A 72089-nucleotide genomic window follows, 5' to 3' on the forward strand; every position below is an offset into this window, starting at 1 on the left:
GCAATGCCGAATACCTGCGGGTATTTTCGCCCCGCCACAGGCGAGCTGAGGCGTACAGAGGTGCGTATACGCGCCCCTGTATGCCTCAGCTTTAATAAATCTAGCCCTTAGTGTGGGTGGCAATAAAAGGGGATTTTTAATCTTTTTTTTTTCTGGTCTAGTGCAGACAAAGGGTGATTTAGTTTTAACCCTTGCACCCACAAAACTACATCACAGACTCACTTGTAGTAGCTGGTTCATTGACAAAAATGTTTGAGGAGGTTAAATACATAAACTTGCAGAGTTGCTAGTAATAAAATTAGAGCAAGTCATTTTATCACTATAATAGCCTTTTAAAGATTTTCCAGTCCTGAAAACTAAGAGATCACAAAGCAGGCTCATTTTGATGCACAGATGCTTCATACATATGTGCTAAGCATAAACATGGCCAATGTTGGCATCTTTGTCATATTGCTCATTTCTAAATTTCTGTACAGTTTTTACAGATTTGAAATAAAATTAATCTAATATTCATATATTAAAAATAAAAAGATGAAGTTGAGAACTGACTAGCTTTCAGTTTTGTGCAGATTAGATATAGTAGATATAATTAGCAGCAATTTTTCGGCTAGATTACGAGTCTTGCGTTAGCCTTAAAAAGCAGCGTTGAGGGGTCCCAACGCTGCTTTTTAATGCCCGCTGATTACGAGTCAGGCAGGAGAGGGTCTACCGCTGACTTTTTTCCCGCAATTTTAGCTTACCGCAAATCCCCTTACGTCAATTGCGTATCCTATCTTTTTAATGGGATTTGCCTAATGCTGGTATTACGATCGCCTGAAAAAGTGAGCGGTAGACCCTCTCTTGGCAAGATCCTACCACATATAAAAGTCAGTAGTTAAGAGTTTTATGGGCTAATGCCGTAACATAAAGCTCTTAACTAAAGTGATAAAAAGTACACTAACTCCCATAAACTACCTATTAACCCCTAAACCGAGGCCCCCCCCCACATCACAAACACTTAACTAAAATGTTTAACCCCTAATCTGCCGACCGGACATCGCCGCCACTTTAATAAATGTATTAACCCCTAAACCGCCGCACTCCCGCCTCGCAAACACTAGTTAAATTTTATTAGCCCCTAATCTGCCGTCCCTAACATCGCCGACACCTACCTACATTTATTAACCCCTAATCTGCCGCCCCCAACGTCGCCGCTACTATATTAAATTTATTAACCCCTAAACCTAAGTCTAACCCTAAGTCTAGCCCCCCTAACTTAAATATAATTTAAATAAAATGAAATTAAATTACTACAATTAAATAAATTAATCCTATTTAAAACTAAATACTTACCTATAAAATAAACCCTAAGATAGCTACAATATAATTAATAATTACATTGTAGCCATCTTAGGGTTTATTTTTATTTTACAGGCAACTTTGTATTTATTTTAACTAGGTAGAATAGTTAATAAATAGTTATTAACTATTTAATAACTACCTAGCTAAAATAAGTACAAAAGTACCTGTAAAATAAACTCTAACCTAAGTTACAATTACACCTAACACTACACTATAATTAAACTAATTGCCTAAACTACCTACAATTAATTACAATTAAATTAAATAAACTAAATTACGAAAAAAAAACAACACTAAATTACAGAAAATAAAAAAAGAATTACAAGAATTTTAACCTAATTACGCCTAATCTAATCCCCTAATAAAATAAAAAAGCCCCCCAAAATAATAAAATTCCCTAACCTACACTAAATTACAAATAGCCCTTAAAAGGGCCTTTGCGGGGCATTGCCCCAAAGTAATCAGCTCCTTCACCTGTAAAAAAAATACAATACCCCCCCCACATTAAAACCCACCACCCACACACCCAACCCTACTCTAAAATCCACCCAATCCCCCCTTAAAAAAACCTAACACTATAAACCTTGAAGATCACCCTACCTTGAGATGTCTTCACCCAGCCGGCACAAGTGGTCCTCCAGAGGGTCCGAAATCTTCATCCTATCTGGCCAGAAAAGGACCTCCAGACCGACAGAAGTCTTCATCCAGGCGGCATCTTCTATCTTCATCCTTCCGGAGCGGAGCGGGTCCATCTTCAAGACATCCGACGCGGAGCATCCTCTTCATCCGACGGCCGACGACTGAATGACTGGTCCTTTAAGTGACGTCATCCAAGATGGCGTCCCTTCAATTCCGATTGGTTGATAGAATCCTATCAGCCAATCGGAATGAAGGTAGGAAAAATCCTATTGGCTGATGCAATCAGCCAATAGGATTGACCTCGCATTCTATTGGCTGATTGGAACAGCCAATAGAATGCAAGCTCAATCCTATTGGCTGATTGGATCAGCCAATCGGATTGAACTTCAATCCTATTGGCTAATTGCATCAGCCAATAGGATTTTTCCTACCTTAATTCCGATTGGCTGATAGGATTCTATCAGCCAATTGGAATTGAAGGGACGCCAACTTGGATGATGTCACTTAAAGGACCAGTCATTAAGTCGTCGGCCGTCGGATGAAGAGGATGCTCCGCGTCGGGTGTCTTGAAGATAGACCCGCTCCGCTCCGGAAGGATGAAGATAGAAGATGCCACCTGGATGAAGACTTCTGCCGGTCTGGAGGTCCTCTTCTGGATGGTTAGGATGAAGACTTCGGACCCTCTGGAGGACCACTTGTGCCCGGCTGGGTGAAGACGTCTCAAGGTAGGGTGATCTTCAAGGTTTATAGTGTTAGGTTTTTTTAAGGGGGGATTGGGTGGTTTTTAGAGTAGGGTTGGGTGTGTGGGTGGTGGGTTTTAATGTTGGGGGGAGTATTGTATTTTTTTTTTTACAGGTGAAAGAGCTGATTACTTTGGGGCAATGCCCCGCAAAAGGACTTTTTAAGGGCTATTTGTAATTTAGTGTAGGATAGGGAATTTTATTATTTTGGGGGACTTTTTTATTTTATTAAGGGGATTAGATTAGGTGTAATTAGTTTAAAATTCTTGTAATTCTTTTTTTATTTTCTGTAATTTAGTGTTTGTTTTTTTCCGTAATTTAGTTTATTTTATTGTAATTAATTGTAGGTAGTTTAGGTAATTAGTTTAATTATAGTGTAGTGTTAGGTGTAATTGTAGCTTAGTTTAGGGTTTATTTTACAGGTAAATTTGTATTTATTTTAACTAGGAAGTAATTAAATAGTAACTGTTTAATAACTATTGTACCTAGTTAAATTAAATACAACGTTGCCTGTAAAATAAATATAAATCCTAAAATAGCTACAATGTAACTATTAGTTATATTGTAGCTATTTTAGGGTTTATTTTAAAGGTAAGTATTTAGTTTTAAATAGGAATAATTTATTTAATTGTAGTAAATTTATTTAGATTATTTTAAATTATATTTAAGTTAGGGGGGTGTTAGGGTTAGACTTAGGTTTAGGGGTTAATAAATTTATTATAGTGGTGGCGACGTTGGCGGCGGCAGATTAGGGGTTAATAAATTTAATATAGTTGCGGCGACATTGGCGGCGGCAGATTAGGGGTTAATAAATTTAATATAGTTGCGGCGACGTTGAGGGGGCAGATTAGGGGTTAATAACTATAATGTAGGTGTTGGAGATGTTGGGGGCAGTAGATTAGGAGTTCATAAGTATAATGTAGGTGGCGGCGGTGTCCGGAGCGGCAGATTAGGGGTTAATAATATAATGTAGGTGTCAGCAATAGCGGAGGCGGCAGATTAGGGGTTAATAAGTGTAAGATTAGGGGTGTTTAGACTCGGGGTTCATGTTAGGGTGTTAGGAGTAGACATAAAATTCCTTTCCCGATAGGAAACAATGGGGCTGCGTTAGGAGCTGAACGCTGCTTTTTTGCAGGTGTTAGGTTTTTTTTCAGCCATCTCAGCCCCATTGTTTCCTATGGGGAAATCGTGCATGAGCACGTTTTGCCATCTTACCGCTACCATAAGCAACGCTGGTATTACAGTGAGATGTGGAGCTAAATTTTGCTCAACGCTCACTTTTCTGAGGCTAACGCCGGCTTGAAGAAAACTTGTAATACCAGCGTTGGCTTAAGTGAGCGGTAAGAAAAAAAGGCTCGTTAGCCCCGCACAGCCTTACCGACAAAAACTCGTAATCTAGGCGTTTGTGTCTTGAATCCATTTTGAATTTTAAGCTGTTGGTGAGTTTGTGGTTGAATTAAGAATTATAAAGTGATCAATATTAATCTAGTAATAGATTGTTAGATAGAGGCAGAGCTACAAACATGGAGAATTAGGAGGGTCTGATAGTTATATAAAGTTTGTTATCTGTCTATAACTATTTACTGACAGGGACCATCTTCTTTTGAAATATTAATCTAAATTTAAAAAGCCACATTAATGTGATGTAAAGAATGTCCTACAAACACATTTGATTTTACTCCTTATATTTTATAGACAATGTACACTTAAAAAAAGTTAAATAAGGGGGCGGAGCTTGGCCATGCTGGAGAATGGCCGCATCAGCTTAGAGCTCCAGAGTTAAAAGAAGGCCCAAACACTGCTAAAGCCACAAAAAGGCTACCTATGCAGCTACACTGATCCCGGATACCAGGTGACATCAGCTCACTACATATCCAGTATTGCTACGGTTCCGACACCGCGATCCACCACCTACAGAGGAGACAGTTTCTACAGGCCGCAACCACCCGTTCCACAGCCTTTATCCTGCCGGGTTGCCACGCTGTACTAGTGGATCCTAACCCATTAGAAAGGAAGGGTTAATACCGGCAATGGCAACCACAAGGAATTAAACAGGCAGAGTCTGTACAACAGGTGCATGAAGGCAACGGCTGTTGTGATGCAGCTTGCACTCGGTAATCAGAGTATATCCCACAGTATCACCCTGCTAATTGGTAAGTGCAAGGTCCTGGGTCTAATGTAAAAAAAAAAGAGTGTAAGTCATAATACGGATGAAATAAATATAATAAAGACATTATCACCCTACACTAACAATACCAAAGGGTCAAACGCTAACTAGTGTCCCTATAGCAACAGACATCCAAAAGGAGGCCCTGCTAACCGGACATTTGGATTAACATAGACCTGCTAAATAGGGCTCAACACACAGATCAGCCCATTTCATAAAGGAAGGCTATATTATCAGCCACAGTTACTACTTTCCACAAAAGAGTAGTTGAGAAGGGGACATACTGAGAAAAACATTTCTTCTACTCTTATTGACAACTCAAAAGACACGTTGAAGCCTGTATACTGACTCCTATCAGAATAGTACTGAGCACACCAGCCACGCAGCAAGAAAAAACATTTAAGTGTCAAGACAGAGATTACATCTTTGACCACATGAGCACTCAAAATATGGCCAACAAAAGACCAATGTTCCTGATAAAGGAACAAAAACAAGAAACATGAGTCACTATCTTAAGGGTATAGAGCCATCTGCAACTGAAGAGAGCAGCTCACAACAACAACGCAAACTTACAGAAATCCCACAGGCACCTTCACCCTCCATATTGCCATCACAATATGTCACAAAAGATGACCTCAAAACTCTCTCTTCACATGAAGACATTAAGGGAATCATGACAGAAGTTAAAAGTCTATTTAGTAAACTACGTAGAGATGTCACAGACCTGACGCAGAGAGTCACTAACATTGAAAAAACACAAGATTCCCTACAGAAAAAAAGTGAAAGCTTCAACTTGACAAGCACAGTATGGAGCAGACATGATCTACAACCTGCTAGACCATATAGAGGACCTAGACAATCACAGCAGGAGGAACTTACACATCAGGGGTATCCCCGAATCAATAAACCCCTCTGCTTTACAGGACTATTAACAGGACTTATTCAAGATGATTAAAGGTACACCAATGGCACCCAATCTTACTATTGAGAGGGCACATAGGGCCCTTTCCCCGAAACAGTCAGCCAAAGCACTGCCAAGCAATGTTATCCTCAGGCTTCTCAACTATAAAGAAAAAGAAGAGATCCTATGGCATAGTAGGAATAAACACCCTGTACAGCATGCTAGCATCATTCTGCAAATATTCTCGGAGTTCAGTCCGACCACACTACAAAAGCGAAGAGAATTAAGATTCATCACAGCTATCCTACAGGAAAACAAAATCTCATACAGATGGGGATTCCCCACATGTATTGTTGCCTCCAAGGGTGACAAAACAGCTTTCTACAGGACACTGGATGATCTAGAATGCTTTGTTCTATTCTGGACATTGCTCCACCTAACCCAGATAATTTGCCCTCCTCAGAGGGAACTGGGATTGATTCACTTCAACAGTCCAGCGACAACCAGCCTGATCAATAAATCTACTATACTCTGCCAGATCTCTTCATGCAAGGTGAATGTTATGGACATTTCTATACAGGTGTGTAGATTATTTATTTTACTGAAAATATCTTCCACCACAGCCTGATGAAACGGCATATGTTGCTGAGAAACACGTTGCTGTGTTTTTATGTAAATTTTTAATAAACTAGTCACTGTTTAAAGCTTGCTCCATTGCCTTCCACACTCTGTCTCCTGTGTGAGCTGATTAATCTTAATCGAGTGAGTTAAGACACCTCTGCACACACCTCCCTGGTCTATTGGTGTTCGGCTCTCCCTCGAGTCACTCGACCATTTGGATTGGCGTACCACGTGACCGTTCCTGTGGCGTGTGTGTGAGTCTATCGGGCAACTCTGTTGGTCCCGACCTGCTGTGATCAGCACTCTGGTTGTGTCCCTGCTCTTGTGAGTAGTCACCCTTAGGGGCTTTTTATTGCTCTGTTTGTCATCTTGTACAGACAATATTGTCCTATGTGGCGCCTCTTTTTTTCTGTCCCTACAGGATCCATTTCTACATTCCATTATACCAAGAGTGCTGCCTTGCTTCCCTCTGGAGAATCTTTTCATTCCACACAAGTGCGCCTCCCTAGGGCCCATTTGCTCTAGACCTTTGATTAAGTTTAATTTACTGTTGAAACTAGTATTACTGTGCAAAGCTGGAAATTGCTTGACTTCTTAATACATTCCCTCCCTTAATCCCCTACCCCCTCCTTTACCCCCCCTTTTCTCCTTCTATAAACCAGACAATACTAGAGTCTACCCTAATATAAAATGACTACACAACTGACCAAAACCAAAACACATCCACTCAAACTTATCACGATCAACACAAAGGGTTTAAATAATCTGGGGAAACGATCTATAGTGACTCGAGAGCTGCACAAACTACAAGGCCACATAATTTATCTGCAGGAGACACATTTCGACAAACATAAAGAACCTAAATGGCACAACCACAGATATCCAAAGGCTTTCTTCTCGTTAGGCCCTCACAAGCAAAATGGGGTAGACATATTTCTCCAACACAATGTCCCTTTTCAACTCCAGCAGATAGACAGAGACAGTGAGGGCAGATACCATATTTTAGTCGGGTTACTATATGGCAGACTCATTAAACTTGTATATGCTCCCAACACAGCTCAACACACTTTTCTCAAAATTCTTTCGGGCAAGCTGCTGGAAATAGCCAAAGGAGTGATGATTCTGGGAGGTGATCTTAATGCACCTTTAAATCCCAAGTCAGATACCTCAAACAGTGTCTCCAGTGTCTCACAACACATATTTAAGCATATGAACAACACGTTTAAAAACCATCTATTACACAACATTTGGCGTACACTCCATCCAACTGATGCAGACGTTACTTTTTACTCCAGTCCACAGAAAAAATATTCTCACATTGATTTTTTTTTTTTTACAGACTCACAGGGAATTGCCTATGTTACCCGTAGTGAAATTACATCCATCATTTGGTCTGATCATGCACCGGTCACCTGTGATCTAATGTGGCCTGATACCCCGGTGACCCCCTACATTTGGCACCTAGACGACAAGTTACTAGATAACCCATTATTTTAAAAGGACCTAACCACTATGTTGACAAAATACTTTGAGATAAATATGACGAAAGACCTTCCACAATATGGGAGGCACACAAAAGTGTGATCAGGGGTCACTTTATTAAACACAAAGCCAAACTAATAAAACAGAGCAGAGAAAAATATAATTCATTACTTCAAAACACCCTCTCCCCTAGAGGAACAACATAAAAAACAACAACTCTGATACCGACTTAGAAACATCCCTAACGCAAGCACGGATAGACTTTAAACAGCTCCTACAGGAGGAGAATCACCATAAAGCTATTATACTAAAACAAAAGTTCTATGAAGGAGGCGATAAAGCCGGTAAACTGTTAGCCCATGCTATTAGGCAAAAACATCTGAAATCACACATTTACCATCAAAGATAGCAAGGGTAACATTCTTAAAGACAGCCCCAAGATAGCAGAAACTTTTAGATCATACTACAATAATTTATACAACCTTAAATCGGCCCTCATTACAACACCTCCTGAGAAGGCCACTACCTTACACAAGGCACAGGAGTATCTTGCCCACACATTATTACCATTGCTAGAACAAGACGCAATTGACTACCTAGAATCCCCTCTAACAATAGCAGAAATTCAAATAGCACTTAGAGACCTCCCTAACGGTAAAAGCCCAGGTCCAGACGGGCTGGTGCTAAATACTATAAAACATTCTCAACCATCCTATTACCACACATGCAAAATCTTTTTAATACAATACCAGACCTGAAGATACTACCTCCCACCATGTTGACAGCATATATAATGCTATTGCCAAAGCCGGGTGAACCAACAGATAAACCAGAAAGCTATAGGCCGATATCTTTGCTCAATACCGACATGAAAATACTTGCGAAAGCCCTAGCCAATAGAGTTAACAAATTTCTTCCCACATTAATATCTTCAGATCAGGTAGGATTTATCCCAGGGAGGGAGGTTCAGGACAATACCCTGAAAGTAACCCAAATGATAGCTTTCTCTGAAACAAACAAGATACAATTTGCTCTGTTGTCCACAGATGCCAAGAAGGCATTTGATAGGGTGAATTGGCAGTTCCTTAAGAAAACGATGGAAAAAATAAAATTTGGGGAAAGGTTCTTAAAAACTATTTTTGCTTTATACTCCTCACCTAATGCACAAATCAAATTCAACAACATCCTCTCAGACCCGTTTAACATAACAAATGGGACCAGTCAGGGCTGCCCATTATCACCCCTACTATTTACAATCACTATTGAAGCATTAGGTCGCAACATCAGGGCCAATAACTCAATAAAAGGACTACAGATAGGGACCATGGAACATAAACTTGCAATGTACACAGACTACCTCCTACTCACCCTGACTGATGTAGAAACATCCATCCCCGCTCTATTAGAGGAATTTGCTAAATATTGAGAAGTCTCCCACTTTCTCCTCAATCATTCCAAATCAGAGTTATTGGGAATATCATTACCGCAAGACACAAAGACATGGCTTAAAAACCACAACCCTTTCAAATTAAACCCTAAATATTTAGAATACCTAGGTATCAATATTTCGGCCTCTATAACAGAAATATTTGATGCTAACTATACATCCCTCAGGCAGGAAATTGCTAGTGATCTTTCAAACAATTTCCTGGCTGGGAAGAATAAATGTGGTTAAAATGAATGTCCTCCCGAGGGTACTATATCTTTTCGAAAGTGTGCCAATCCCTCTCCTACACTCTTACCTTATTTCATTACAGTCCCTAGTAGAAGACTATATCTGGAAGGGAATAAAACCAAGAGTAAGCAGGAAAACACTTCCAGTTGTATAGGAGAGCCATCCTGCTCCAGAGAGTTGTAGAATGGTGTCACAGCAGCGACCAAAAGGTCTGGATACAGGTAGACTCAGATATCCTCCAAACAAATAACTTAGCATCCATCCCTTGGACAGACAAAAAAACAGACCCCTAGCATACCAAACTTCCCATTACTGGAAGCATTTCTCTCTGAATGGGACAAAACTATCTGCACTGAGCCACACATCTCCACCACCTTCTCTCCTTTGTCCCCAATATTTGGTAACCCAGAAATTCCTTTGCAAACTAAGAAAAAGCACTTCCAGAATACCTCTTTTAACAACTATCTAGGCAGACTAGTTAGACACAGGAGAATTAAAACACAAAAATAAATCACAGAGGAACTTCCAAACCTTGATATCACATGGTTCACCTACTTTCAAATTGGCCACTACATCAACACGCATAAGCACAAACAACACTTTCTTAGAGAGACTACACCATTCGAAAAACTGTGCACATTTTCAGTCCGCATGTAAAAACTTGATCTCAAAATTATATAAACTTCTCCTCGTACCCACGGATGACACTCTACTGACTTACACAAGAAAGTGGCACAAAGAATTGGGCACCAAATTTACTACGTTAGAGTGCCAACGTCTCGGTTTCAGCACACAAACAAGAGGCCCATTACAAATTATTAAGCAAATGGTATCTCACGCCATCACGGCTTAAAACAATATACCCTGCTACCTCGGGCAAGTGTTGGAGAGGCTTAGGAATGGTGGGCACTACTACACACATTTGGTGGGACTGCCCACTACTAGATAGCTACTGGAAATCAATCTGGTTTGAGATGCAAAACATTCTAGAAATAGACATCCCAAAGACACCTGACATCTTACTGTTTCACTTTTCATTTAAAATTCAAAACCCAATTAAAAAATCACTACTATTGCTGATACTGACAGGTGCAAAAATCCTGATACCAAAAAACTGGAATCCCCACGATCACAGACTGGAAACAAAATGTACAGAGAATCCTACAATTGGAAAAATTCCATTATACTAAAACAGCCAACACTGAAACCCACAAAATGCTACTCCAGATGTGGAGTGAGTGTGACACAGAAATTGACATAATAGGTCAGACCTAGATCTAGTACTCCAAACAAGAGGAGGTTAGTATCAACCGGCTGGTGCATTGGAAAGCCCGCTAGACGAAACATCTACCAATTTATTAACCCTCCGACTATTGATTCCCTGCAACCCCTTTTATTCCTTCTTACCCCCCCCCCCTTTTTTTTCTCTCTCCCTTGATTTTCTTCTCTTTCCAGCTTTGTGTTCATTAAGAGATTCTCTAATGCTATTTTCCCGCATATGTAAGCATTCAAGGTACCCACAATGAAGATACAGTAGAGAACTGTCTATACTGGTTTATTGTTGAACGCTAATACTTATAGTTCTTTGTCTATTTAAAAATGTTTATACAATCTTGACTGAGTCAATACTAATGTTTATTATACAATACTTTCTTTTGCTTAAAAAGACGGACTGGCATTGCCCAGTCTGTAAATTGTTATTTTGAGTTAACATGATTTTTACAAGATAAAGGGAAATTTGAAAATGTTGAGCTTTATTCAGCAGATAGTCATAAGCAACACGGGCTAACAGCAGACTACAATTTCACCATTGTGTGTATATATATATATATATATATATATATATATATATATATATATATATATATATATATATATATATATATATATATATATAATGCTGGACTTTCTACAAATGAAGAACTTTCTCCCGCATAAATGATCATTCCTATCTGATAGATGAATTTGCCTATCCTTTTTTATTTTGTCTCTCTCATTATCACATATATACTACTATTGTATCCATAACTCTATTGTACAGGTAAATATTGCACACCCATCTCCACGCTTATACTGCTGTATGTTATATAATTTTTCAATAATTTCTCTTTAAAAAAAAAAGTTAAATAAAACTTGTATTTTGTGTGTTTGTGAGTTTAGATTTATCCCTCTACCCAGGGGATAGGCAAGGTGTCCGTACACTGACACTGGTGTCCGTGACTAGCCCTTGCAGTGTCTGCCACAACCTTAGTATATCTTTTATTTCTGATTAAATAATAGGAATAAAAAAACTATGTAGTGTGAATAAAGTTAGTGGCTTGTCAAGAGACAGCTAGCGATATTGGGTGATAAGCTATGGAATAAATAAAGCCTGAGTGAAATATTGGATGTGTATCTGCATCTGCATAATAACACCCAGCTCTATACAAGGACACAGTAGTGACACTGGCACATGCATATAGCCAGAGGAGGGCTGGTTATAGAATCAGTGGTATCTGCATTGGTATAATAACACCCAGCACTATATAATTACACAGTAGTGACACTGGCACATGCGTATAGCAAGAAGAGGGCTGGTTATAGAATCAGTGGTATCTGCATCAGTATATTAACACCCAGCACTTTATAATGACACAGTAGTGTCACTGGCACATGGGTATAGCCAGGGGACGGCTGGTTATAGAATCAGTGGTATCTGTATCAGTATAATAACACCCATCACTATATAATGACACAGTAGTGACACTGGTTTATGGGTATAGCCAGAGGAGGGTTGGTTATAGGATCAGTGGTATCTGCATCAGTATAATAACACCCAGCGCTATATAATGACACAGTAATAACACTGGCACATGGGTATAGCCAGAGGAGGGCTGGTTATAGAATCAGTGGTATCTGCATTAGTATAATAACACCAAGCACTATATAATGACACAATAGTGACACTGGCACATGGGTATAGCCAGAGGAGGGGTGGTTATAGGATCAGTGGTATCTGCATCAGTATAATAACACCAAGCACTATACAATAATGTTTTTAATTTCAAATGTACCTTGGTATCCTTCACTAAGGTCTGTACTTTGGAAAATGTCCGCCACAGCCTTTGTCTGTGCCTATCCCTGCCTCTACCTCATTAGAGGACTCTTTTTTTATCCAGGTGGCACTGCCTGTTCCATACCTGATATTTGATGTGTCTTCCTGGACTTGCATAAACTGAGCATGCAAAGTTCATCTGCATTGGAAATCCATGACAAGTGGTCACCCAGGGATTGACTTAATAGCTGGTTTTATGGCTAGCTACCAGCCCACGAGCAGACTAGTTTTGCTCAGAATGTGCCTTTACATACATGAGCTTTCCAGTTTAGCCCCAAAGCATTATGCAACCCCAGCCATATTTTTCTGTCTTGTCACAGAGATGTAGTCATATGGATGATGGTCCATGTCTGGTTTTCCATCATTCTTACAGAAGCCTAGTCCCCAAGAGCCATAATTTGCATACACAAAAAGACACAAGTGCTCAGCCAGTGAACAAAGAAAAGCATAATAACTTGTTTTATTTGATGGCCTTACAGAGGGGACATAGAATGAAAGGCACAGGAGTTTGTCACAAAAATATTTGTAGATTTAAAAGGACAGTCTACTCCAAAAAATGTTTTGTTTAAAAAGATAGATAATCATTATATTAATCATTCCCCAGTTTTGCACAGCCAGCATGGTTATATTACAACCCCAATTCCAAAAAAGTTGGGACAGTATGGAAAATGCAAAAAAGCAAAACAAAAAAAAAAAATCATTTGAAAATTCAACTCACCCTGTACCATATTAAAAACACATTATTAACACATTAATTGATGTTTTACTTTGTGAATTTAGGGTCAGATTACAAGTGGAAACGCTAAATATCGTTTTCTTGATAGGGAGATTAGCGCTCCACTTAGGAATACCAGCGCACATTAGCTCCACTTGTAATATGTCCCAAAATGCGTTCACATTGCTAGGAAGCATTGCACTCATTAGAGAAAGCTTCCATAGGCTCAAATGAGGCAGCAATTTGTAAATATATATGTATATGCTTATATACATATATATGGATGTGCAAATAAGCATATACATATATATTTACTGGGAACACACAGTTCCCATAGACCGCAATGTAAAGGCACTTTTCAGTGCCGTTTTTTTTATTAACACCTCCCGCCAACTTTACAGCCCCAAAACTGCCTAGTACAGTTATTTTTATTTTTTTTGAGAGCATTTGGAGCACTTTTAGAAAATTAACCGGAGATCTAATCTTTGGTTCATTTTCAGAAAGCTAATTGCTACCTCGAGCTCGCGGTAGCAATAACCAGCCACTTGTAATGGCTGTTTATTTATTGCGCACCCGTATGAGGGCGTGCGATAATTTAGCGTTACACTTGTAATCTAGCCCTTAATGTATTATTGAAAATATACACTCATTTCAAATCTGATGACTGCAACACACTTTAAAAAAGTTGGGACAGTTGACTGTTTACCACTATGTTGCATCACCTTTTCTTTTAATAACACTTATTAAGCATTTGGGCACTGAAGACACCAGTTGGTTAAGTTTAACAAGCGGAATTTTCCCCCATTCATCCATTATGCATATCTTCAGCGCCACAACTGTACGGGGCCTTCATTGCCTTATTTTGATCTGCATAATGCGCCAGATATTCTCAATCAGAGACAGGTCAGGACTGCAGGCTTGTAATCCGGGCAGAATGTCTTGCTGGAAGATGCAGGAACATCCCTGGAAAAGACTACGTCTGGACAGCAGCATATGTTGCTCCAAAATGTATACATACTGTATCTTTCTGAATTAATGGTGCCCTCACAGATGTGCAAGTTACCCTGACACACCCCCATACCATGACAGGCGCTGGCTTTTGGACCTGACGCTGATAAAAGCTTGGATGGTCCTTTTCCTCTTTGGCCTGGAGAACACGACGGCTGTTTTTAACAAAAACTATTTGAAATGTTGACTCGTCGGACCACAAAACACGATTACACTGTGCTACTGTCCATCCCAGATGAGACTGAGCCCAGAGAACAAAGCCTTAACTTGCATCTGTGAATGCAGCGGCGAATGGTGTTGACTGACAAAGGTTTACCAAAGTATTCCCAAGTTCATGTTAGGATATCCATTGCAGACTCATGATGGTTTTTGAGACAGTGATGTCTAACGGATCGGAGATCACGCCCATTCAGAAGTGGTTTTCGGCCTTGCCCTTTACACACCGAGATTTGACCATATTCCTTGAATCTTTTAATTATATTGTGCACTGTAGAAGGTGAAATGCCCAAAATCCTACTGATTTATCTTTGAGGAATGTCGTTCTTAAAGTGTTGGATTATTCGCTGATGCATCTGTTGGCAGATTGGCGAGCCTCGACCCATCTTTGGCCTTTTTTTGGAGGTTCCTTATATACTATGATTACACAACTGACTCATTTGTTTCACATCACCTTCTTATTTCCACTTGTCACTATTAGTCCTAAATTGCCCCTGTCCCAACTTTTTAGGATCAGATTTGAAATGAGTGTATATTTTCAAAAATACATTAAATTCACCAAGTAAAACATCAAATAATGTGTTTATATTGTGTCTTTACTATAGTACAGAGTGAATTGAATTTTCAATTGACTCTTTTTGTTTGTTTTGTTTTTGCATTTTCCATACTATCCCAACTTTTTTCGGAATTGGGGTTGTATTATACTTTTTACCTCTGTGATTACCTTGTATATAAGCTTCTGCAGACAGCCCCCTTATCACATGGCTATTAATTTTTTATCTATTGACTTGCATTTTATCCAATTAGTGCAGTGTCAGCCACAACTCCACAGGCATGAGACCAATGTTATCTATATGACCCACATGAACTAGCAGTGTGTTGTTGTGAAAAGCTAATACAAAAGCATGTGATAAGAGGCTGTCTGTAGTTTCTTAGCAACAGGCAGACATTTAGAGGTTTTAATGTTATAAAATATATTAATATACCAATGTTGGTTGTGCAAAGCTGGGGAATGGGTAGTAAAGACATTGAGGCCTATTTATTAAAGGTCTGTTGGACCTGATCCGACAGTGCGGATCATATCCGACAGACCTCGCTGAATACGGAGAGCAATGCGCTCTCCATATTCAGCATTGCACCAGAAGCTCTTGTGAGCTGCTGGTGCAACGCCGCCCCCTGCAGATTCTTGGCCAATCGGCCGCCAGCAGGGAGGTGTCAATCAACCCGATCGTACTCGATCGGGTTGAATTGTGGCGATCTCTGTCCGCCTCATCAGAGAAGACTGACAGGGTTATGGAGCAGCGGTCTTTAGACCGCTACTTCATAACTGCTGTTTCTGGCGAGCCTGCAGGCTCGCCAGAAAGACGGGCCCTCAAGCTCCATTTGGAGCTTGATAAATGGGCCTCATTATCACTCTTTTTAACAGTATTCTAGATTAAAAGCTGTTGACTTAATATTAATATGTATGCGTAAAGGAGGCGCTGGTTTACAGAGGGTGTAGACGCTCGCTGGAATGTGATGTTTATAACCCCAGGAATCAGCTTCTCTCAAATTTCTGAAGGAAGATTTCACAATAGAGTAGTACATCTAGACATTGTAAACATCAAACAGGAATAGTCACAGGCTTGAAATCTGTAGTTCGGCTTCTTTATTAAATCTCGGATACAGCTTTATAAACAAAATAAAAGCTAATTTATTATTGCTCTACCATAATTTATTGTATCAAATAAACTCGATTTTAGTTTATGTGTTTTGTTTCTTTGTTCTTGACTTAATATTAGCCTGCTCTTATCAAGTCTTGCACAGTATCACGCCTGCTTACAACATGCAGTTCCAGTTGATCTTGATGTGTAATTCTTTAAAAGGACAGTCTAGGCCAAAATAAACTTTCATGATTCAGATAGAGCATGTAATTTTAAACAATTTTCCAATTTACTTTTATCACCAATTTTGCTTTGTTCTCTTGGTATTCTTAGTTGAAAGCTTAACCTAGGAGGTACATATGCTTATTTCTTAGACCTTGAAGACCACCTCTTTTCAGAATGCATTTTAACAGTTTTTCACCACTAGAGGGTGTTAGTTCATGTATTTCATATAGATAACACTGTGCTTGTGCCCGTGACGTTATCTGGGAGCAGGCACTAATTGGCTAGACTGCAAGTCTGTCAAAAGAACTGAAATAAAGGGGCAGTTTGCAGAGGCTTAGATACAAGTTAATCACAGAGGTTAAAAGCATATTAATATAACTGTGTTGGTTATGCAAAACTGGGGAATGGCTAATAAAGGGATTATCTATCTTTTAAACAATAACAATTCTGGTGTAGACTGTCCCTTTAAGTTCTTAGCCATTAATAACCCTTCTACTCAACCAACATTTAGGCTTTTTCACTCATTTAGACAAAATCTTAAGTGCTTTTTTTCCCTTTAGTTAGCAACAAAATCTTACGGCTAGATTTAGAGTTCTGCGGCCAAAGGGGTGCGTTAGCTACGCATGCTTTTTTTCCCCTGCACCTTTTAAATACCGCTGGTATTTACGCCTAGATTTAGAGTTCTGCGTTAGCCGTCAAAACCAGCGTTAGGGGCTCCTAACGCTGGTTTTGGGCTACCGCTGGTATTTAGAGTCGTGTAGGTAAGGGTCTAACGCTCACTTTCTAGCCGCGACTTTTCCATACCGCAGATCCCCCTACGCCATTTGCGTATCCTATATTTTCAATGGGATCTTTCTAACGGCAGTATTTAGAGTCTTGGCTGAAGTGAGCGTTATATAGTTATTTAGTAGACTATTCACTTTTAGAAAATATCTTTAATCAACCAAAATAACAAAATATGGTGAATAGCATACACCCAGAATATGGCGTTTTTCTAGCATATCTACCAAATAAGTATAGAAGCTGGTATGTATTTCAGCCTAGCACAACTAAGCCTGTGCTTAAGGCAGCATTATTTAGAGGTCATTAAACAGGAGCCCTTTAATAGCTCATTCATCTCTGATAAGTCTCACAGTGACAAGAAGAACGGTAAAAAAATGGCATGATCCAGATGTACAAAGATGGTAGAGTCTTAACCCAAAAGATTCAAGGCTGAAATTGCAGCTAAAGATGACTTTACCAAGTATTGACTCAAGTAAGTAAATACCCATGTAATTAACTTATCTGTAATGTTTCATTTAAATACTTTCGTGTCACAATAAAATCTTTAAAGAGTTATTTATGTTGTGTCAATTATATGGTACAAAATCCATTAATTCTAAGTTGTAGCACTACAAAATGTGCAATGCTCTGTATATTTGTTATGTATCAATAAGAACTACCTCATGACTATCTATAGAGCTATAAGATTAGGTTTCTTTTTATGTCTTATTTCTAATTAGCTGATCAGCACAACTACAGGCAGAAAATTACTAAACATTAATTAAATTTGAATGGGTAAATATCAAACTTTTTCCCCAAACACCTCCAACATGAAGACATTTGATTGCCTAGAACAAAAGCTTTAGTATAATCAAATATCTCATGCTGTTTGGGTTCTTTAATCATTTGTACAGTTTGTCAACAGCTGGTCTTGAAAATATCTCAGCAAACTCTAACTATTATATGGTTTCCACATTTAAGAACAGATGTTTCTTGATCCTTTCAGCAGTCACTTATTTATTTTCACTTTTTGAACTATAAATAAATTACAAGTGGAAACAGATAAACCCAAATATCCATTAGCTGCAGACTTAAAGACATTATTGAGAAAGTGCTTAAAGGGACATTTTAGTGCAAAAACTGTATGCTCTGATTCGTTAGAGCATGCTCTTTATGCCCAATAAATGCTCAAACTGTAACCTGCAATGGGGTTAAATAAATAGATAAAGTCCAACTTGGAAGTCACAGAGAACTGCTGGTCCTGAGCCACCGACAGCATAAGTTGCAAGACCGCACCAATCACTGGCTGTGTTCAGCATGGCAGCAGCAGCATTTGTGTTTAACACCATGATGTTTAACAACTTTGCAGGGATTATACATATAGCCCTAGATTATGAGTAGAGCCCAAAAGTGCACTTTTGCAAACGCAATATTTGAGCTCCACTTAGAAATACTAGTGCACGCAAATGTGCATTTTTATTACAAGTTAAGCGCAATGCGAAGGCGACCTGGAGTTCGCATTGCCTGGAAGTTATGCGCTCACGAGAGCACTCTTCCATAGGCTCCAACGGGAGCCTCGTTCTCATGCCATAAGACACGGCAAATAACCTAGCGTAGCGCAGGGGGTAAGTCGAGCAGCGTTGGGCAGGAAATTAAACATATATATGTATATGAATATATAAATATATATGTATGTTTTTATATACACATTTTAACACATAAATATATATCCTATAATATAAAAGGTCAAGTGTGTTTGTCTGAAGCTGTCATGCGCAGTAGAGACAGCGCAAGGACAAACACACCTGGCCTTAGAGTCTACCTGATCTGCTGTCCATGGCCGGCGTGTCAATGGTGGGCGTGAGTGGGCGTAGCCGGGTATAAGTGGGCATGGCCAGACGTGGCGTGGGCAGGATCGGGTGTGACATGGGTGGGACCGGGCATGGTGAGGGCCAGTGGCGGTCGCGCGTGCGCGCGTGAGAGAGACAGATCAAAAGAGAGTGGGGAGAGCAAAAGAGATGGGAAAGAGCAAAAGAGATGGGAAAGAGCAAAAGAGAGGAGAGAGAGAGCAAAAGAGAGGGGAGAGAGAACAAAAGAGAGGGGAGAGAGCTCAAAATAGAGGGGAAAGAGCAAAAGAGAGGGAAGAGAGAGCAAAAGAGAGGGGGAGAGAGAGAAAGAGCAAAAGAGAGGTGGAGAGAGAAAAATAGAAGGGGGAAGAGAGAGAGCAAAAGAGAGGGGGAGAGAGAGAGAGCAAAAGAGAGGGGGGATAGAGAGAGAGCATAAGAGAGGGGGAGAAAGAAAGAGGGAGAGAGAGCAAAAGAGAGGGAGAGAGAGCAAAAGAGAGGGGGGAGAGAGCGCATAAGAAAGGGGGGAGAGAGAGCAAAAGAGAGGGGGAGAGAGAGTGGGGGGGAGAGAGCAAAAGAGAGGGGGAGAGAGAAAGAGCAAAAGAGAGTGGGAGAGAGAGCAAGAGGGGGGAGAGATGGGGAGAGCAAAAGAGAGGGGAGAGAGAAAGCAAAAGAGAGGGGCAGAGAGAGCAAAAGAGAGGGGAGAAAGAGAGAGAAAAAGAGAGGGGAGAGAGAGAGTGCGCAAAAGAGAGGGGGGAGAAAGTGCAAAAGAAAGCGAGGAAGAGAGAGCGCAAAAGAGAGGGGAGAGAGAGAGTGCAAAAAAGAGGGGGAGAGAGAGCAAAAGAGAGGGGAGAGAGAAAGCAATAGAGAAGGGGAAAGAGAGCAAAAGAGAGGAGAAAAAGAGAGAGTAAAAGAGAGGGGGGAGAAAGAGAGCAAAAGAGAGGGGGGAGAAAGAGAGCAAAAGAGAGGGGGAGAGAGAGCAAAAGAGAGGGGGGAGAGAGAGCAAAAGAGAGGTGGAACGAGAGAGAGCACAAAAGAGAGGGGCAGAGAGTGCAAAAGAGAGGGGGGGGAAAGCAAAAGAGAGGGGGTGAGACCGCTGTACTGCAAAAAATGGCCTGTGTGAACGGGCTTTAGGACTAGTATACATTTAAAAGTACATTTAAAAGTAAAAACACAGTCCTCATAGACTTCAATGTAAAGGCACTTTTCTGTGTCATTTTTTTTTCTAACACCCCCATTCCCTCACTTTAACCCCTTATAACTGAATTGTGCAGTTATTTAAAAAAAAAAATAAAGATGCTCATATTTTTTATTTTAAGAAAGGAACTGTCCACTTTATTTGGGAGCAATTGGGGTATATTTTTTTAATTAAAAAGAGGTCTGTCCTCTGGTTGATTGTGCTAAGTGAAAGTGCTCCCACGATCTCACAGGGGCATTAACCAGCCACTTGGAATGGCTAGTTATTTAACATGCGTCTGTAAACTGGCGCACGTTAAAATAGCGCTTCACTTGTAATCTAGGCCATTGCGTCCGATTCTCTACAGCACTCAGGTCTGGTGAGATGGTGATATTGTCTAAGAAGTCGTATCATTACTGTGAGGTCCATCAAAGAATATTAGAACAGCAAATTTTAGCTTAAAGGACCAGTAAACACAGTACATTTGCATAATCAACAAATGCAAGATAACAAGACAATACAATAGCATTTACTCTAAATTTCAAATGAGTAGTAGATTTTTTTCTACCAAATTTCAAAGTTATGTATATTTCCACTCCCCCTGTACCATGTGATAGCAATCAGCCAATCACAAATGAATATACGTATAGTCTGTGAATTCTTGCACATGCTCAGTAGGAGCTGGTGAGTCAAAAAAGTGTAAATATAAAAGACTGTGCACATTTTTTTAATGGAAGTAAATTGGAAAGTTGTTTAAAATCACACGCTGTATCTGAATCATGAAAATATAATTTGACCTGAGTGTCCCTTTAAGAGCTATTATCTTAATATGCCTTGTTCTTGGTGAGAAGGAGGAACACACATATTGCAACATAATGCTCAGAAACCCTCCCAAAAGATTCTGGGGGATTTCTATCTGTGCTGGTGATTTTTTAATCATCGGGCCTATAGAGTTGCAGTGTCAAGATTAGAGCATGCAGGTATTTTTTTAAAGTTCCTTTAAATGCAAAATCTTTACTTAGTTGATACTTTTAAATGTATGAAAGCGATTTTAACATTTTCTTCATTGCATTGAAATCAAAGAGACCAGATAATGTGTTTGCAGGGAATTTTTTTTGTCAACATTTGTTTTATTTTAGATGATGATTAAAGTGTTGGTAAATAAGGTTGATGCGCAATGTAACCTAGTAAACGGAAGCTTATGTACATCTAAACCGCTTTTCTTTCGATTTTCTTTTTTACATATGATAAAAGTATAATGTTATGATTACCACATTGTAATGTCTACTCCGCCCCTTCAATTTATTATCATGAAGTGTAGTTGAGATCGGTCTCACCCAGGCTCTATGTAGACTATAATGTACGCTCCTCAAATTGGAAATACTGGGCATGCTCACAGCTTCTACACAGATTCTGCACAGCCTCTACACAGCCTCTGCACAGTCTCTCCACAGCCTCTGCACAGTCTCTCCACAGCCTCTGCACAGTGCACACCCTCTACACAGCCTCTACACAGCATCTGCACACCTTCTACACAGCCTCTGCACACCCTCTGCAGAGCATCAGCAAAGCCTTTGCACAGCTTCTACACATCCTCTGCACACCCTCTACACAGCCTCTGCACACCCACTACACAGTCTCTACACACCCTCTGCACAGCCTCTACACAGCCTCTGCACGGCCTCTACACGGCCTCTACACAGCCTCTGCACAGCCTCTGCACACCCTCTACACAGCCTCTGCACAGCCTCTACACAGCCTCTACACAGCCTCTACACAGCCTCTACACATCCTCTGCACAGGCTCTACACAGTCTCTACACAGCTTCTGCACAGCCTCTACACAGCCTCTACACAGCCTCTACACAGTCTCTACACACCCTCTGCACAGCCTCTACACAGCCTCTACACAACCTCTACATAGCCTCTGCACAGCTTCTGCACAGCTTATGCACAGCCTCTACACAGCCTCTGCACAGCCTCTACACAGCCTCTACACAGCCTCTACACGGCCTCTACACAGCCTCTGCACACCCACTACACAGTCTCTACACACCCTCTGCACAGCCTCTACACAGCCTCTGCACGGCCTCTACACGGCCTCTACACAGCCTCTGCACAGCCTCTACACAGCCTCTTCACGGCCTCTACACGGCCTCTACACAGCCTCTGCACAGCCTCTGCACACCCTCTACACAGCCTCTGCACAGCCTCTGCACAGCCTCTGCACACCCTCTACACGGCCTCTGCACAGCCTCTGCACAGCCTCTACACAGCCTCTACACATCCTCTGCACAGCCTCTACACAGTCTCTACACAGCCTCTGCACAGCTTCTACACAGCCTCTACACAGTCTCTACACACCCTCTGCACAGCCTCTACACAGCCTCTACACAACCTCTACATAGCCTCTGCACAGCTTCTGCACAGCTTATGCACAGCCTCTACACAGCCTCTGCACAGCCTCTACACAGCCTCTACACAGCCTCTATACAGCCTCTGCACGACCTCTACACACCCTCTGCACAGCCTCTACACAGCCTCTGCACGACCTCTACACACCCTCTGCACAGCCTCTACACAGCTCTGCACGACCTCTACACAGCCTCTGCACAGCTTCTACACAGCCTCTGCACAGCTTCTACACAGCCTCTCCACAGCCTCTGCACGACCTCTACACAGCCTCTGCACAGCTTCTACACAGCCTCTCCACAGCCTCTCCACAACCTCTCCACAGCCTCTACACAGCCTCTGCACACCTATGTACAGCCTCTAAACAGCCTCTGAGGAATCCTACTGACTACAATTAGGGCTAAAGAGTGCATGTGTTCTTCTCCAATGTCACACATCCAGGATTAGATGAGTGGTGAAAAATTAATAATAGAGAGAGAGAGGGAGGGGAAGTTCTGCATAGAGGTAAAAAAAAAAATAATTATACTTATTCACATGTTAAAGGGCACAATATTTACTGACACTAATGGAAGATAATTACATATTAAAGAGACTGTCTACTTGATGTTTTTACTACCCATTTCCCAGCTTTGTATTAATATACTTTATAACTAGACTTGTGCAGCCAAAACTTTTCATTCTGAATATTTTCCCAAATATTTGTTGGCTGCACTTTTTGTATTTGTTTAGTTAAAAAAGAAACTAATACTGAATTTTAGTTAAACATTTACATTAGTTTTCGTTAAAACGAATATAAATGTTTCAAAGCAACAGGTGAAAAGTTCACCGGTAGCTGTAATACCTACCCAAACACGTGCTAACCTGATTCTCTTCTTGCCAGAGCCCCAGTCGCACTAATAGTAGGCTTAGTGCGCTCGACTTCCAAGACCTGCACTAAAGTTAGTGCAGGTGCGCGCTAAGCCTCCTGTTAGTGTGGCCGGGGCTCTGGCAGGAACAGGATCAGGTTAGCACTCTCTCCAGAGCGCTTAGGGTAAGTATTGTACCCCTAAAAAGTAATTTACAGAAAATTAATAAATACTGATGAATTTTGCCAGTATTTTTTTGTTTTCTTTTAATTTTGATGGTGTATTCATTCGGATATTCGTTTTCATTTATTAAAACGAATATCTATATTTCATTACGAATAGGTATTCATAACAAAACAAATGCACAACCCTATTTATTACCTCTAAATCTCTGCCTGTTTCTAAGCCCTTGCAGCCTGCCTCTTATCGCAGTGCATTTTATTAGCTTTTGTACAGCCAGACAGTGCCAGTTCAAGTGTTCCATATAGATAACATTGTGCTCACTCCCATGGCATTATGCATGAGCCAACACAAATTTGCTAAACAGCAAGTTTGTAAAAAGCACTAAGATAAGGAGTAGTCTGCAGAGGCTTAGATACAAGGTAATCACAGAGGTAAAAGGTCAATTAATATAAGCATGTTGGTTATGCAAATCTAGGAAATGGGTAATAAAGGGATTATCTATCTTTTTAAACAATAAACATTTTCAATAATACACAAAAAAGTACAACGATTCACTTGGTGTATAAACAAGAAAAATAAAAAGTGAAAAATAAATTATAATAAATATTAAAATTCAATTATAAGGATATGCGTGATCTGTGAAGTCCTCCTAACTTTTTTCCACACCTCAAAAACAAAAAAACGGGAATGATATTAACACCAGTGGTCCCACCAAGGGGCTACTTACGCTTTATAGAGCCAGCCAGGCTCTGGGTTAAGACGCACACACGGTTTTATACTGCCAGGTTCCCAGTATAACACCAATCGCTGGCCGCTGCTGTAGGTAAATAGTTTTTTATTAAAACACATTAAAACTTTATAAAAAGCCACAAATAATACTACACACATACAGTCACTCGGGAATCTATACCACCTTTAGTATTTTGGTGGGAGTGGTATCACAACCCCTTTTTGAATGGTAATGGATAGCTCACCAAATGACTATGCTAGCCAAAATCCGGTAAGTAATAACCACTCAATACCTGTCCTGGTAACTTTCTTGTAAAAGAGTAGTAGTGGCGCTTGCTAGAGTTCCAAATTCCGACGTACGTTTTGCCGTAAGCGTACGGCTTTTTCAAGGAAGTGGAATTATGTGCATCTTCTCTCCTGGGGATGATATAGGGTAAGCGATCCTCCTATTGGTCATATCTGCTGATGTCATTAATTGATACTTGAACGTTCCATCCTCCATCTTTGATGAGGGAAGGATGTTAAGCACTCATTGTTCTTATGTGAGGAATCCATTTTAAAAAAGGGCTAATACACCATATCATTTTTTATCCTTAATGCATAAATATATATGATTCTACATAAAGAAAGGAAAAAATATTAAAAAGGTTTTTTTTTTTAAAAAAAAGGGGAAAAGTCAGATGTGGAAAAAATGGAAAGACACAACCTTTTAAAATACAAAGATAAAAAGTCAAACCAATATAGCTGTTAAAAAACCTATAAGTTCATTGGTCCTAAGGCATAGTTCACAATATAATGAAATTAGAGACGTTATTAATAAACATTGGAAGATATTATTTAGAGACCCCATATTAGAAACTATTTTAGAGGAGAAACCAACAATTGTTTATAGAAAAATACCAAACATCAAAGATCAATTAACTAAAAGTTACATAAGAGATAAGAACACTGATTGGTTACATACAGCACAAATAGGTTTTGTTAAATGTCAGTCATTTATTGCATGTCAGAATACTAAAAAAAACTAATAAGGTAACAAAACAATTTTTATCGAAAGAAGGAAAAATGTTCGATATAAGAGACCTGATTACCTGCAACAGCAAATATGTTGTATACATGTTACGTTGTTCATGTAACCTGTTTTACGTGGGAAGGACCACTAGGTTGCTAAAGACCAGAATTAACGAACATGTATACAACATTAAAACTGGTTTTAACTGGTTCAGTATCAGCTCATTTTGATAAAGTCCATAACAGGGATCCCAAACATCTGGAATTCATAGGAATCAGGAAAGTTACCCAATATTGGAGAGGAGGAGATAGATTACAATATCTTGGCCAATTAGAGATTAAATTGATTTATATCCTGGATACTTTAATACCGTATGACTTAAACAAAGATTTTGAGCTACATAATTTTTTTAAATTGAATATGAGTTTTTCTCTGTTAGTTTCCCTCCTTCTAATTCCAATTTGTATGTAATCAATACAGGGAGTGCAGAATTATTAGGCAAATGAGTATTTTGACCACATCATCCTCTTTATGCATGTTGTCTTACTCCAAGCTGTATAGGCTCGAAAGCCTACTACCAATTAAGCATATTAGGTGATGTGCATCTCTGTAATGAGAAGGGGTGTGGTCTAATGACATCAACACCCTATAGCAGGTGTGCATAATTATTAGGCAACTTCCTTTTCTTTGGCAAAATGGGTCAAAAGAAGGACTTGACAGGCTCAGAAAAGTCAAAAATAGTGAGATATCTTGCAGAGGGATGCAGCACTCTTAAAATTGCAAAGCTTCTGAAGCGTGATCATTGAACAATCAAGCGTTTCATTCAAAATAGTCAACAGGGTCGCAAGAAGCGTGTGGAAAAACCAAGGCGCAAAATAACTGCCCATGAACTGAGAAAAGTCAAGCGTGCAGCTGCCAAGATGCCACTTGCCACCAGTTTGGCAACATCACTGGAGTGCCCAAAAGCACAAGGTGTGCAATACTCAGAGACATGGCCAAGGTAAGAAAGGCTGAAAGACGACCACCACTGAACAAGACACACAAGCTGAAACGTCAAGACTGGGCCAAGAAATATCTCAAGACTGATTTTTCTAAGGTTTTATGGACTGATGAAATGAGAGTGAGTCTTGATGGGCCAGATGGATGGGCCGTGGCTGCATTGGTAAAGGGCAGAGAGCTCCAGTCCGACTCAGACGCCAGCAAGGTGGAGGTGGAGTACTGGTTTGGGCTGGTATCATCAAAGATGAGCTTGTGGGGCCTTTTCGGGTTGAGGATGGAGTCAAGCTCAACTCCCAGTCCTACTGCCAGTTTCTGGAAGACACCTTCTTCAAGCAGTGGTACAGGAAGAAGTCTGCATCCTTCAAGAAAAACATGATTTTCATGCAGGACAATGCTCCATCACACGCGTCCAAGTACTCCACAGCGTGGCTGGAAAGAAAGGGTATAAAAGAAGAAAATCTAATGACATGGCCTCCTTGTTCACCTGATCTGAACCCCATTGAGAACCTGTGGTCCATCATCAAATGTGAGATTTACAAGGAGGGAAAACAGTACACCTCTCTGAACAGTGTCTGGGAGGCTGTGGTTGCTGCTGCACGCAATGTTCATGGTGAACAGATCAAAACACTGACAGAATCCATGGATGGCAGGCTTTTGAGTGTCCTTGCAAAGAAAGGTGGCTATATTGGTCACTGATTTGTTTTTGTTTTGTTTTTGAATGTCAGAAATGTATATTTGTGAATGTTGAGATGTTATATTGGTTTCACTGGTAAAAATAAATAATTGAAATGGGTATATATTTGTTTTTTGTTAAGTTGCCTAATAATTATGCACAGTAATAGTCACCTGCACACACAGATATCCCCCTAAAATAGCTATAACTAAAAACAAACTAAAAACTACTTCCAAAACTATTCAGCTTTGATATTAATGAGTTTTTTTGGGTTCATTGAGAACATGGTTGTTGTTCAATAATAAAATTAATCCTCAAAAATACAACTTGCCTAATAATTCTGCACTCCCTGTAGATCCGTTAGATATTGTTGGATTTGTGGATCATAATCCCCTTTTTTTTTTTTTTTTCTTTTTTTTTTTTCTTTTTTTTTTTTTAAACTATTTTCAATCCTTTAACAACGGATTGATATCTTTTTTTTTTAACTTTTTATTGAGGACAAAATGACAGGTACATGTTATAGAGAACATGGGAGCATAAGTGTTACATCAAATATTTGCATCATATCTGGTAAACTCAATTGTAAATACATATTATAGAGACCATAAAAGCATAAATGTTGAATCAAATATTTGCTTCATACCTGAAAAACTCAATTGTAAAAAATCAAAATACAGTCCTCTATTTTCTCATTATTTTCTTATGTAGGCCTCGCAGAGACCTATATTGTTATAGTGAATTATAATCTAGAATAAAAATAACAGAACAAAGTTTGTTCCCTATCGTCGGGAGCAAAGACCACAACTGAGCACGACAAAAAAAACATGTTACTATATGTTGGTGACAATTCAACAGTACAGCCAGCTATTAATACAAGTAGACAGTGGTTGGGCACATAAGGGGTAGCCAATGTGGTTGCTATCAAACAGCGATATCAACTAAGGGTGTGTTGTTGATAGATATAAGAGTAAATCTGTTACCGCCTGGGATTGACGCTGTGGAGCGCTTATAATTGAGCTTGATAGGGTGTACATATAGCAGTCTGGCGGTCTACTAGTATGTTGTCATGCAAATGGTGTGGTATCCTAGTAGTGCTCAACCAAATAAAGATTAGTATACATATGGTATGCAACCAGCCTATGTAATGGAGCGCTGTACAATTATACTTTTAAAGTAAATACATATAATTCCTATGTGGATAAAGTAATATGGGATTTGCGCCTTGATTGAGCATAAAGAGAATCAGGGGGCCTTGGCTAAGTATGGGTAAGTTGTTTCTTCTTCGTGTAAGATGCAGTAATTGCTTTCATTATAATATTAAGTGTTTATCTATGCGGTTTGGTAAAGTGTCTACCTACATTTTATGTTTATAGCTTGTGTAAAGTCAACCCAGCCTGTTTGTTCAATGTCATAAAGTGCGACCCACCGACACCATCCTCTGGGGTGTCTAACAGCATGTTAGTACTAGGTTGCTGTCCCGGCCGCAGACAGCAGTATCCCAGAAGGTGTAGGAGTAGTGTCTGTGCGTACACACCATGCTAAGGCATCTTCTACATGTCTATATATTAGAGAGTACATAAAAATTTTAAACGTTATAACAGTGAAATCTAATCTACTACACACATTGCGAACAACACTACACAGCACATGGACCGGCCATTTTCCCATAAATTACAAACATAGAAAACTTTCTTAAGAAAAGGCCGGTACCCTTGAGATGCATGTCAGATATTCATGTATTGTCCGGGCCCGACATATCAAAATAGGCATAGGGAGTATTTTCATTGCGGTTCCACCGCACTTCGTTGCAAACCCCAGAGTCAGAAAAGAAATCACAGCCTGAGAAAAATGAGCCCTCAACAACCATCCAGGAGTGCGACCTAGGAACATTGTACCTTGTGGTTGTAGGGCTACAAAAGAATTTCAAGTCTGTGCCCCAAGTTGAGTTTCTCACAGCCGTGAACCAGCATTCTGTTGCGGTATGGCTCTTGGTCAGATGCTCAGCTTTGGTCGGGATGGCCAGGGTCAGTTTGTTTGGCTGCGTGGTAGAAGCCCCCGGGCACGACCGCTCCACCTCTGTCGATCCGATCCGGTGAATCAGGCTCATTATCCTGCGCATCGCCTTTCCATCCGAACACCGAGCCCTGTAGCGGCACATGGTATTGCCTATTTGGTACTTCATCCGGATCCATGCGGCCAGTCTTGTCCACCTCTGATCTGACCCGAAGTGGCAGCATTTTTTCAGTATGTATGTTAGATTCTCTAGTGCCGCTTCCTTGCTTGGTCTGCATGGTGTCAGGGGTTGAGTGAGTAAGTGTCTCATCCGTGCATGCTTGAGTGGTATCATCTGTGATATTAGATGCTTCTTCTGAATTAGGTGCCGCAGTCATATATATGTGTGTAGGGCTGAAGAACCGGATCAGGTTGTCGTATGGGGCCCTGTCCATTAGAGAGCGCATCAAGCTCTCAATCTTTTCAAGATGGCGATCGGAACTTTCTTGCAGGTCAAATGTACTGTGGGCCATCATTTTCCCCTATTGTTCCCTCCAATCTAGGTTTTATACTGGTGACTGTATAGTCCCTTGCCGTACTCAGTTTAGGTTAAATACCTCGGTAAACCGAGGGGGAAAGCGCTACCTGATATGAGCCAACGCCCCAGGTCTTTTAATGTCCGATCCTGAGTTCTAACTTCACCAACACAGCTCGATCAATTGAAATAAAGTTCTCGCAGTGGAGATGTGTATTTTCTTGTTCAATATGGTTGTCTTTGCTGTGAATTTTTCACCAAAAATCGGCGGATATTTAGTGATTCAGCTAGAGCTCCTGGAGATGCGACCGTTCAGGATCGCTGCTTGGACACGCCCCCATAATCCCCTTTTTTATAGATCTATTGTAAACCCATTAGATTTGATGTGATAGTCAGAGTAACTGTTATTGTTAGGGCTTGTTAATGGTTTCATTTAAGAACCAACAAAAAGGAGTAATATAACATTAAGCGGTATTAATAAGAACATTTTTTTCCCGTTTTTTTTATTAATTTGTACCCCAATTGTTTCAAAAGAATTGTGTATATATACAATATTTGTTATTAATGTAATGTATCGATTGCCGTTTATCAAATTGCGGTATATATGTCACAATACTGACTTTTTTCCTTTTTTTAAAAAATTCCTTTTTAATATTTTTTCCTTACTATATGTAGAATCAGATACACTTATGCATTAAGGATAAAATTATATGGTGTATTAGCCCTTTTTCAAAATGGATTCCTCACATAAGAACAATGAGTGGTTAACATCCTTGCCCTCTTCAAAGATGGAGGACGGAACGTTCAAGTATCAATTAATGACATCAGCGGATATGACCAATAAGAGGATCACTTACCCTATATCATTGCCAGAAGAGAAGACGCACATCATTTCTTAAAAAAGCCATACACTTATGGTGAAAACGTACATCGGAACTTGGAACTCTAGCTAGCAAGCGTCACTACTACTCTTTTACAAGAAAGTTACCAGAACAGGTATTGACTATTGAGTGGTTATTACTGGTGGGACCAATGATATCATTCCCATTGTAAAACTCTATTGCACTATATTTGTTTTTTTGTTTTTGAGGTGTGGAAAAACACTTGATTTACCAAAAGTGAGGAGGACTTCACGGATCACACATATCCTTATAATTGAATTTAAATATTTATGATAATAAACATTTTCAAGTAGACTGTCCCTTTGAGAATATTCAAAACAAACATGTAAACTTTACCATCACTAAATGCTAGCTATAATGTATTCAGAGCAAAGATTAGCCTAAGAAATAATGCAGCTGTATCTGTAAAAAACTAACGGCTAGATTGCGAGTTTTGCGTTATGAGGGGTGCGGTGCTAACTTGCACGTTATTGTCACCGCTCACTTCCCTACAGCGCTGGTATTACAGGTTTTCATAAACCCGGCGTTATTAGGCAAGAAGTGAGCGTAGAGCCGTAGGTTTTTTTAGTTAGGATTTTATTTGGGGGGTTGGTTGTGTGGGTGATGAGTTTTACTGTTGGGGGGGTTGTTTGTATTTTTTTTACAGGTAAAAGAGCTGATATCTTTGGGGCAATGCCCCGCAAAAGGCCCTTTTAAGGGCTATTGGTAGTTTAGTTTAGGCTAGGTTTTTTTTATTTTGGGGGGGGCTTTTTTATTTTCTTAGGGCTATTAGATTAGGTGTAATTAGTTTAAATATCTGATAATTTGTATTTTATTTTGTGTAATTTATTGGGGTTTTTTTTTGTAATTTAGGTATTTGTATTTAATTAATTTAATTTATTTAATTGTAGTGTAATGTTAGGTGTTAGTGTAAGACAGGTTAGGTTTTATTTTACAGGTAAATTTGTATTTATTTTAACTAGATAGTAAATAGTTAATAACTATTTAGTAACTATTCTACCTAGTTAAAATAAATACAAACTTACCTGTAAAATAAAAATAAACCCTAAGATAGATACAATCTAACTATTAGTTATATTGTAGCTATCTTAGGGTTTATTTTATAGGTAAGTATTTAGTTCTAAATAGGAATAATTTAGGTAATGATAGGAATTTTTATTTAAATTTCTTTTAATTATATTTAAGTTACGGGGTGTTAGGGTTAGACTTAGGTTTAGGGGTTAATAAATTTAGTATAGTGGTGGTGACGTTGGGGGCGGCAGATTAGGAGTTAATAAAAGTAGGTAGGTGGCGGCGATGTTGGGGGCGGCAGATTAGGGGTTAAAAATATTTAACTAGTGTTTGCGATGCAGTGCGGCGGTTTAGGGGTAAATATGTTTATTATAGTGGCGGCGATGTCGGGAGCGGCAGATTAGGGGTTAATAATTTTATTTTAGTGTTTGTGATGCAGGAGGGCCTCGGTTTAGGGGTTAATAGGTAGTTTATGGGTGTTAGTGTACTTTTTAGCACTTTAGTTATGAGTTTTATGCTACAGCTTTGTAGCGTAAAACTCATAACTACTGACTTTAGAATGCGTTACGAATCTTGCGGGATAGGCTGTACTGCTCACTTTTTGGCCTCCCAGAAAAAGATTGTAATACTGGCGCTACGGAAGTCCCAGTGAAAAAAGACTTTACGCAAATTGCGTAAGTTCATTTGTGGTGCGGCCAACAAAGTGTGCGGGACAGCTGTACCTACAAGACTCGTAATAGCAGCAGTAGTGAAAAGGCAGCGTTATAACCCATAACACTGCTTTTTTACTCATAACGCAAAACTAGTAATCTAGTCGTAAATTAGTTCTTTAAATATTGAACAAATATGTATAACATTTTAGGGCCTGATAATGTAAAGCACTCTGGTCTGGCGAGATTATCTAAGAAGTCTCATCAGCACTGAGAGGTCAAAGGCAAATTTTAGCACTTTTAGAACGTGTTATTTTGATATACAGGGTTATAGATTTCAAGGAGAAACACCTACATTACAATATAGTGCTAAAAAAGAAGGGGATTTCTATCCATTCTATGCTATGGGCTTGATTTATCAAGCCCTTCGCCTCCCTATGACTACAGGTTCTCACAAGAGAACCTGCAGTCAGTATTTATCAAGCAGCGGTCATCGAACCGCTGCTCCCTCAACTCTTCTCCACCTCTTAGATGGAGAATTTCAATCTCCCCGGTCTCGTCCAACCAGGGAGATTGACAGCTTCTGCCTGCGCTTGATTGTCTGTGTGCGGACAGGAGCGGGATTGCAAGTGAGCACAAAATAGTGCTTGCGTGCAATCTTAAATTTCGACCCTGGATTTCTACGTCAGAGGTGAACTGGGGCAGACAGGGACGCATATGTACACCCCTGTCCGCACCAGCTTAATAAATCAAGCCCTAAGTGAGTCTGGATAGGGGTTGTTGGTAATTTTGTGATTTAAAGTTTGTATAATGTATAATTGTATTCCTACTCCTCTCTGTAAAAAGTGCAAGTTTGTGCAAAGTGTTAAATTTTAAATTGTATCTTTTTATTGTGAATTACTAATTTTTTATTGAAAAACATACATTATAAGGCCAAAGAGATGTGGACAACCTATTAATTATTGAGTTTGGGTGTTTCAATCACACCCATTGCAAACAGGTGCATACAATCCAGCACGCAGACAAACACTGGCAGTACAAAAGGTTGGACTGAAGAGCTCAGTGCCTTTCATTTGATGCCACCTTTGCCCCAAGTCAGTTTGTAAAATTTCTGCATTCCTAGGTCAACTGTAAGTGCTATTATTGTGAAGTGGAAGTATCTACAACAACAGCCAAGCCATGAAGTGGTAGACCTCACAAACTCACAGAGTAGAGCTGCCGAGTGTTGAAGCGTGTAACACATAAACATTGGCTATCATCTGTTGCATTATTTACTATACAGCTCCAAACTGCCTCTGGAATCAACATCAGCACAAGATCTATGTGTTGAGACCTTCATAAAATGGGTTTCCAAGCAGCAATACACTAGCCTCAAATCAACATGCACAATCCTAAGGATCAGCTGGAGTGATGAAAAGCTTGCAGCCACTAGACTCTGGAGCAGTGGAAATGTTCTCTGGAGTGAAGACTCATGCTTCACTATCTGGACATCTGATGGAAGAATCTTAGTCTGGCAGATGCCAGTAGAATGCTACCTACTGGCTTCCGGGTTTGGGTTAGGCCCCTTAGTTTTGGCGAAGTCATCTAAATTCTACAGGATACAAAGGCATTTTAGACAATTGAGTGCTTACAACTTTGTTGCAACTGTTTGGGGAAGGCTCATTCTTGTTCCAGAATGACTCAAAGCGAGGTCCAAGAATACATGGTTTGGCGTGGAGGAACTCGAGTGGCCTACCACAGAACCCTGATCTAAACCCCCACTGAACACCTTTGGGATGAACTATAGCACTAATTATGAGTCAGGCGTTTTTGTCCAATATCAGTGCCTGACCTCACAAATGCTCTTCGGGCACAACTCCAAAAACATGTGGAAAGTCTTCCCACAAGAGTTGCAGCTGTTATAGCTACAAGGTGGGGGGGAGCAACTCCAGATTAATGCCCATAGTATTGGAATGAGATGTCCAGCAAACTCATATAAGTTTATTGGCCAGGTATCCATAAACATCAAAACAGACTACATATATAGCACTCAAAGGGTTAATATAGGGTGCATCAATAAGTAATAAAAAGACTCTATTACATGAGGTTTTGAATTTAAAAACCCTGAACACAGTTCAGAATGGGAGCAAGCTCTCTCAGAGTGCTCAGCCAAATTAATGCAAATACTAATCAAGCACGACAAGGCTGAATATGACATCCTTGAGAATAAAATTCAGGAACTTAACATCAAATTACAAGATTTTGAAAAACTAAAAGAATTTGAGTCACTTTATAAACAATATCAAAAAGAACTAGACAAATATGAAGAGGAAATCAAATCAACAAAACAGGGAAAACTATCTAGAGACAAAGATGACTATGCTAACAACAAAGTATATAAATGGAAAAAGAAGTTTAATACAAATACCAATAAACCCTCAAGGGTGAATATTGTACAAAGTGATGTCTCAGACACTGAAGGAGAAGAGTCAGAGACACATGAATCTGATAGTGAACCATCGATCCCAGTAACAGACAGTCACATGAGAATCACGAGGGGTAAAAGGAAAGATTTTTTAGGAGGAAAGGCCTCTTCAAGCTTAGACGCACCAGAAGAGGCAGGGGGAAAGGCAAAAAGAAACAACAAAAGCCAACCACACAACAAAACACACAAGAAGGGTTGGAAACCATACCAGAGACCCCCAAGTCCCTTCTCTCAAATGAAATAGACTCTCTAAGAATCATTAACTTATCCTCTAAACTCCTAACAAAAGATCACACAGAGGTTCTTACGAAAGGTATGACTTTTTGTCCTACCCCTGTAATGGACAGATTTGAAACAATCAAGGATATCCAGCTATTCCTCCGAAAGATTGCTTTAAAAAGATTCCATCTAACCAAATCTCAAATGAATGGAAGTAATTCAGAAACACTCTCAGAGGAAGAAAGAACCACTTTGGAAAATTTAGAGACTCTCCTTTCTGAAAATGAAATGCAAACTACAATTGAAGCAGGAGACAATTGGAGAAACAAAATTAAAAACAAATCCTCCTTCATGCCCAAAATGTGTTCTCAGTTTCAAGTTTTCAATGATATAGTCTGTGAAAAAATAATGTCAATCCCTGAAAACAACAAAAAATGCCAACCAGAATCTAACACCTAATGAACGTAAAGCTTTAAAAGATATGCAATCTTGGCAAGATGTTATCATAAGAAATTCAGATAAGGGGGGCAATATTGTCTTATGGCCTATGAATATGTACAGATTGGAGACAGATAAACAACTTCGAGATCAAATATGCTATTCAAAATTGGGGTATAACCCAACTCAAGAATATCTATCTAAGTACATCAACTTAATACAAGGGGCTAAAAATGATAATATCATTAATAATAAAGTGTATAATTTTCTAAAAGTCACAAACCCTACAGTGGCCACTTTTTATTTAATCCCAAAAGTACATAAAAATAAACATCACCCCCCGGGCCGACCAATTGTTTCAGGGATAAATAGTCTTACTGAAAAAGCAAGTCAATTTGTAGACTACAGACTGAGAAACTATTTAACACAAATTACATCCTATGTCCAAGATACCACAGATGTACTAACACGACTGGAAAATATTCACATCTCGCCCAAAACATGGTTGGTGACAGCAGATGTGGAATCATTATATACATGTATCGAACATGAATTGGGCCTGGAAGCAGTCAGATGGTTTCTAACTATGGGGTCAGAGGAAGACATGCTACATGATGAGTTTGTATTACATCTACTACAGTTTGTACTCAAACATAACTATTTCACCTTTAATAACAGTTTCTTTCTACAAAAAAGAGGAACTGCGATGGGTACTGCTTGTGCTCCCACCTACGCCAATCTATTTCTAGTCTGGTGGGAGCAAAAATATGTCTTTGCTGACACAAATTCACACTTCCTAAACAAAATTCCCCTCTGGATACGGTTCATAGATGACATACTATTCCTTTGGGAGGGCACTAGAAATGAGCTAGATCTATTTGTCCATAATCTCAACAAGAATGGGCTGAATATTAAATTAACTCATGAGACCAGTCTTACCAAAATAAACTTTCTGGATTTAGAGATTAGTAAAACTACAGAAGGACTACTATCAATGGATGTTCACAGAAAACCAACAGCAACAAACAGTGTCCTACACAGTACAAGCGCACATGCGCCAAACACTATACAAGCCCTACCGGTGGGTGAATTCCTCAGAATGAGGAGAAACTGCTCTTCAGATACCAACTATAACAAAAGAGCAAAAGAACTGACAACAAGACTGTTGGCTAGAGGATACAGCAAAAGAGCGATAAAAAGGGCAGAACATCGTGCAAGATGCACAGATAGGAATGAGCTCCTACAGAAAAAACAAAAATCCAAACAAGACAATATCAGATTCATCTCTACATACAATCCAGCCAGTTCACAAATCAGAAACATCTTACAAGAAAATTGGCACATTCTACTATCAGATCCTATCCTAAAGGAAACTTTAGGACCAAAAATCCAAACAGGTTACAGGAGAAGCAGCAATCTTAAAGATCTAATTAGCCCAAGTCATCTGCAAAGTAAAAAAACAACAACGGCATTTACTAAAGGATCCTTCAACTGTGGTACATGTTCAACATGTTGTTTTATGTTGAAAACACACAAAGTACAGGACCGATTCAATAAAAGCCATTTAATAAATTCACACATAAATTGCCAAACAGAGGGGATAATTTATGCACTCAAATGTACATGCAATCTATTTTACATAGGCATGTCCACCAGAAAAATAAGAATAAGATTGCAAGAGCATCTTAGGAACATAAAGAATGCAGTAAAAGACCTACGAGCAGGAAAACAAATAACTTCAGTGGCAAGACATTTCATGAGTAAACACAATTGTAGACAAAGTGATCTGAAATGTTTTGGGCTACAAAAAATCAAACTGAGTATCAGAGGTGGAAATCTGGAAAATAAACTATTACAAGCTGAAAGTAGATGGATTTTCTTAATGAACTCAGTCCAACCCTCAGGTCTCAATGAGAACAACAACTTCTCCTACTTCCTTTAACCATAATTTATATGGCAAGATATACATATCCCTATTGGACCCCAATTCCTTTAAATAATAAAAATCTTTTGCTTTAATGTCTGGATAACTCTTAGTCAAACAGGGAGGATAGGTGTAATACTTTGTTAACTAAGGAGAACTGTACATGCCAACATCAAAATAATATATTTCTATTAGAAAGTTTTGAAAACATCATAAAATTGTATCTATTTACATACACACCATATACATATATATCAGAAATATAAGAAAAGGGAATAAGGTCTGACAGATCTAAAATCAATAACACATTTAAGAAATATTATTAAAATTTAAAATACAAATACCAAACTCTTCTATATCATCTTCTAAAATAATAATTTTCATCATGGAAACTGACACTGCAGTATCAGATAGAATATACTTCAATCAATCCCCTGTCACTTTAAATGTAACCTTCACTCTAGCACCCTACTAAATGGTCTACACTATTAATTTAAAACTAATTTATTTGGTTTTCACTATATTCGAGTATTACCACGCAATCACACAAGTTTCAAATAAATTGTGCATCACTGAAATTTTGAGTTTAGCACAAATAGAAGTTCATATAATTTGACACACACTTCTACTACACATTAACAATTTTAAAAGTCAGCACAATATCAATATAATAAAAAAACACAATCGATCTCACAGTAGAAAATACTGTTTACTATATTTTTTTTTCCCTAAAAATCATCCCAAAACACAATACATAGCACGGGGAATTAATGTTGTTAATATATAACGCAATACGCTACAATGGTCTTTTCACATTAAAAATTTAGAAATTTACATTTTGGAATGACGAGGAAATTGAATAGAATGATCTTATCGCATTTGATACGCAACTATCATATCATATATATGCATATACAATGTCAGAGTTAATATTGTTTGGGGAACCATATTTGTAATACTCTCCCCCTTTTGTGTTAACCTATAATTCTCATACTGCTAGATTTGGAGTTTTGTCGGTAACGACCCCCGTAGCTAACGCCGGCTTTTTTCTGGCCGCACCATAAAAATAACTCTGGTATTGAGAGTCCACAAAAAGGCTGCGTTAGGCTCCAAAAAAGGAGCGTAGAGCATTTTTAACGCAGCTTCAACTCTCGATACCAGAGTTGCTTACGCAAGCGGCCAGCCTCAAAAACGTGCTCGTGCACGATTCCCCCATAGGAAACAATGGGGCTGTTTGAGCTGAAAAAAAAACCTAACACCTGCAAAAAAGCCGCGTTCAGCTCCTAACGCAGCCCCATTGTTTGCTATGGGGAAACACTTCCTACGTCTGCACGTAACACCCTAACATGTACCCCGAGTCTAAACACCCCTAGCCTTATACTTATTAACCCCTAATCTGCCGCCCCCGCTATCGCTGACCCCTGCATATTATTTTTAACCCCTAATCTGTCGCTCCGTAAACCGCCGCTACTTACATTATCCTTATGTAGACCTAATCTGCTGCCCCTAACACCGCCGACCCCTATATTATATTTATTAACCCCTAATCTGCCCCCCTCAACGTCGCCTCCACCTGCCTACACTTATTAACCCCTAATCTGCCGAGCGGACCTGAGCGCTACTATAATAAAGTTATTAACCCCTAATCCGCATCACTAACCCTATAATAAATAGTATTAACCCCTAATCTGCACTCCCTAACATCGCCGACACCTAACTTCAAACATTAACCCCTAATCTGCCGACCGGAGCTCACCGCTACTATAATAAATGTATTAACCCCTAAAGCTAAGTCTAACCCTAACACTAACACCCCCCTAAATTAAATATAATTTTAATCTAACGAAATTAATTAGCTCTTATTAAATAAATTATTCCTATTTAAAGCTAAATACTTACCTGTAAAATAAATCCTAATATAGCTACAATATAAATTATAATTACATTGTAGCTATTTTAGGATTAATATTTATTTTACAGGCAACTTTGTAATTATTTTAACCAGGTACAATAGCTATTAAATAGTTAAGAACTATTTAATAGTTACCTAGTTAAAATAATAACAAAATTACCTGTAAAATAAATCCTAACCTAAGTTACAATTAAACCTAACACTATACTATCATTAAATTAATTAAATAAAATACCTACAATTACCTACAATTAAACCTAACACTACACTATCAATAAATAAATTAAATACAATTCCTACAAATAACTACAATGAAATAAACTAACTAAAGTACAAAAAATAAAAAAGAACTAAGTTACAAAAAATAAAAAAATATTTACAAACATAAGAAAAATATTACAACAATTTTAAACTAATTACACCTACTCTAAGCCCCCTAATAAAATAACAAAGATCCCCAAAATAACAAAATGCCCTACCCTATTCTAAATTACTACATTTCAAAGCTCTTTTACCTTACCAGCCCTGAACAGGGCCCTTTGTGGGGCATGCCCCAAGAAATTCAGCTCTTTTGCCTGTAAAAAAAAAATACAATACCCCCCCCAACATTACAACCCACCACCCACATACCCCTAATCTAACCCAAACCCCCCTTAAATAAACCTAACACTAAGCCCCTGAAGATCTTCCTACCTTGTCTTCACCCTACCAGGTTCACCGATCCATTCTGAAGAGCTCCTCCGATGTCCTGATCCAAGCCCAAGCGGGGGGCTGAAGAGGTCCATGATCCGGCTGAAGTCTTCATCCAAGCGGGAGCTGAAGAGGTCCATGATCCGGATGAAGTCTTCATCCAAGCGGGAGCTGAAGAGGTCCATGATCCGGATGAAGTCTTCTATCAACGGCATCTTCAATCTTCTTTCTTCCGGATCTTTCTTGCAGACCTCCGACGCAGAACATCCTCTTCTCCCGACGCCTACTAGCCGAATGACGGTTCCTTTAAGGGACGTCATCCAAGATGGTGTCCCTCGAATTCCGATTGGCTGATAGGATTCTATCAGCCAATCGGAATTAAGGTAGGAATATTCTGATTGGCTGATGGAATCAGCCAATCAGAATCAAGTTCAATCCGATTGGCTGATTCGATCAGCCAATCAGATTGAGCTTGCATTCTATTGGCTGTTCCGATCAGCCAATAGAATGCAAGCTCAATCTGATTGGCTGATTGGATCAGCCAATCGGATTGATCTTGATTCTGATTGGCTGATACCCTATTTTGAGTGACTCCAAATACCGGAGTTAGCCTAAAACCAGCGTTAGGAGCCTCTAACGCTGGTTTTCACGGCTAACGCCAAACTCCAAATCTAGGCCATAATGCGGACAGTGAAGAATGTCTGGCTTTCACAGATTTTCAGCTCCCTTAGTTATATTACACAGACAAGTGATCAGTAAATAGATTCAACTATGCATTGTAATACGGTCCAATAGACCAATTGTAATTGGAAGTTCGGAGGATGACGTCATCAGAAAGGAGGGACTAGTGTACCCTTAAGAACCAGTGAGTGAGCGGCGCGCTCACCCTTTGAAAAAGCCGTTAGGGCGAAACATGTCAGGGACGTTAGGGAAATGGTGAGGAGTCCTGGAGCTCCTGTATTTTTAGATTAGCCTCAGAATGCTACAATGCTGAAATGTTAGATCTGATTTATTTACCAATTCATATTTGTAGGTACTGAGCTACTGTTACATTAAGATAGCATTTAACCTTATATGCTAAACTTTTAGTAGTGGAGTTTATTTTGCAATTGATATTTAAGTTAATATCTGGAAGTGGGGGCTCACTTGTACTTGAAACGATAGTGGAACGAGCTATCATTCTATACAACCGTTTGCTTTATATAATGAGCAACGCTGATTGCAGACTATATGCGGATAGCTTTACTAGGCAATAGGTGGGAGTTAACACACTTACCGGTAACCATCTATCCACATATCAGTGGGGCTCACATACTATCATTATTAGAGTTTAATAATGGGCAGGAGGCTTAACCTTTGATTGATATCGCTACACACCTAGCAACCACTGTCCATAACTCTATGTTTAATAACAGTATAACCACACTTACAAAGCTTTAAGGAGTGACGGTTAAGGGCTGATACAACTAAGAGCTATAATCTATCCACACGCACAGCGGGTAAAACATACTCACAGCGTATGAGAAAGATCAAATCAGCTGTGTTGAGCTCTCAATATCACAAACGGATATTGCTCCTATACATATGTGTACAACGGTTACGCTAAACACATAAGTTCATGATAAGCTAGTGGGTTAATACACTCACAACACAAGAGGAAGATCAAATTAGCTGTGTTGAGCCCTTAATATAATGAACGGATATTACTCCCATATATGTGTGCACAACTGTTACGCCTAACACATAAGTGTATGATAAGTTTGTAATACTGTTGATGTTCTGAATTATATACAAACCCACAGTTTCCAGCTGAACTGGAATAGTCTGCAACCTGTATATGTATTGAATTTCTAACATAACCAGTGAGCATTAGACTGATATCCAAATATCTAAACTAGGGGTTAACTCCCCATGTATCAATATTAAGTGACTAGTAGCTTCCAACTGGGTGCATTGCACATTTATTAGCTCATTCCAAATACATAGGGTATAACACCCACACAAGCTATTAGTGGGCCAAACCTGAATATTAGAGCTGTATTGATATATTGCAACTCCACATCATTCAGTGGCTCTTGTGTTTAATAATAAATTTAAGAAGCTTGACCAATAACACAATCAATAAATATAACAAAGTATCTTTGTATTTATAACAAACTATTTGAGTAAAAACTTCTTTACTTAAAGACTGTATCAACATGGAATTAGTTGATACAATCTAACTTAGGTAGTTGTTGAGCACAATATATTACCTACTTTATTATATTGAACTCACCGTGATCAGGCTGTTCAATAATTCTCAGCATCTGAGTGTGTTTTTAAAGTAATTTTCCAGCATTTTATATATTATTTTTGATTTAATAAAAGTTATGTTTTAACTCACTCAATCATCATCAGCAACTCTGAGTTGCCTCATGTAATAGAGTCTTTTTATTACTTATTGATGCACCCTATATTAACCCTTTGAGTGCTAAATATGTAGTCTGTTTAGTTAGAGCCTCTCTCTACTATAAGTTTCATATGTTGAATACTACATAGCACCTAGTCTAGCCAATTAAATTTGATAGGGACCAGTTCCCATACTTCAGTAATAGCGATACAGGGTTAATAAAGAAAATATAGAGTATCAAAGAAATACTTGTATAGCAGTGCCGTTGATACCCCCCTCTCTCCAGATCCATAAACATCAGTATATCTAGCATTTATTTTCTATTTAAGTTTCAAATATTACATCCAATAAAAGGAAAATTAATTATTATTATTATTATTATTGGATGAAATATTTGAAACTTAAATAGAAAATAAATGCTAGATTCACTGATGTATCTTAAGCAAAGATTAGCCTGTGAATGCAGATATAGTTTTTAAATATTTTAGTTTTTCAGATATTGTAGAAATAAAGTTGTCTCTAAAGAAGTTTAGTTTCTATAAAGTAATGGGTACTGCCATCCTGGAACCTAGATTTCTCTTATCTAATCAAGATAATTAGGAATAGATAAATTGTGCAAACAATTGCTGTATGGAATATAGCAATGTTAAATGCACTATTTAATAAAGGCCCTTTTAACTACATTACACATAGTCATTGTTTTCACACCTTATCTGTCCCTAAATATGTTCAACCAAAGAGATTAGATAAGGGAAGCCTAGGTTTCCCCATTTAAGTGCCCATTCCTTTATTGATTAAGTCCCTGCATTACTAAGCCATGATTGAAAGTAAACCAGCATACTAATGCCCAAGAAAAGGCCCTAGTCACTCTTCTAAAAAAAGCACCAGAGGCATCTACATACCTTTAATTGTTTCCCAGAGATGGAGAGGGGGGGAGGTGGGTCAGACTGGGTGGACCAGGGTGTTATTACTCAGTACTTAGCAAACCCACAAGGCAAGCGGGACATACCCCCAAGCTGTGACAATCCCACAAAATGCAGGACAGTTGGGAACTCTGCATCTTAAATGGACATTAAACACTTTGAGATGGTAATATAAAATGATAAATCAAATATAAATGTATTATTAATGTATTATTTATTGCAGAACACTATTATTTATATTCCACACAGCCATTGGCTGCACACTCTATTGACCTATTTATAATTGTCCCTAATTGGCCACAGCAGAGAAGGTAACCTAAGTTACAACATGGCAGCTACAATTGTTTAAATGACACTAAACTTTTACACTTAATTTGACAATATTTAAACTAATGAAATGTTAATAACTACATTTTCATGTTATTCTCAGACTAATCTTTTTGTTAAATGTGTCATTCTATCTTGCATTTGTTTAGTGTATATAGTAATAATATCTATTAAGAAATATTAAAAGAAAAAAAGAGATCTCACAATAGCACTCTTATAAATTGTTACATCGTTTTAATCACCAGAGGAGGGTTATCCTCTATACCAGTGAGCACAAAAACAATAAAGAAAGAAAAATATATTCTGTACAAAAAAGAAAATAAAACACCAATAGATATACAACATAAGCAAACGCTGCTGAATAACAGTGTGAGAAACACAGCATATAGTATCCCTGAGAATTTAACTAAACAATAAGCTACTTAGCTCAATGTTTTAAGCACAAACATGGAAGGCAGAAAAACTTCTTCAAAGTAGAAAGTCATATCATAGTCCTCCTTTATGCACTTATGGGTTATGGTGGTAAAGTTCCTCCAGATCTCTCATGAAATCCTCACTGGTAACGTATCCACGAGCAGCAGAAGAATGACTAAACTAGAAAGCCCTAGGGGAGTAAACTATATTTCTTACGCGGTCGGTAGCTGAATCATCACAGCCAATACTAGCCACGGAGATGTCGGAATCCTTTGCCGACGCCTTCACCCACAACAGGTTAACTAGAAACAGCAATGGACAATAGGGCAAATAAGGTGAGAACCGCTAGTTCTGATAATAATGGAAGTGTGCTAAATCTCAAACGTAGCCGGCAGCAGAGTCACCCCTGCCAAACTAAGCTACCGATATGTCGGGTAACGTAGCTCAACTCCTCCCTTATCAGACTAATTGCGGTTATTTACCTCACTAGGCGATTAAAAGCCTACAACGATGCCCACCAATTGCAGTATATCCAAGGTGTAGGGAGCTTGCCTACGTACGTTTCACCTTTTCCAAGACTTCTTCCAGGTATGTATATTAGAGTAATAATTTCTATTAGATTGAAATAAATTATGCCAAATAGAACATTCAGTGATTAGAATATAAAAATGTACATTCACAGGTCCCTGGTAAAGGGATAATTTTTAGAGTAACATAATAATAAGCTGTCAGATGGCATCACTATTTCCTGTCATATAGTGCCCCAGGCATGTGCATGCTACCCACCTAGATATCTCTTTATCAAAGAATAACATGAGAATTAAAGGGACAGTCAACCCAAAAATTACTTTAACTTATTTAGATTAGTTAAATAAAGATCTTTACAGTAAACTGTAGCCAAATTTTCATCTAAATAAACTTTGGCAGAAAATAAACTTACTGATCTCATCTTGCCTTTTTGAAATGGCCGCCTGACCCCTCCTCCTCTGACGTCTCCCAAAAGCTTGCACTAACAGGATCCTTTCCTTTTTTCTCGTCCCTGCGCGCTCCTGCAATGAAAACACGTCCTGCATGTTACAGGGGAGGAGAGAGCCCCCCAAAATGAGAAGAGACTTCCTGAAATGAGGAGAGAGGCTCTAACCTAAAGAAGTTCGCCCCCAGAATGTGAAATAAAGAGGAGATATTCCTTAAAAATAAGAATACAGCAAAAGAATAATAAAAAAATAAAAAAACATAAATCTGTAATAAGGAAATACATAGACAGGATCGGGGATTTAGGTAACTCTGAACGATTACAAAAGAGTCTGCCGCAAAAGCAAATAATGCTTCCATAAGAATTACAATGCTTCATTGGTATGGGGAGTACCCTATAAAGGGGGGGCACCTGTTTCAAACAGGAGAGAACTCACTAAATAAGAGGGTAACAATAAAGTCATTGAGGAATGCGGGGGAAGCTCCACAAAAGTAAGAAAAAGTCCTGGTGAAGAGAAGTGAGTAGTAGAGGAAGATTGTAGTTACAAGTGTAAAACAGGGGCACAGACCATCATATTGCTGCCTGCCCGGCACTCACTGCCTCTCATTCTCTGTAACACACAGCGCACAGCATGAATGAGAGGCAGTGAGTGCCGGGTATGAACAGCTGCTAGAGAGCTGAAATTGCAGGAGCGCGCAGGGACGAGAAAAAAGGAAAGGATCCTGTTAGTGCAAGCTTTTGGGAGACGTCAGAGGAGGAGGGGTCAGGCGGCCATTTCAAAAAGGCAAGATGAGATCAGCAAGTTTATTTTCTGCCAAAGTTTATTTAGATAAAAATTTGGCTACAGTTTACTGTAAAGATCTTTATTTAACTAATCTAAATAAGTTAAAGTAATTTTTGGGTTGACTGTCCCTTTTAGCAAATTTGATAAAAGAAGAAAATTGGAAACTTTTTTAAAATTGTATTATCTATCTGAATAATTATATAAAGATGTTGAGTTTCATGTCCCTTTAAATTGGTATTCTCTCACGTGTTGATGGAAACAACTATTTACCTGTGTTTTTTCTTACTGTACCTGTCTATTACCTTAGAGCTTCCTAGTGTAACGCTGTACTGGCATAAGGGGCTCTGTTTAAAAATGATGGAGCTTTTGCATCTTATAAATGTTTAGGGGCCGAAGACCAAAACCTCTCCACTCAGACAACATGATCTAAGTCTCGGCAGTACCGGAAGGTCACGCAAAGAATTTTACATTGAGAGCTGGTAATCTCACTATATCGGGGTTTGTATGTTAAGGAGAGGCTCCTATAGTACAATTTAAGTTCTAAAAAAAGATATCATAAAGATTTTGTGTAATTTCTCTCCATGGTGGCAAGTTTTTTTGATTAACAGGCCCATAGAGTTTACCTATTATTTTCATACAAAACTTTTTTTTGAAATGAGTTATTACTGCTTTTTATGCATGATATCATATTTTTCCAGTTTAATATCTCCAGGAAGAATCTTCATCCCAAAAGATTTTTTACTTAAATTCCAAAAAATGTTAGAATAAATATATTGGCCAATTGAAATCTGAAATTTGGAGTTGTGTTAGAGAGGTTCAGGAGAAGGCAGTGCATACTGTAAAATACACCAAGAAAGAACCAGTAGGTTTGCAGTAAACAGGTTATTGGCATGGGATAAAATGCTTAAAGGAACACAAAACCCATTTTTTATTTCATTATTCAGATAGAGCAAACAATTGTACATAAACTTACCATTTTACATGTATTATTAAATTTGCTTCATTCTCTTGGTATCCTTTGAAAGAGCAGCAATGTACTAATGGGACCTAACTGAACACAATAAATGAGCCAATAACAGTAAGCATATATGTGCAGCTACCAATCAGCTTCTAGCTCCCAGTAGGGCATTGCTGCACCTCAGCCTGCCTAGGTATGCTTTTCAACTAAGGATACCAACAGAATGAAGCAAATTAGATAATAGAAACAAACTGGAAAGTTGTTAAAATTGCATGCTCTATCGGAATTATAAAAGTAGGATTTTGCCTCTACTGTCCCTTTAAGCAATATACTATCCATTTCAAAACTTCTATTCTAAGTTATTGCTGGCTTGTGACATATTTTAATGTGCATGACACCTAATGATGAAACGTATATTGGTCCTGGGTATGCTTTTCAACTAAGGATACCAACAGAATGAAGCATATTAGATAATAGAGGTACATTGCAAAGTTGTTTAACATTGTATGTTCTATTTGAATCATGAAAATTTAATTTAGCTTTACTGTTCTTATAAAAAGTGCCTTTACCCTCAAAATTATACTCACCCACTACCATAAAAATTATACTTACCCACTACCATCAAAATTATACTTACCCACTATCATCAAAATTATATTCACCCACTACCATTAAAATTATACTTACCCACTACCATTAAAATTATACTCACCCATTACCATTGAAATTATACTCACCCACTACCATTAAAATTATACTCACCCACTACCATTAAAATTATACTTACCCACTACCATTAAAATTATACTCACCCACTACCATTAAAATTATACTTACCCACTACCATTAAAATTATACTCACCCACTACAATCAAGATTATACTTACCCACTACCATCAAAATTATACTTACCCGCTACCATCAAAATTATACTCACCCACTACCATTAAAATTATACTCACCCACTACCATTAAAATTATACTTACCCACTACCATCAAGATTATACTTACCCACTACCATCAAAATTATACTCACCCACTACCATCAAGATTATACTTACCCACTACCATCAAAATTATACTTACCCACTACCATTAAAATTATACTCACCCACTACAATCAAGATTATACTTACCCACTACTTTCAAAATTATACTTACCCACTACCATTAAAATTATACTCACCCACTACAATTAAAATTATACTCACCCACTACCATTAAAATTATACTTACCCACTACCATCAAGATTATACTTACCCACTACCATTAAAATTATATTCACCCACAAGCAGTGATTCTCAATCTCCAAATTGAGAACGTGTCCTCTCCTTATATAATTCCATGTATTCACCCTTTTAAATCTCTTGAAAAGATACAAGCTATAATTGTATAGAAGATTTTCCTCTCTCTGCACTTGTTTCAATAGCTATAAAATAGAAAGATGGGAATGACGTTAGGTGGCTCCAATTAACTGCAGAAAACTAGCATTATTTTCTGAGATACCCTAGTGGTAGCTGCCTGCAACCAATTATATACTATCCGCAGGACAGTACTCTTATTTCTACAAACTAACCAATTATTTTATTGATTAGCCTGCATTTGACAATTAGGTTAGCAGTGTGTGACTTCATTAGGAACAGCTAATTCTTAGGAAAGTGCTACTTTGAAAGCCTTAATACCTGCTAAAGTACTTAAGAAGTATTGATGTATCTTTCTTCATAACAAGTTCACATTTGGGGTTTATATATTTCAGTCATTCTTTGTACATGAAAAAGGGAAAGATATTTAAACCTGCTTATTTTCTTTAATATAAATTGCATTTTCAAAGTTTATCTTCACTTAAAATAACAGGATATTTTCATTTATAGACCTGGCAGTCATTTGCACAAATTTTAGTAAATACTTCCATATGCTGTTTTCTCAGTTTTCGTTTGCCTATTGTACAAAGTTAAAAGGAGACAGATTGGTATTTTTTGGTTTATGAATTGCCAGAAGTTTTGATTACATTTGGTCAAACAGTAAAACATTCACTAATCTGGATAATTGTATGAAATGTAACAGATTTAATGGAATATTAAGTTGAACAAAGCAATTACATACTATAAAGATAGTGCAGTGCAGCTGTTTTAGTGTCAGAATATCACTAATGTGCAGAGATATTTTTTTATTCTAAGTAATTTTAGTTTGAAGTTCTTAAAACCATTTTATCATTAAAATAGGGCTTGGTATAACATCAAATACAAAATGAAAGCAATACATACATAAATACATTTAATTTACTATTAATATCATTAAACAAACAGGAACCCAATTTTATTTTTTTCATGATTCAGATTTTTATAAATCTTAATAAAATTCTATATAAGGGTTAAATATATATAAATCTAAATAAGGGTTAAATGGTATATGGTATAGGACAAGGTATATATATGTAAAGCTCTGGATATCCTATATTAAGATTAAAATGAATATAAAAGCATGATGAATGATGTTGTCCTTAGTATATTGAATGTACAAACAGTTCCATATTAGCTTAAGTGCTTATGCCATGGTGTGCAGGTTTAATTATATTAGACAGTCGGTTGAAAAACATTTCAAACAAGCCCAATTTCCTAAGGTTTAAAGCCTCCTAGTTGAAACCAAGAAAAGCAGTGTTCCCACTACCAATCTGCACTCGGAATCACTCTTCCTGTGACAACCCCCTAACGTCTTACCTTAGAAGGTAAAAATAGTCCAAAAACCAACAACATACTATATACTGTGTTGCACCAGCTTCCAAACATGACTCCAACATGTCTAAGACAAGAACACATCCCACCTTAATTTTTCACATCGATTGCATCTAGCCTTGCCTGTACCAGGGGGTGAGAACTGCAGAGGAACCAATGGCACTACACTGCAGAGGAACCAATGGCACTACACCTCCAACATCCAGCTTAAACCAGCTCAGCTGACTGTCCTATATTCCAAAACTCAGCTACATCCATTCCATCCACATCTGTGTAGTAGGGCTTCTTCCAGTTTCTAAAAAAAAAAGAAAAAAATGGTGTTAACAGTGAATTAAAGGGATATGACAAGGCGTTTAACTGGGAAAGATAGAGATATGAGTGAAATACTTTATCTTAATATACCTGTTTTTTATGCTTGTATTTTAGACTTTACACTTTATGTCAGGTCTCAAGTTAAGCTAACATTTTATTGCTGTTACGCTCTCTTGCAACACATAATTCAAAACTTGTAATATGAGTGATGTTTAGCGCGGCTGCGCTGCACTATCCATTGAAAGTATAGGGGCGCTAAAGAGATATCAGCCACACTAAACATTCCTGTTAATTCTGTTTTATCATGGACTTGTAATGCCAAATTGTGCTCTATTCTGCAATGACCCATGTGATTGATAGCCCACCCCGTGCTGTCAATAGCGCTCTTCTTGTAATATGGGCCTTAGTGGTTACTGTACCTTTAAACTGTTTTCCAAATTAGTTCTATTATCAAAATTAATTTGTTCTCTCTTTATACTTGTTGAAGAATAACAATTACAAACAGTGGCAAGCGCTCCGAAAATCCTCCTCTTTCTTCTGTGTGTCTTCTTGACGTTCTTCACGCTGCGCTATACGTCACTTCCGCTGCCCAGTCCTGAAGTCTAGGAGTTCCTCCGGAAACTTTAAAACAAAACACCCCGATCCGGTGCTAGAGGGAAAAGAGCAGGGAAGAGATTCCTCTGTTGCTGGATTGTTGAAGAATAAACCTAGGTAGGCTCATAGGAGCTCAGGAGCGTGTATGTGTCTTTTTTATTCCATGGCAGCAGTGTATTGCAACAATGTTTGTAGCAATATTATACACTGTTGCAAAAAGTGTTATCATAGAGTGCTAAAGATACGTGCACATAGCCTTCCTAAGTTTACTCTTCAACAAAGCATACCAGGAAAACAAAGCAAATTTGATAACTGAAGTAAATTGGATTTTTTTTTTAATTAAATACTCTGTCTAAACCATGAAAGTTTAATTTTGACTTTACTTCCACCTTAACCCCTTAATGACCACAGCACTTTTCCATTTTCTGTCCGTTTGGGACCAAGGCTATTTTTACATTTTTGCGGTGTTTGTGTTTAGCTGTAATTTTCCTCTTGCTCATTTACTGTACCCACACATATTATATACCGTTTTTCTCGCCATTAAATGGACTTTCCAAAGATACCATTATTTTCATCATATCTTATAATTTATTATAAAAAAAATTATAAAATATGAGAAATAAATGAAAAAAAAACACTTTTTCTAACTTTGACCCCCAAAATCTGTTACACATCTACAACCACCAAAAAACACCCATGCTAAATATTTTCTAAATTTTGTCCTGAGTTTAGAAATACCCAATGTTTACATGTTCTTTGCTTTTTTTGCAAGTTATAGGGCCATAAATACAAGTAGCACTTTGCTATTTCCAAACCATTTTATTCAAGATTAGCGCTAGTTACTTTGGGACACTGATATCTTTCAGGAATCCCTGAATATCCCTTGACATGTATATATATTTTTTTTAGAAGACATCCCAAAGTATTGATCTAGGTCAATTTTGGTATATTTTATGCCACCATTTCACCACCAAATGCGATCAAATACAAAAAATCGTTCACTTTTTCACAAACTTTCGGTTTCTCACTGAAATTATTTACAAACAGCTTGTGCAATTATGGCATAAATGGTTGTACATTTTTCTCTGGGATCCCCTTTGTTCAGAAATAGCAGACATATATGGCTTTGGCATTGCTTTTTGGTAATTAGAAGGCCGCTAAATGCCTCTGCGCACCACACGTGTATTATGCCCAGCGGTGCAGGGGTTAATTAGGGAGCTTGTAGGCTTAATTTTAGCTTTAGTGTAGTGTAGCAGACAACCCAAAGTATTGATCTAGGCCCATTTTGGTATATTGCATGCCACCATTTTACCGCCAAATGCGATCAAATATAAAAAAAAAATTTGAATTTTTCACAATTTTAGGTTTCTCACTGAAATCATTTACAAACAGCTTGTGCAATTATGGTTGTAAATGCTTCTCTGGGATCCCCTTTGTTCAGAAATAGCAGACATATATGACTTTGGCATTGCTTTCTGGTAATTAGAAGGCCGCTAAATGCTGCTGCGCATCACACGTGTATTATGGCTAGCAGTGAAGGGGTTAATTAGGTAGTTTGTAGGGAGCTTGCAGGGTTAATTTTAGCTTAAGTGTAGAGATCAGCCTCCCACCTGACACATCAGACCCCCTGATCCCTCCCAAACAGCTCCCTTCCCTCCCCCACCCCACAATTGTCCCCGCCATCTTAAGTACTGGCAGAAAGTCTGCCAGTACTAAAATAAAAGTTTTTTTATTTTTATTTTTTATTTTTTTTAAGCATATTTACATATGCTGTGGTGTAGCATCCCCCCTTAGCCCCCAACCTCCCTGATCCCCCCCCCAAAAAAACAGCTCTCTAATCCTCCTCATCTGCCTTATTGGGGGCCATCTTGGGTACTAGCAGCTGTCTGCCAGTACCCATTTTGCAAAATAAAAAGTTTTTTTTTGTTTTTATTTTTATTTTCTGTAGTGTAGCTTCCCCCCCCCCACAGACCAACCCCCACCACCTGCCTGATCTTTTTTTCCCAACTTTTTTTCTCCTTTTCTGTCAATTTTACTGCTACTGTTTCTGCAGTGCAGCGGTTCCCACCGGCTCCCTCCCCGAGGCATCACTGCAATAACCGGAAAGCAGCTGGAAGCGAGCAGGATCGCTTCCAGCTGCTTTCCACACCGAGGACGTGCAGGGTACGTCCTCAGGCGTTATCTGCCTTTTTTTTGAGGACATACCCTGCACGTCCTCGGTCGTTAAGGAGTTAAAGGACCAGTAAATACAGTAGATTTGCATAATCAAAAATACATGATAAAAAGACAATGCAATAGCACTTAGGGGCCGAATTTTCAAGGGCCTAATGGCCCTGAATACCCCTGTTTCCACACGAGACTTGAGGCTGCTCCTTAACTCGTCCGCCACCTCTGAGGCGGCGGACAGCAATCAGCCCAAATCTGCAGGGGGCGGCAATGCACAAGCAGTTAACCAGAACTGCTTGTGCAATGTTAAATGCCGACAGCATATGCTGTCGGCATTCAGCGATGTTGGGCAGACATGATTCGCTACAGTGAATCATGTCGCATGCCATTTGATAATTCGGCCCCTTAGTCTGAACTTCAAATGAGTAGTAGATTTTTTTCTGACAAGTTTCAAAGTTATGTCTATTTCCACTCCTCCTGTATCATGTGACAGCCATCAGCCAATCACAAATGCATATACGTATATTATGTAAATTCTTGCACATGCTCAGTAGTAGCTGGTGACAAAAAGTGTAAATACAAAAAGCCTGTGCACATTTTGTTAAAGGGACACTAAACCCAAATGTTTTCTTTAATGATTCAGATAGAGCATGCAATTTTAAGCAACTTTCTAATTTACTCCTATTATGAATTTTTCTTCATTCTCTTGCTATCTTTATTTGAAAAAGAAGGCATCTAAGCTAAGGAGCCAGCCAATTTTTCGTTGAGAACTCTGGACAGCAGAGTGCTGTCCAATCATCAAGGACAACCCAGGTTGTGAACTAAAAATGAGCCGAGTTCTAAACATACATTTTTTTTCTCTTTCAAATAAAGATAGCAAGAGAATGAAGAAAAATTGATAATAGGAGTAAATTAGAAAGTTGCTTAAAATTGCATGCTCTTTCTGAATCATGAAAGAAAAAAATTGGGTTCAGTGTCCCTTTAATTAAAGTAAATTGGAAAGTTGTACAAAATTGCTGCTCTCTGAATCATGAGAGTTTAGTTTAGACTTAAGTGTCCCTTTAAATGTGTATTTACAAGACCTCTTAGAGCAAATGTCCTTGCACGCACTGTACTTTACTTTATCATTCAGAATTTCTTTCCTCATTTCCCATGCTACAGTTTGTGCACCCAGATTACAAAGAACATTTTCATCTGTCTTCAGTGCCTTATTAGTTTAATTGCTGTGCTCAACCAAAAGCATACATTATGCGCTTTAAAAGCCTGGCTGAAAGGTCAACAACAGAGCATTAAACTCATCTATATTTAGATTGTGCTGACTTATTACAATAATTATTCGGGATTTTGACAGCACAATACAGTGTTTTGGTGCACTATTGTATTACACAGCCATGATCTTATCTGACATTTCACGTCTATTTCTCCATATGGACGTCTAGGGCACCTGTAGCAGACCTGTCTAATACACAATACTCTATTCCATTTTACAATTGAAATCATGTAAGACTTGGCAGCTCAAATTATAGACTACAGGCCCCTTCCCCAAAGGCTTTTGTGTGGCCCTCAGCACCACTGTCAAAACCAGATATCAATTGTTTGTTATCAAAATAGCAGTTTCTCACTTCTTATTAAGTAACATCCACATTTGTACCAATTTTTTTTAAATGTAAAGGAATATGAAACCCAAAAGTTTCCAATTTACTTCTATTATCAAATTTGCTTTGTTCCCATGATATTTTGTGTTGAAGAGATACCTAGGTAGGAATCTGGATTACTACATTGCAGGAAATAGTTCTTCCATCTAGTGCTCTTGCAAAGGGATAACATTCTTGCAAAAACTGCTGCCATATAGTGCTCCCGAAATGGGCTGGCTCCTATGCATATGATCCTGCATTTCAACAAAAGATAGCAAGAGAATAAAGAAAAATTGATAATAGAAGTAAATTAGAAAGTTGTTTAATATTGCCTGCTCTATCTGAATCATGAAAGAAAAAATTTGGGTTTCATGTCCCTTTAAGTTAAATTAATTAAAGGAACATTAAACTGCTGGGCATAACTTTAATAGCATGGCTACTACTTACCATGCTATTTATTTTCCATCTGTTCCTGTAGCTCACTCTCCTTTTTTAACCCCTTATAGCTGGCAGCGAAGCTCCGCTTATTAATACTGGGTGTCGCCATCTTTCAGCACAAGTATTCTCAAACCCAATGACAGAAGCATCTGGCACTTTTAGGGCATTACAATAGGAGAACTGTTTTAAAAAGACCTGGGGGCACAGGGGGAAATATAATAATAACATTACACAAGTCAGAGACAATTACTTCAGGGCAGAGTTCCATCCCATGCGGTTCTATTTCCATTTTTTGGTGGCCTGACCCGAAATGTTAATTTCCAAATATGAAATGTTCTTATCCTTCAATTCTATGGGGCCTATTTATCAAGCCGTCAACCGCAAATACGCTGGAATTCCGCAGCGTAATTGTGGCGAGCCTGATTCCCCTTATGTATCAAAGGCTACAGACTGGCAAAAGTAGAATTTTGTGACGTAACCTACGATCCGCCGGTCTCAGTCCGACACAGATCGATGCTTACGTCACTACAGATGTTCCGAATGCAAATTCGGCACTATCTGACTACTTTTGTAAGTTAACAAATAACTACCAGGTACGCTCGCCACTATTCCGACCCAGCGTACCTGGTTTTCAATCCGCCGCCCTGGAGGCAGCGGATGCCATAGGAATCAATGGGAGTCTGAAAGCAGCAAAGCTCATGTTCGCTGCTGCCCGATATCCCATTGATTCCTATGGGAGAATAAAGTTACGTTTATACCTAACACCCTAACATGTACCCCGAGTCTAAACACCCCTAATCTAACACCCCTAATCTGCCGCCCCCTACACCGCCGCCACCTACATTATACTTATTAACCCCTACTCTGCCACCCCCAACACCGCCGCCACCTACATTATACTTATTAACCTCTAATCTGCCGTCCCCAACGTCGCCGCCACTATATTAAATTTATTAACCCCTAAACCTAAGTCTAACCCTAACCCTAACATCCCCTAACTTAAATCTAATTTAAACAAATATAAATAAAATTACTATCATTAACTAAATTATTCCTATTTAAAACTAAATACTTACCTATAAAATAAACCCTAAGCTAGCTACAATATAGCTAATAGTTACATTGTATCTAGCTTAGGGTTTATTTTTATTTTACAGGCAAGTTTGTATTTATTTTAACTAGGTAGAATAGTTATTAAATAGTTATTAACTATTTAATAACTACCTAGCTAAAATAAATTCAAAAGTACCTGTAAAATAAAACCTAACCTAAGTTACAATAACACCTAACACTACACTACAATTAAATAAATTAACTAAATTATATACAATTATCTAAAGTACAACCCCCCCACACTAAATTAAAGAAAATAAAAAACAAATTATCAGATATTTATACTAATTACACCTAATCTAACAGCCCTATCAAAATAAAAAAAGCTCCCCCAAAATAAAAAAAACCCTATCCTAAACTAAACTACCAATAGCCCTTAAAAGTGCCTTTTGCGGGGCATTGCCCCAAAGTAATCAGCTCTTTTACCTGTAATAAAAATACAAACAACCCCCCCTACAGTAAAACCCACCACCCACGCAACCAACCCCCCAAATAAAATACTAACTAAAAAAACCTAAGCTCCCCATTGCCCTGAAAAGGGCATTTGGATGGGCATTGCCCTTCAAAGGGCAGTTAGCTCTTTTGCGGCCCAAAGTCCTAACCTAAAAATAAAACCCACCCAATACACCCTTAAAAAACCTAACACTAACCCCCTGAAGATCGACTTACCTGGAGACGTCTTCAAGCCGGGCGAAGTGGTCCTCCAGATGGGCAGAAGTCTTCATCCAAGCTGGGCAGAAGTGGTCCTCCAGACAACAGAAGTCTTCATCCAGATGGCATCTTATATCTTCATACATCCAGCGCGGAGCGGGTCCATCTTCAAAACAAATCTGACGCGGAGCATCCTCTTCTGCTGACGACTACCCAACGAATGAAGATTTCTTTAAGTGATGTCATCCAAGATGGCGTCCCTTAGATTCCAATTGGCTGATAGAATTCTATCAGCCAATCGGAATTAAGGTAGAAAAAATCCTATTGGCTGATGCAATCAGCCAATAGGATTGAAGTTCAATCCTATTGGCTGATTGGAACAGCCAATAGAATGTGAGCTCAATCCTACTGGCTGATTGGATCAGCCAATAGGATTGAACTTCAATCCTATTGGCTGATTGCATCAGCCAATAGGATTTTTTCTACCTTAATTCCGATTGGCTGATAGAATTCTATCAGCCAATCGGAATCTAAATGATGCCATCTTGAAAGACATCACTTAAAGGTACCTTCATTCGTCGGGTAGTCATCGGCAGAAGAGGATGCTCCGCGTCGGATGTCTTGAAGATGGACCCGCTCCGCGCCGGATGGATGAAGATAGAAGATGCCGTCTGGAGAACCACTTCTGCCCGGCTTGGATGAAGACTTCTGCCCGTCTGGAGGACCACTTCTGCCCGGGTTGGATGAAGACTTTTGCCCGTCTGGAGGACCACTTCACCCGGCTTGGTTAAAGATGTCTCCCGGTAAGTCGATCTTCAGGGGGTTAGTGTTAGGTTTATTTAAGGGTGTATTGGGTGGGTTTTATTTTTAGGTTAGGGCTTTGGGCCGCAAAAGAGCTAACTGCCCTTTTAAGGGCAATGCCCATCCAAATGCCCTTTTCAGGGCAATGGGGAGCTTAGGTTTTTTTAGTTAGGGGGGTTGTTTAATTTTTTTTACAGGTAAAAGAGCTGATTACTTTGGGGCAATGCCCAGCAAAAGGCCCTTTTAAGGGCTATTGGTAGTTTAGTTTAGGCTAGGGTTTTTTTTATTTTGGGGGGCTTTTTTTTATTTTGATAGGGCTATTAGATTAGGTTAATTAGTTTAAATATCTGATAATTTGTTTTTTATTTTCTGTAATTTAGTGTGTTTTTTTGTACTTTCGATAATTGTATATAATTTAGTTAATTGTATGTAATTTATTTAATTGTATTTAATTGTAGTGTATTGTTAGGTGTTAGTGTAACTTAGGTTAGGTTTTATTTTACAGGTACTTTTGTATTTATTTTAGCTATATAGTTATTAAATAGTTAAAAACTATTTAGTAACTATTCTACCTAGGTAAAATAATTACAAACTTGCCTGTAAAATAAAAATAAACCCTAAGCTAGCTACAATGTAACTACTAGTTATATTGTAGCTAGCTTAGGGTTTATTTTATAGGTAAGTATTTAGTTTTAAATAGGAATTATTTAGTTAATTATAGTAATTTTATTTATATTTATTAAAATTAGATTTAAGTTAGGGGGTGTTAGGGTTAGGGTTAGACTTAGGTTTAGGGTTTAATAAATTTAATATAGTGGCGGCGACGTTGGGGACGGCAGATTAGGGGTTAATAAGTATAATGTAGGTGGCAGCGGTGTAGGGGGCAGATTAGGGTTAATAACATAATGTAGGTGACGGCGGTGTAGGGGGGCAGATTAGGGGTTAATAACATAATGTAGGTGGTTGTGGGCTCCGGGAGCGGCAGGATAGGGGTTAATAAGTTTATTAGAGTGGCGGTGGGCTCCGGGAGCAGCGGTTTAGGGGTTAATAATTTTATTTATTTGCGGTGGGGTCCGGGAGCGGCGGGATAGGGGTTAAACAGTTTAGTTAGTGGCTGTTTAATGACAGTATACCAATAAAGCTGGGAAAAGCCGAAGAGCAGTGAGATCGATGACTGTTACTTAACAACAGTCCACTGCTCATCGCCCCGTACTTGGTGCGCGGCTTTTTGACCGATTTTTTGGTAACTATGGAGAGTGTATTCAGGTCCGCGGCAGCTATGTTAGGCGATCTTAGGCAAGCGTATTGGTGCCGGCGAACGCAAGAAAGTTGACGGCTTGATAAATAGGCCCTTATGTCTTATTACCTGCCACAAAACATTTAGACAATTAGATTTTAGTCATAATTTCAAAATGAAATCTTATTTCCTTGAACTTTTGACTCTTTGGTTTACAAACTGAATGGTGATGATATTTTATTTAATCAAGATCCCACAACAATTTAATGGAGATGATGACATTTCTTTAATGCATCCCTTCCAATGTGCAAACATCTCTGCTTAGAACATTTCAAGACAATAATATAAACTTAAACATTTTTAAATGTCTTGTATGACCCCCCTCTTTCTGTGGTTTCTTTTAATTGAAGGAGCAAATTAGCAGTTTTCCCAAAGTAAAGTACACTCCTGAATAGGTTTTTTACCTAGGGGGCGGTGCTAAAGTGAAAAGGTATGTTATAAGTTGGGTTTTCAGATGTATTGGAATGGCTTTAAATTTGAAATCCTTACAAAAAGACATTCAACTGCTTATAATTCAAAATACCTTTATTATTATAGAAAAATGAACAGCTAGTGCCACAAGCAAAAAAATAAATAGAAGGCTCATAAATTACCCTCCCTATATCAGGCAGGTATGCAATATGTTCTTCATATCTCTATTGTTTATCAAATACTGTGTCCATAATTAATTTTATTCACTCACCTCTTTCCACTCTACCTTTTATCTGTACCAAGCAAAGCTTGAGATGTAGGTTATGCTTAAACTTCAGTGGGTACATTCTTCTTTGATAGTCATGCCCAACAAGAGGGCTAACTATTAGAAATGGTTATGGATAACAGTAGTTATTGTCCTACCTTTGCACTGATTCAAACATTTAGCCAACTATTTCCCCTTAAAATTAGAATGGTTTCCGTAAACTGCTCTTAACATACTATATGTTCTTAAATTAAACAAAAAAATAAATGAATTTTGCTATAGCCTAAGACCAGTTAAATCCCTACTTCAGCTCTACAATTAAGCTTCCTAATTAACAAATAGCAGTTTTCTATGGTACAGACAATAAAACGTAACAGCAGGTCAGTTAAAGGGACATGGAACCCTAAATTTTCCTTTAATGATTCAGATAGCAAAACATTTTAATGAACTTTCCAATTTACTTCTATTATTTAAGTTGCTTCACTCTCTTGGTATCCTTTGTTGAAATGTATACCTAGGTAGTCCTGTGGCTGCACAAATATACCTCTTATCATTGGCTTACCAATGTGTTCAGCAAGCTCCCAGTAATGGATTGCTGCTCCTATAATAAAGGACACAAAGAGACTGAAGCAAAATTGATAATAGAAGTAAATTGGAAAGTTGTTTAAAATGAATGCTCTATCGGAATCATGAAATACATTTTTTTGGCTTTCATGTCTCTTTAAGCAACTGGATGAAAAATGTAGGAACGTCACGTTAATACATAATTATATTTACACAAATACAGAGGGTGCCAATATGGTTCCTGACCGAATTAGCCTGACTTTAGCAAGATGACAGGAAAATAGAAAAATGGTCTATATTAGAAACATAATGTTCACCCTCTGGGGTAGATTTATCAATGTGTGGGCGGACATGATCCGCCGCACATCTAATGAAATGCTTGTGCAATGCTGCCTCTGCACATTCGCGGTCAATCGGCCACTAGCAGGGGGAGTCAATCAACTTCATCGTATCTGATCGGGCTGATTGCTTTCCGCCGCATCAAAAGGCGGATGAGTTAAGGAGCAGCAGTTTTATGACCGCTGCTTCTTAACTTACATTTCTGGCAATCCCGAAAGTACAGGGGTAGATAGCAGCATCCGCTGCTTGGTAAATCTACTCCTCTGTCTAATCATTTCATGCTAAAAGAGGAGACAAGAACAAAAAATGGATGGTAAGATGCACCTAAATGTGTTTTTTTTATTATAAATGGTAAACATAGTTGTTATTATATTCTGCGAAGAGGTCGTTAAGTGCAATTTATGTAACAACAGCACCCACCAGTTTTCTAACCCATAGCTACATACCTTGGCATCAAGCTAGGCTTATAATTCAGACTATTAAGGTAAAATAAAAAAGGAGAGGAAAGCAAAATAAAACAAAGGAGATGTGATTTCCCCCCATATGGGTTTTTGCAAGTTGTGGACTTTGGACTGTTACTCTTTATATGCAGATCTATATGTAAATTCATTTCAATATTATTTAACTAAAATTGGGCTTTTAGGTTATTGTATATCTCAAATTTTTTTCTACTTTTGATGATCTTGTTACTATTTTTTTCTATTTCATTTAGCCACTATTTGGCTCATTCTTTGACTATCAAAAGTTTTTCAAATCTGGTGCCAACTTGATGGTTCTTGTATCGATTTTTATGTACAACTCTTGCTTGATTAACATTTTCCGTGGCTAAAAAGAGAGCATTTTAAAATATGTTACAATTTTTTAATTAAAATTAAAATGTTTTTCTTTGGTAGAGGTGGGTCCATACCCAGTGTTGTGGTATAGCCCTCATGAACCACTTAACAATAAATCTCTTTTAGTTTGAATTTGTTTTTTTATTCAAAAATATTTAAATTGATGTTTTTGGATGTAGGATTGAAACATTATGGATGACATTACAAGTGGAGCTCACTCAATAGCACAGGTTTGTTATCTAGTGCTCAGACTTGCACGATGAATAATGCACAATCTGGAATTACAAGTGCTATTAGCGTGCTCATTGTGATAATATTATAAATGGCGAGTTAAAGGGATACTAAACCCAAATCTTTTCTTTTATGATTCAGATAGAGCCGGCTATTTTAAGCAACTTTCAAATTTACTCCTATTAACAATTTTTCTTTGTTCTCTTGCTATCTTTATTTAAAAAGCAGGAAAATAAAGCTTAGGAGCCAGCCCATTTTAGGTTCAACACCCTGGATAACGCTTGCTTATTGGTAGCTACGTTTAGCAAACTAATGAGCAAGCATAACCCAGGTTCTGAACCAGTAAAATTCAGTGTTTTTTGAGACCTTAAGTAAAACATTATTTTTATAGCATATAACTACATGACAACCTCAGATTTGCACACCATTGGTTTAGTGCTTGAGTGATATTTAACATGCATTTTACTGCTCGCCCCTACAGTTATCTGTTATGTGAGGGATTTAGAGCATGTTAGCGCGTATAAGACCAAGGCCGGATTGGCTTACCATGATACTAGGAGAATTCCTGGTGGGCCGCAGCTGTATCACCTCTCTTTTCTCTTCTGAGCTATATAAATTTGCAAAGTATTTCCTTCTATTTTTGTTCCTAGACCATGTACCATTTTTGAAGCCCACCTTTTAATGGTTTCTACTGTTTAGTCAATTTACACTGTGAGACAGATCAATACACTGTTTTCAGTGACTTCTCCAGATCAGACTATAGAAAATCATTTCCATACTGTAAGGGAGTCATGGATGAAACTGGTTTGTCAGTTGCCTAAATAACAACAATCTATCATTTTTTTTTTTATTACAAACTAATGTAATTTAATTTTGAAAAAAAAAAGGAATATTTTAAGTAAGGATTATCTCACTAATCCCCTTGAGAAAAATGGGGCATATGCAACAGAAAATAGGGCTGGTGTTCCAATTTTTCAAGGGCTGTTTTTTACTCCCAGTCCGGCCCTGTATAAGACTATGGGGGGTAGTTATCAAGCCGTCTACTTTACCTTCCTTCGCCGGTCCAATACGCCCGCCTAAGCTCGCCTACCATCGCCGCCGCGGACCTTCAAAATTTCGCCTAAGTTATCAAAAAAGCTGTCAAAAAGCCGCGCACCAAGTACAGGGCAATGAGCAGCAGACTGTGATAGTTATCTCTCATCCGACCTCGCTGCTCTTCGGCTTTTTGACAGCTTTATTGATACCCCTGTCACTAAGCACCCACACTAACTACACCAATGGTTCTCAACCGAAGTGATCTCAAGGCCCGGTTAATTTGAGCTGGACATGTCCAGGGTCCGGTAGTTTTATATATATATATATATAGTAAGCAGCAGAAGCAGACTGATCAGCCAGGCAAATAGGACCTGGGCCGAGGGACCAGCAGGTAGGGGGGCCCACAAATGGCATCTCCACTGATCCTGGTGCGTTCCTTAAAGGGACACTGAACCCAATATTTTTCTTTTGTGATTCAGATAGAACTTGCAATTTTAAGCAACTTTCTAATTTACTTCTATTATCAATTTTTCGTTGTTCTCTTGCTATCTTTATTTGAAAAAGAAGGCACAGGACCCTGGACAGCACTTGTTTATTGGTGGGTGAATTTTTCCACCAATCAGCAAGAACAACCCAGGTTGGTCACCAAAAATGGGTCAGCATTTAAACTTACATTCTTGCTTTTTAAATAAAGATACCAAGAGAATGAAGAAAATGTGATAATAGGAGTAAATTAGAAAGTTGCTTAAAATTTCATGCTCTATTTGAATCACGAATCAAAAAATGTGGGTTCAGTGTCCCTTTAAGCTGGAGTTTTCAGTTGCCCTATCAGTAACTAAGCAGTTAAGTGTGGGTTTAATGGGGGCCCTGGAGAGTGGGGTGTCCTGCCAGGGGTCTGTTGCTGTGAGGGCCATGGAGTGTGAGGTCTGGCCCTAAAGGTTGGAGGCCCTTTATCTGGCCTTTAATGTTGGGGGTCCTGGCTCTGGAGGTTGAGGGGCATGTTGGGGGCAGGGCAGGGAGGCTACCATGTTCATTTGCATAACATTGAATACATTTGGGTCAGTGTGAGACAGTTTTCCTGGGGCCTTGATTGGTCTCAGTCTGCCCCTGGTGTGCAGTGGGGTAAGAGTGTGCAGTGGGGGCATGACAGGTTGGGGCCCACCAGCAGGGCTATCACGGCACGGTACTGGGCCACAGCCCGGCTGTTGAGAAACCAGGAACTACACTGTTCTACCCCTTATACCGGCACCCCCGGAGCCCCCCGCAACTCAATAAAGTTATTAACCCCTAAACCGCCGCTCCTAGACCCCGCCGCAACTCTTATAAATGTATTAACCCCTAAACCGCCGCTCCCGGACACCGCCGCCACCTACATTATACCTAGTAACCCCTATCCTGCCCCCCTATACCGCCACCCACTATAATACATTTATTAACCCCTATCCTGCGGATCCCGGACCTCGCCACAACTAAATAAATAGTTTAACCCCTAAACCGCCACTCCCGGACCCCACCGCAACCTATATTAAACTTATTAACCCCTAATCTGCCCCCCTATACCGCCGCCCTCTATAATAAATTTATTAACCCCTATCCTGCGGATCCCGGACCTAGCCGCAACTAAATAAATAGTTTAACCAATAAACCACCGCTCCCGGACCCCACCGCAACCTATATTAAACTTATTAACCCCTAATCTAACCCCCCTACACCGTCGCCACCTATAATTAAATTATTAACCCTTATCCTGCCCCCCCTACACCGTCGCCACTGTAATAAAATTATTAACCCCTAAACCTAAGTCTAACACTAACCCTAACACCCCCCTAACTTAAATATTAATTAAATAAATCTAAATAATATTTCTCTTATTAACTAAGGCCTAGATTTAGAGTTTTGTCGGTAAGGACCCGCGTAGCTAACGCCGGCTTTTTTCTGGCCGCACCATAAAAATAACTCTGGTATTGAGAGTCCACATAAAGGCTGCATTAGGCTCCAAAAAAGGAGCGTAGAGCATTTTAAACGCAGCTTCAACTCTCGATACCAGAGTTGCTTACGCAAGCGGCCAGCCTAAAAAACGTGCTCGTGCACGATTCCCCCATAGGAAACAATGGGGCTGTTTGAGCTGAAAAAAAACCTAACACCTGCAAAAAAGCGGCGTTCAGCTCCTAACGCAGCCCCATTGTTTGCTATGCGGAAACACTTCCTACGTCTGCACCTAACACTCTAACATGTACCCCGAGTCTAAACACCCCTAACCTTACACTTATTAACCCCTATTCTGCCGCCCCTGCTATTGCTGACCCCTGCATATTATTATTAACCCCTAATCTGCCGCTCCGTAAACCGCCGCTACTTACATTATCCTTATGTACCCCTAATCTGCTGCCCTAACATCGCCGACCCCTATATTATATTTATTAACCCCTAATCTGCTCCCCACAACGTCGCCTCCACCTGCCTACACTTATTAACCCCTAATCTGGCGAGCGGACCTGAGCGCTACTATAATAAAGTTATCAACCCCTAATCCGCCTCACTAACCCTATAATAAATAGTATTAACCCCTAATCTGCCCTCCCTAACATCGCCGACACCTAACTTCAATTATTAACCCCTAATCTGCCGACCAGAGCTCACCGCTATTCTAATAAATGTATTAACCCCTAAAGCTAAGTCTAACCCTAACACTAACACCCCCCTAAATTAAATATAATTTTAATCTAACGAAATTAATTAACTCTTATTAAATAAATTATTCCTATTTAAAGCTAAATACTTACCTGTAAAATAAATCCTAATATAGCTACAATATAAATTATAATTACATTGTAGCTATTTTAGGATTAATATTTATTTTACAGGCAACTTTGTAATTATTTTAACCAGGTACAATAGCTATTAAATAGTTAAGAACTATTTAATAGTTACCTAGTTAAAATAATTACAAAATTACCTGCAAAATAAATCCTAACCTAAGTTACAATTAAACCTAACACTATACTATCATTAAATTAATTAAATAAAATACTTACAATTACCTACAATTAAACCTAACACTACACTATCAATACATTAATTAAATACAATACCTACAAATAACTACAATGAAATAAACTAACTAAAGTACAAAAAATAAAAAAGAACTAAGTTACAAAAAATAAAAAAATATCTACAAACATAAGAAAAATATTACAACAATTTTAAACTAATTACACCTACTCTAAGCCCCCTAATAAAACAACAAAGCCCCCCAAAATAAAAAATGCCCTACCCTATTCTAAATTACTAAAGTTAAAAGCTCTTTTACCTTACCAGCCCTGAACAGGGCCCTTTGCGGGGCATGCCCCAAGAAGTTCAGCTCTTTTGCCTGTAAAAAAAACATACAATACCCCCCCCCCCCCAACATTACAACCCACCACCCACATACCCCTAATCTAACCCAAACCCCCCTTAACTAAACCTAACACTAAGCCCCTGAAGATCTTCCTACCTTGTCTTCACCATACCAGGTTCACCGATCGGTCCTGAAGAGCTCCTCCGATGTCCTGATCCAAGCCCAAGCGGGGGGCTGAAGATGTCCATGATCCGGTAGAAGTCTTCATCCAAGCGGGGCAGAAGAGGTCTTCCATCCGATTGAAGTCTTCATCCAAGCGGCGCAGAAGAGGTCTTCCATCCGATTGAAGTCTTCATCCAGGCGGCATCTTCTATCGACATCCATCTGGAGCGGAGCGGCAGCATCCTGAAGACCTCCGACGCGGAACATCCATCCTGGCCGACGACTGAACGACGAATGACGGTTCCTTTAAATGATGTCATCCAAGATGGCGTCCCTCGAATTCCTACCTTATCTTCATATGGTGAAGATCAGGTAGGAAGATCTTCAGGGGCTTAGTGTTAGGTTTATTTAAGGGGGGTTTGGGTTAGATTAGGGGTATGTGGGTGGTGGGTTGTAATGTTGGGGGGGTATTGTATGTTTTTTTTACAGGCAAAAGAGCTGAACTTCTTGGGGCGTGCCCCGCAAAGGGCCCTGTTCAGGGCTGGTAAGGTAAAAGAGCTTTTAACTTTAGTAATTTAGAATAGGGTAGGGCATTTTTTATTTTGGGGGGCTTTGATGTTTTATTAGGGGGCTTAGAGTAGGTGTAATTAGTTTAAAATTGTTGTAATATTTTTCTTATGTTTGTAGATATTTTTTTATTTTTTGTAACTTAGTTCTTTTTTATTTTTTGTACTTTAGTTAGTTTATTTCATTGTAGTTATTTGTAGATATTGTATTTAATTAATTTATTGATAGTGTAGTGTTAGGTTTAATTGTAGGTAATTGTAGGTATTTTATTTAATTAATTTAATGATAGTGTAGTGTTAGGTTTAATTGTAACTTAGGTTAGGATTTATTTTACAGGTAATTTTGTAATTATTTTAACTAGGTAACTATTAAATAGTTCTTAACTATTTAATAGCTATTGTACCTGGTTAAAATAATTACAAAGTTGCCTGTAAAATAAATATTAATCCTAAAATAGCTACAATGTAATTATAATTTATATTGTAGCTATATTAGGATTTATTTTACAGGTAAGTATTTAGCTTTAAATAGGAATAATTTATTTAATAAGAGTTAATTAATTTCGTTAGATTAAAATTATATTTAATTTAGGGGGGTGTTAGTGTTAGGGTTAGACTTAGCTTTAGGGGTTAATACATTTATTCGAATAGCGGTGAGCTCCGGTCGGCAGATTAGGGGTTAATAATTGAAGTTTGGTATCGGCGATGTTAGGGAGGGCAGATTAGGGGTTAATACTATTTATTATAGGGTTAGTGAGGCGGATTAGGGGTTAATAACTTTATTATAGTAGCACTCAGGTCCGCTCGGCAGATTAGGGGTTAATAAGTGTAGGCAGGTGGAGGCGACGTTGTGGGGGGCAGATTAGGGGTTAATAAATATAATATAGGGGTCGGCGGTGTTAGGGGCAGCAGATTAGGGGTACATAAGGATAACGTAGGTGGCGGCACTTTGCGGTCGGCAGATTAGGGGTTAATAAGTGTAGGTAGCTGGCGGCGACGTTGTGGGGGGCAGGTTAGGGGTTACTAAATATAATATAGGGGTCGGCGGTGTTAGGGGCAGCAGATTAGGGGTACATAAGGATAACGTAGTTGGCGGTCGGCAGATTAGGGGTTAAAAAAATTTAATAGAGGGCGGCGATGTGGGGGGACCTCGGTTTAGGGGTACATAGGTAGTTTATGGGTATTAGTGTACTTTAGAGAACAGTAGTTAAGAGCTTTATAAACCGGCGTTAGCCCAGAAAGCTCTTAACTACTGACTTTTTTCCTGCGGCTGGAGTTTTGTCGTTAGAATTCTAACGCTCACTTCAGCCACGACTCTAAATACAGGAGTTAGAAAAATCCCATTGAAAAGATAGGATACGCAATTTACGTAAGGGGATCTGCGGTATGGAAAAGTCGCAGCTGAAAAATGAGCATTAGACCCTTTTTTGAGTGACTCCAAATACCAGAGTTAGCCTAAAACCAGCGTTAGGAGCCTCTAACGCTGGCTTTCACGGCTAACGCCAAACTCCAAATCTAGGCCTAAATTAATCCTATTTAAAACCAACGGCTAGATTTAGAGTTTTGTCGGTAACGACCCGCGTATCTAACGCTGGCTTTTTTCTGGCCGCACCTTTAAAATAACTCTGGTATTGAGAGTCCACAGAATGGCTGCGTTAGGCTCCAAAAAAGGAGCATATAGCATATTTAACGCAACTTCAACTCTCGATACCAGAGTTGCTTACGGACGCGGCCAGCCTCAAAAACGTGCTTGTGCACGATTCCCCCATAGGAAACAATGGGGCTGTTTGAGCTGAAAAAAAACCTAACACCTGCAAAAAAGCCGCGTTCAGCTCCTAACGCAACCCCATTGTTTCCTATGGGGAAACACTTCCTACTTCTGCACCTAACACTCTAACATGTACCCCGAGTCTAAACACCCCTAACCTTACACTTATTAACCCCTAATCTGCCGCCCCCGCTATCGCTGACCCCTGCATATTATTATTAACCCCTAATCTGCCGCTCCATAAACCGCCGCTACTTACATTATCCCTATGTACCCCTAATCTGCTGCCCCTAACACCGCCGACCCCTATATTATATTTATTAACCCCTAATCTGCCCCCACAACGTCGCCTCCACCTGCCTACACTTATTAACACCTAATCTGCCGAGCGGACCGCACCGCTATTATTATAAAGTTCTTAACCCCTAATCCGCCTCACTAACCCTATAATAAATAGTATTAACCCCTAATCTGCCCTCCCTAACATCGCCGACACCTAACTTCAATTATTAACCCCTAATCTGCCGACTGGAGCTCACCGCTATTCTAATAAATGTATTAACCCCTAAAGCTAAGTCTAACCCTAACACTAACACCCCCCTAAATTAAATATAATTTTAATCTAACGAAATTAATTAACTCTTATTAAATAAATTATTCCTATTTAAAGCTAAATACTTACCTGTAAAATAAATCCTAATATAGCTACAATATAAATTATAATTATATTATAGCTATTTTAGGATTAATATTTATTTTACAGGCAACTTTGTATTTATTTTAACCAGGTACAATAGCTATTAAATACTTAAGAACTATTTAATAGCTAAAATAGTTAAAATAATTACAAATTTACCTGTAAAATAAATCCTAACCTAAGTTACAATTAAACCTAACACTAGACTATCAATAAATTAATTAAATAAAATACCTATAATTATCTACAATTAAACCTAACACTACACTATCAATAAATAAATTAAATACAATTCCTACAAATAAATACAATGAAATAAACTAACTAAAGTACAAAAAATAAAAAAGAACTAAGTTACAAAAAATAAAAAAATATTTACAAACATTAGAAATATATTACAACAATTTTAAACTAATTACACCTACTCTAAGCCCCCTAATAAAATAACAAAGCCCCCCAAAATAAAAAAATGCCCTACCCTATTCTAAATTACTAAAGTTCAAAGCTCTTTTACCTTACCAGCCCTGAACAGGGCCCTTTGCGGGGCATGCCCCAAGAAGTTCAGCTCTTTTGCCTGTAAAAAAAAACATACAATACCCCCCCCCAACATTACAACCCACCACCCACATACCCCTAATCTAACCCAAACCCCCCTTAAATAAACCTAACACTAAGCCCCTGAAGATCTCCCTACCTTGAGTCGTCTTCACCCAGCCGAGCCAAATTCTTCATCCAAGCGGAGCAAGAAGAGGTCCTCCATCCGGTAGAAGTCTTCATCCAAGCGGGGCAGAAGAGGTCTTCCATCCGATTGAAGTCTTCATCCAAGAGGCATCTTCTATCGTCATCCATCCGGAGCGGAGCGGCAGCATCCTGAAGACCTCCGACGCGGAACATCCATCCTGGCCGACGACTGAACGACGAATGACGGTTCCTTTAAATGACATCATCCAAGATGGCGTCCCTCGAATTCCGATTGGCTAATAGGATTCTATCAGCCAATCGGAATTAAGGTAGGAATATTCTGATTGGCTGATGGAATCAGCCAATCAGAATCAAGTTCAATCCGATTGGCTGATCCAATCATCCAATCGGATTGAACTTGATTCTGATTGGCTGATTCCATCAGCCAATCAGAATATTCCTACCTTAATTCCGATTGGCTGATAGAATCCTATCAGCCAATCGGAATTCGAGGGACGCCATCTTGGATGACATCATTTAAAGGAACCGTCATTCGTCGTTCAGTCGCCGGCCAGGATGGATGTTCCGCGTCGGAGGTCTTCAGGATGCTGCCGCTCCGCTCCGGATGGATGACGATAGAAGATGCCTCTTGGATGAAGACTTCAATCGGATGGAAGACCTCTTCTGCCCCGCTTGGATGAAGAATTTGGCTCGGCTGGGTGAAGACGACTCAAGGTAGGGAGATCTTCAGGGGCTTAGTGTTAGGTTTATTTAAGGGGGGTTTGGGTTAGATTAGGGGTATGTGGGTGGTGTGTTGTAATGTTGGGGGGGGGGTTATTGTATGGTTTTTTTACAGGCAAAAGAGCTGAACTTCTTGGGGCATGCCCCGCAAAGTTCAGGGCTGGTAAGGTAAAAGAGCTTTGAACTTTAGTAATTAGGATTTATTTTACAGGTAAATTTGTAATTATTTTAACTATTTTAGCTATTAAATAGTTCTTAACTATTTAATAGCTATTGTACCTGGTTAAAATAAATACAAAGTTACCTGTAAAATAAATATTAATCCTAAAATAGCTATAATATAATTATAATTTATATTGTAGCTATATTAGGATTTATTTTACAGGTAAGTATTTAGCTTTAAATAGGAATAATTTATTTAATAAGAGTTAATTAATTCCGTTAGATTAAAATTATATTTAATTTAGGGGGGTGTTAGTGTTAGGGTTAGACTTAGCTTTAGGGGTTAATACATTTATTAGAATAGCGGTGAGCTTCAGTCGGCAAATTAGGGGTTAATAATTTAAGTTAGGTGTCGGCGATGTTAGGGAGGGCAGATTAGGGGTTAATACTATTTATTATAGGGTTAGTGAGGCGGATTAGGGGTTAATAACTTTATTATAGTAGCGGTGCGGTCCGCTCAGCAGATTAGGGGTTAATAAGTGTAGGCAGGTGGAGGCGACGTTGAGGGGGGCAGATTAGGGGTTAATAAATATAATATAGGGGTCGGCGGTGTTAGGGGCAGCAGATTAGGGGTACATAAGTATAACGTAGGTGGCGGTCGGCAGATTAGTGGTTAAAAAAATGTAATCGAGTGTCGGCGATGTGGGGGGCCTCGGTTTAGGGGTACATAGGTAGTTTATGGGTGTTAGTGTACTTTAGAGCACAGTAGTTAAGAGCTTTATAAACCGGCGTTAGCCCAGAAAGCTCTTAACTACTGACTTTTTTCTGCGGCTGGAGTTTTGTCGTTAGATTTCTGACGCTCACTTCAGACACGACTCTAAATACCTGAGTTAGAAAGATCCCATTGAAAAGATAGGATACGCAATTGACGTAAGGGGATCTGCGGTATGGAAAAGTCGCGGCTGAAAAGTGAGCGTTAGACCCTTTTTTGAATGACTCCAAATACCGGCGGTAGCCTAAAACCAGCGTTAGGAGCCTCTAACACTGGTTTTCACGGCTACCGCCAAACTCCAAATCTAGGCCTAAATACTTACCTTTAAAATAAACCCTAATATAGCTACAATATAAATAATAATTATATTGTAGCTATCTTAGGATTTATTTTTATTTTACAGGCAACTTTCAATTTATTTTAACTAGGTACAATAGCTATTAAATAGTTATTAACTATTTAATAGCTACCTAGTTAAAATAAAGAGAAATTAACCTGTAAAATAAAAACTAACCTAAGTTCCAATTACACCTAACACTACACTATACTTTAATAAATTATTCCTATTTAAAACTAAATACTTACCTGTAAAATAAACCCTAAGATAGCTACAATATAATTAATAATTACATTGTAGCTATTTTAGGATTTATATTTATTTTACAGGTAACTTTGTATTTATTTTAGCTAGTTAGAATAGTTATTAAATAGTTATTAACTATTTAATAACTACCTAGCTAAAAGAAATACAAAATTACCTGTAAAATAAATCCTAACCTAAGATACAAATACACCTAACACTACACTATCATTAAATTAATTAAATAAATTTGCTACAAATAACTACAATTAAATACAATCCAATCAGCCAATCAGATTGAGCTTGCATTCTATTGGCTGATCGGAAAGAAGATTGAAGATGCCGCTTGGAAGATGACATCGCCCGGATGGAAGACTTCTTCAGCGCCGCCTGGATGATGACTTCAATCGGATGGAAGACTTCTTCAGCGCCCCTTGGATGATGACTTCTGCCGCTCCGGATCTCCTCTTCGGTTCCATCGGTGGTCGGCTGGCTGAAGACGACTCAAGGTAGGAAGATCTTCAGGGGGGTAGTGTTAGGTTTATTTAAGGGGGGTTTGGGTAAGATTAGGGGTATGTGGGTGGTGGGTTTTAATGTT

This window comes from Bombina bombina, chromosome 9 (genome assembly GCF_027579735.1).
Source record: "Bombina bombina isolate aBomBom1 chromosome 9, aBomBom1.pri, whole genome shotgun sequence".
In the NCBI taxonomy this organism is placed as follows: Eukaryota; Metazoa; Chordata; class Amphibia; order Anura; family Bombinatoridae; genus Bombina; species Bombina bombina.